At 41.1% G+C, this 72,089-nt stretch overlaps 1 protein-coding gene across 6 annotated transcripts; it reads right to left on the bottom strand.

The window, feature by feature from the left end:
• Positions 1 to 31,682: 31,682 nt before the first annotated feature.
• On the bottom strand, positions 31,683 to 68,594 carry LOC148035622 (ARM-repeat/Tetratricopeptide repeat (TPR)-like protein). 6 transcript variants are annotated; one of them, XM_087677594.1, is made up of 5 exons: positions 68,374 to 68,594; positions 68,065 to 68,118; positions 67,821 to 67,963; positions 34,970 to 35,987; positions 31,683 to 34,056 (listed from the first exon to the last, which is right to left on the bottom strand). In XM_087677594.1, the coding sequence occupies exons 4-5, from the start codon at positions 35,936 to 35,938 to the stop codon at positions 33,133 to 33,135; spliced, it is 1,893 nt and encodes a 630-aa protein (XP_087533720.1). In that variant the 5' UTR covers positions 35,939 to 35,987; positions 67,821 to 67,963; positions 68,065 to 68,118; positions 68,374 to 68,594; the 3' UTR covers positions 31,683 to 33,132. The 6 variants fall into 6 exon arrangements, with proteins under 6 accessions (XP_087533720.1, XP_087533721.1, XP_087533723.1 ...); XM_087677595.1 differs by lacking the exon at positions 67,821 to 67,963; XM_087677597.1 differs by lacking the exons at positions 67,821 to 67,963; positions 68,065 to 68,118 and having other exon boundaries at positions 34,970 to 36,009.
• Between the last annotated feature and the right edge of the window lie 3,495 nt (positions 68,595 to 72,089).

Below are 72,089 nucleotides of genomic sequence, written 5' to 3'. Positions count from 1 at the left end.
TCTCTGGAGAACTGCCAAGTCTTGCTGAGATATAGAAGGAATCATAGGAACATTGAGGCTTGGAGGAATGGACCAGGAATGCGCCAGTTGGTCCTGCAACTGCATAATCTAGGAAGCTTGTGATTCCAATGTATTATGAGCAGTCTGCAAAGCTGATAGTTTTGCATCTAAAAGACTTTGAAACTCTTGAGCTTCTTTGGACATTCTCTCTTTCTCTTCTGAAACTCGAGTGACCTCTGACTGAGCTTCCGCTAAAACTGAATCTTCAAAGAAGATATTTCTTCTCTCTGGGTCTCAATCATTTGGGTCTACGGCTCCATTTGCTTAAACAGATCGGCAAGAGTGTCTTTAGCAAAACTAGTCTTTTGATTGCATCAATTCTTCATAGAAAGAAGCATATAACTGTTGAACACAAGCTATCACTGAGAGTTCAATGGATGCCATTACAAAGGAATGGAATGGCATCTCCTGACACTAAACTATTCAGTAAAGGGACTGATATTTCCAAAGAACCCTCTCGGTGTGCCCTGAATAAATTGTTACATGTGAGGTAGGCAGGGAGGTCACTTCCAGAGGTAGCAGGAACTGTTATTGAAGAAATAACTGAGGGAGTTTTCTCTGCTACATGCTTCAGGCACTTCCGTTGAATGACCAACGGAGGAGGGGAATCAAGATCCTCTATGTCAATAGGTTCTGAATCCTCGGAAGGTGGAGCGGGAGGAACTAGATCAGATGGAGGAGGTGGTAGCACACCCTTCTTAAGGCCAGAATATCTCAAGAAAGCATATAAATAGGAACCATAGGTGACATTTGTAACATTTCCTCTTATCACTTTGATAAAATGTTGGTCCATCTTTGTAAGTAGGTAAGCACTCCAATCAATAGCAACCCCTTTTAACACCATCCTGGAAGCTGTCAAGAGCTCTTTGGACAAATAGTGAGATGGTGTTTTGGTAGGCATAAACCTATCTTGGAGGAATTGGCACACTAACTTCCAAAGAGGATCAGTGATCATGGAAAAAGACACTCCTGAAGTGTTAATCACTTTCTTGACATCCAGAACCTCTTTGGTCTGCTTCTGTAACAGCTTGAGAATCTTATCATTTAAGAATAATTGTCTGGCTGTAACAAAGGGTTCTCCTTTGTAGGGAAGAGACAAAGCCTTTCCTAACCTTCGAGGTGTCAATACCATGGAAGCACCACAAACCAGCCCCGATTTCTTATTGAATGACGCAACAAACTCATCACACAAAGATGGATCGTCTGGAATCAAAGGTTGTGAATAACCACAAAAGTTATGAGGCCTGCTTTCGCTATAGGCTCAAAAGCCAGTAGGGAACAATAATACCTACTGATAAATGGGGCATATACTGAATAGAAGGAGGAGCGTGAGGCGCCATTCAGATGGAAAACACACACACCACAAACAGAGACAATCACAAAAAATGCCTACAAAACAACCAAATAGCTATAAAAAAGAATTCGATCAAAAGAAGTACACACACAGACGTAACTAACCAATTGACCAACCCCAAATAACCCACATCCTAGAAAAAATTCGGCATGACCTCTACACATATGCGACTGAAATCTTCATGCGATGCAACAAGTAGGCACCCAAGACCCTGTATCAGGCAAAAAAAAAAAACTACAAACCGCACGCGTAATCGAATCATACAAGCAAACCATAATACCTTAAAAACCTAATCAGGACATAACCATAACTTTGACCAATAATTTTAGCTAAGAGGATTATACGTGCCCATCCCACGAAGCATGTTTATTAAAAGGGAAAAAAGTGCAGTAAGGGGGAATGGTTTTAATTAAGGGTTCATTTTAAGAAATTATTAACAATGGGTGAAATTTTATTAGGTTATAAACCTTAATAAGAAAACAACGGTTCCTTCTTAAAATTTTAATTACAATTTATTAGGGTGAAACGGTGCTTAAACGAAACCCGGGCTGCGATACCCAGACTGGGGTCTCTAAATGCAAATTCATTAATTAGAAATTAATGGTGATGTGGAGCCCTTTTTTACCAATGTGTGTTTTTTTGTGACAACTGGTTCATTTTTATTAAAAATTAAAGTGCCTCTGAAGCTCATGTAGCGCATGCAAAGTGAACGGCGGGTTGATTTTAAGTTATTAGAAAAATGTGTGTTTAGCACGAGTGCGCATGGAAAAGTGGATGAATATAGTTCATTTTAACAATTAACTATGGTTAAGGGATGACCAAAAATAAATAAAGCACAAAAAATAGATACCTGGTAGGGGTGTGTATGCAAGAGGCTGAAAGCGCACTGAGTAGTCCCAAATGGAAGAAATCCAGTCAAAAAAGCAAAAACCACTTATTGGAAAAAATAAAGCACCTTAGTGTTTTTGTTTTATTATTATTATTATTATTATTATTATTAAATTATATTTTAGGTGTGTTTGTATTTTGTATATTTGGTATTTTTTTCTTCGTTCTATTTCTTTCTTTTTTTTAAATGATTAAAACGGGATATAGGACACATGAATATGTTGTGAAGTATAAGTGTAGAATTTCAACAATCCAACAAGTATTCACAATGTGTTTGAATTTATGCATGATTTTTCAACTGATTTTTGGAAGTTGAAATGAATTTTCATGAGGTGAGGTATTTTAAAATTAGGGTTTTGGCTTCAAATAACAATTTAACCATTTATGAAAGCATTTTCAATTGAGAAATTATTGGCAAAAGGGGCAAGGGGATTTGTGAAAATTTTTGAAGTTTTTTTGGAAGTATTTCTAAATTGTTACTAATTTTTAATGAATTTTGCTCATTTTGCATGTATTTTGAAAAGAATTTTAAAGTTTTGATTTTTTTGCAATTTATTTTCTTGAATTCTCACTTTAGAAAGTATTGCAATTGATTTCAACAATGTTGAAAATTTTTTAGAAATTTTTCGATGATTTATTTGGATTTTAAATGAATTTTAATGATTTTTAAAAGTTTTTTTTGTGTTTTATGTTTGTTTTTATGTGTTTTTAGGGTTTTTCGGGTTTTGAAATGGAAATGTTTTTAGAGTTTTTCGAGTTTTGAAATGAAAAGTCAGTACCCGAGCTGCGTGTGAACAGTTGAGGATGACTGCATGTGAACGACTGACTGCAATACACCACTGCATGGACAAATTAGAGGCGCGTCCGTGCACGTGAATGCCTGCTAGCAGCGCACGAACACGTCACAAGCACATGTTGAGATGCGCACGAAAAGGAACACGGGCCTGCAGGGAGGTGTGGTGGGTATGTTCCTGCGGGTGGTGAGTGGGAACAGGGACTATGGGAGAGGGGGGTTTTGCTGCAGGGGGAGGGTGTGGGTGGGAAGGGAGGCTGGGGGAGGGGAAAAGGACGGGCGGGCGGGGATAGGACCCAAGGAGGTGGGCGGGCGTGGGTGGCGGAGATAGAAGACGAAGGGGAGCGACAGGAGGGAGAGGGAGGCGGCGGTAGAAGGCGGAGGGGAGGCGGCCACGAGAGGGAGAAGGGCTAGGCGGCGATAGAAGGCGGAGAGGAGGCGGTCGGAGGGAGAGGGGCCAGGCGACTGTAGAAGGCTGAGGGGAGGCGGCCTCGAGAGGAAGTCGTGGTGGAGAAGGGTTGAGGCGGTGGGAGGGAGTCGAGGGGGAGAAGGGAGCGAGGAGGAGGGAGGAATGGTGGAGAAGGAGCGTGGAGGAGGGAGGAATGGTGGAGAAGGAGGGCCGCGGGAGGGGGAGGAGGGAGGATGAGGAGGAGGAGGGAGTGATGGAGGCGCCATGGGTGGAGGACGAGGAAGGGAGTACGAGGCGCGGAGGACGAAGATGAGGACAAGGACGCGTAGAAGGGCGAGGATGAAGACGAGGACGAGGACGCACAGAAGAGCGCGCAGGTAAGACAATTTTTTTTTTGTTATGTTCTTTTTTTTTTGTGTTCTGTGGTGTTTTTTTTTGTAAATGTTGTTTTTTTAAAATGTTTTTTTTTTAATTTCTTTTTTTTTCATGGTTTTCTTTTTCTTTTGTTTGTGGTGTGCTTTTGTTTGGTTTTTTGTTTGTTTGTGTGTGTGTTTTTTTTTTGAAATTTTAATGTTTTAATAATTTTTGGTTTTAATTATTAGGATGGTGTTTGTTTTTGTTTTTGTTTTTGGTTTTTTTTTTGTGGTGTGGGTTTTTTTTTTGTTTTTTTAAAATTTGTTATGGTTGGTAAAAATAAGCGCACCCCCGTCTCGTGTACATACGCGGGGCGGGGGTAAAAAATTTTGCATCGGCGGGATCAAACGGGGCGGGGATGGCGACACGCGAGGCACAAAGGCCACGGGGGCATCCCGAGGCACATAAAACCAAAAACAGGCGTGTTTACACGCGACATGAGAAACGCAACCACATGGCAAAAAGGAATAAAATTTAATAAAACTCAAACCGCACGTTGGATCGAAAAACTGTAAAAAGGAAACATGTGCCAGGAGGCGAGGGGAAAATGAGAGAAAAATGCAACACGGGTTTTGGGGCAAAATCAGGGTGTTCACATGGAAAAAACACGAAAAATAGCTAAAAAAATACATACAAGGATTAATACGGAAAAATCCGCTCATCGGAACACAGAGCGAAAAGAAGAAAAAATGTGTAGAATAACGTGCCCAACAACCACATCAGGACAAAACACGGTTCCCATCAAGATAGGATGCGTTCACATAGAAAGAACCCAAAAATCGTACCTGAAAATGGACTATGAAATTAATATGGAATGATCCGTGCACCAAAATAGAGAATAGTAAAAAGAAAAAATGTCCAAAAAAAGGGATTCACAGGGCTGGTGCATCAAAACGTAGTTTGGGGAAAACTGGGAGGGGTTCATATGGAAAAAACACAAAAAATGCACTTGAAAACACTCAGAAAAACCAATAACTAAAAATCCAGTAGTCGGAAGAGGGGGAAGGAAAAATGAAAAAGTGGGAGAAAGGCTGGTGGGACATGGCTATCAAATTAAACTGGAATTCTGGTGAAAATAGGGCATGTTCACATGAAAAAATGTGAAAAATAGGCACGAAAAGGGCCTGAAAACCCGCAAAAATTAATAGCGGACCAACCGTGTATCAGAATGACAATGAGAAAAAAGAAAAAATATTAGGGGGAATGGGTAGGATAGGGCTAGCACATGAGATTAGGATTTGGAAGTAATAAAGATGCGTTCACATGGAAAACCGTACAATTTACAAAAATAGCTTCAAAAATTAATAACTTTAGAACCGTCTGTCGGAACAGGGGTTGGTAATAAGGAAAAATGGGCAATTCGAAGGGATGAATACGGCTGTAAGGTTGGATTTGATTCTTAGTGAACGTAGGGTACGATCGTATGGAAAAATCACAAAACAAAGAATAAAGGCAAATGGTCAAGGAACAACTCCGAGGACAAAGTGAAATAGAACGAAAGAGTGGGGAAGGGACCCATCAGGGTAAAATGAAGTCATGGCATAGATGCATGATCATAGCAGGGTATATGCATGGGGGTATGAACCATAGACGCGCAGGGATGCGTCCCCACACTTAAAACCTTAGCAGGAAGGGTAAACCGAACATCAAGGACCTAATACCACACATTAGACCAACCACAAATGCCCCCACACTTAAGACATGGCCATCACTGAGAAACAGAAGGTGTAGGGTTAGAAAACTTGGCCTATATTGTCGAGGAGTAATGTCGACTATCGAGGTTGTGTCTTGGATCGTTGTCGGCCGCAGAAGGTACCAAGGTGTCTTAAATAGCTCACGTCCTTCGTGGTAGGGACTATGTGGCAGCACCCAGGGAGGTAGTTGGTGGAAGAAATCGTAGAAAATCCGTCGATGACGAGGGATATTGCACTCAACTCACGATCACTCAAATGGAATGAAAGAGCAGTCACTCGCCCCATTGCTAACATCACTCGAGTGAATAATGATGAAATCCAGAGCTCATACCCGGTTTAGGAATCAACAAGAGGATGGTGCAGAGGGAGTATGCCAGGGTGCACAATTAATGGTGCATCAGCGTATCCAACCCCGTCTGGCATAGGTGCAAGCAGGAAGGCCAGGGAGCCTTGCAGTGTAGTGTACAGAACAGAGTGATGTGTCCTATGCTGATAGCAGAGACCCATCCTGTGGGTGCATAGGGAAACAGAAACGTACCTGACTCCAATGGTCATAACATCCCTCAATCCTCACCTCTCAATACTTGATTAAAGAAACATCCATCACACTCAACCCACCCTCTGTCTCACGCTCTGTTGAAAGATAAAGAGGGTAGCCCATTCCTGAAACCCATTAATGTAATCCCCACTGTCACTTGTGCAGAGCTTGTATGCCTTGTGCGCTTTTGATGGTATTGTGCATCCCGCCCTATACTGGCATAGAATCCAAGAAGAAAGGCCAATGAGCCTTATGGTGCAGTGCACAGGAACAGATCGTGCGTTAGGCATTGAGAGGCCCATCCCTGCATGCAACACTCTGTTCACACATCTCACCTCTTATTTGATTTGAAGGGAAAGACTGGTCACTCAGCCCACCCTCTGTCTCACGCTCTGATAGATACAAAGGGCAGCCCACACTCACATCCCCATCCTGTTAGGATGAAAGCTTACATCACTCAAGGGGTTGGTGATGAAGATCATGTTGGCTGTTTTTGTCATGAGGAGCTTGAAGACGAGGCGTACCCAGGGAGGTAGCCAACAAGTCCCATACTTCAATGATTTGTAAGAAAGGTCATCTGTTAAGGACAGATGGACTGATATTGCAGAGACAGCACACCAAGGGAGGTGGCTTCAAATTACTTGCTGGAAAGGTTCTATTGATGCTATCCTGAACTGCGGGGTGTTACCACCTTTTCCATAGTCAGCTTCCCGCCCAAGGGTGTTGCCACCTTTTCTTGAAACGAGGTCTGTTATGACAGGGAATTTCTTCCTTTTCTCCCATAACAGTTTTGTTTGGTTTTTTTTCTTTTTTTTCTTCTTTTATTATTTTATTTTTATTTTTCTTTTTTTTCGTTAAGAAAGAGAATGGTAGAAATACCATGTGTCAGGACCAACCTTGCCACCATTATTGGATCAGACAAGAAGAAAACAAAGTCGGGTTGAGAGGTATCTATGAGGGGCTAGCAGAATGAGATCGCCTCATGAGGAGAATCATAGGGGCTATCAGGCACGAAGAGAATGATAGTGCGACGCCCAAAAGGGGAAGGGTAGGTCGACTGTGATTGTCAAGATTCCCAGGGAGGGAAGTACTTCTTCAAATGATAGCCATTGATCAGGAAGGGATCATTAGAGGCATCAACGGTTTGCACACACCTGAATAGAGCTGTTAGGATTGACATCAAGTACCTTGTATGGGCCCATCCACCCTTGTTGAAGCTTGCTAGGAAACTTGCCAAATCTCAAATCATAGGCCAGGACAAGATCACCTTCTTTAAACTCCTTGTGCTTGATGAAACTGTCATGATAGGCCTTGCGTCGCGCTTGAGTGGTTTCCATACACTGTAGGGCCATCTACCGTATCTCATCCAAGCATTCCAAGTGCAGGAGTCGGCGTTGCAGTGACTCATCATCTCCCAAGCGTTCTTTAACTACCACTCGCAAAGAGGGCAATTCCAGTTCAACAGGAAAGACGGTTTCTATACCATACACTAGCTGGAAAGGGGTTTGTCCTGTAGCTGCCTTATGGGAGGTTTTGTATGCCCAGAGGGCCTCTGTAAATTGATCATCCCAGTCGCGATGATATAAGGCAATCGTTCTTGTCAGGATTGAGTAAAGGATGTGATTGGTGACTTCAACTTGGCTATTGGCTCTGGGGTAATAGGGAGTGGACTTATGATGGCGAATCTTATACAGCTCCGTCAGCTCCTCCATGATTTTGTTAAGGAAATGAGTACCTTTATCACTTACCAGCTCGAGGGGACTGCCAAAACGGGTGATAATATTTTCGTACATGAACAGAGCTACGCTGTTACCATCGTCCCACTTAAAGGCTTTAGCTTCACACCACTTTGTAACATAATCCGTACATACTAAAATGTATATGTTCTGCTTCCATCTGGTGGGTGGATCAATGGGACTCACAAAATCAATCCCCCACTTCTTGAACGGCTCTAGGGAAAGAATGGGTTGCAATGGCATGGCACTTGTTTTGGTGGGCTTCCCCATTCGCTGACAAGCATCACATCTCTTGCAATAGTCATATGCATCCTTGTGGAGGGTCGGCCACCAGTATCCTACTAACAGAGCCTTCCTAGCTGTCGCTTCTCCTGCGAAGTGTCCACTACATAGTTCGTCATGGCATGCTTTCAATACTATGCCGATTTCATCCCCTGCAACACATCTTCGTAGCGCTTCATCCTTGCCTCTTTTGTATAGTGCACTGCCTAGCAAGGTGTAGGGGGCTGATTCTGACATAAGCTTCTTCTTCTCACGGCTTGAGATGCCAGGAGGATACTGTTGAGTTGCCAGGAGGTTGGCTATGTCTGCATACCAGGGAGTAATTGTTTCAACTAGAAACAAGGAAGCATTTGGAAGGTCTAGATCATCCTATTCCTCTTCTTCTATTTGAGAGATCCGTGGCAGATGATCGGCTCTAGGACATGGGAACAGCCAGGCTTAGTGACCACTTCGAAGTTGAACTCCTGGAATAGGAGTAACCATCTCATCAATCATCCTTTAACATCTGCTTTTTTCATCAGGAAGGATAAGGCTTCATGATCCACGTAGAACTTGAAATGTGTTGACAGTAGATAGTGTCGAAACTTCTCCAGTGCAAACACCATTGCTAAGCATTCAAGCTCTGTCATCACTGTGTAGTTCTGTTCCCTATCAGTAACCTTCCGACTTGCATAATATATTGGCTAATCTAATTTAGAGGGGCCCTTTTGACATAAGACAACACCTAGCCCTTCAACTAATGCATTTGTGTGCACATGGAACTCCTTCGTCCAGTCAGGAGGCTGCAAGATAGGTGTTTGGATAAGGCACTGTTTTAGGGTATTAAAGGCTTCTTCACAGTCATCAGTCCAAAGGAAATCTGTATCTTTCCTTAGGAGCTTGTGCAGAGGAGCTGCCTTGGTTGCAAAATGTGCAATAAATCTTCTGTAGTATCCCACATGGCCAAGAAATCCTCTCAATTGCTTGAGGTTTGTTGGTGCTGTTAAGGCAAAAATCTTCTCAATCTTTGCCGGGTCTGTTGCAATCCCTTGTGCAGAGACAATATGACCCAAAAGAACTCTTGATGAGATGCCAAAGACACATTTGTCAGGGTTGAGAGAAATCCCATACTCTCAGCATTTGTCAAAACACAGCTCTAGGTGTCCCCAATGCTCACGCATCAAACTATAGACATAAAAGTCATCAAGATACACCTCAATGAAATCATGCAAATGATTCTGGAAGGCAGCCATCATTACTCGTTGGAAGGTGGCAGGAGCATTACAGATCCCAAATGGCATCACTCTATAGGCATAGGTCCCCCATTCTGTGGTGAAGGTTGTTTTGGATTGTTCCTCTTTTGCAATTTGGACTTGATTATATATGCAAATTCATCCAAGAGGGAATACAGCTCATGGGCTGCCACTGTGTCCAACAATTGATCTGTAAAAGGGATAGGGAAATGATCCTTCTTCGTCTTCGAATTGAGCTTTCAAAAGTCCACACATATTCGAAGTTTCCCGTTCTTCGTGGGTACTACCACAATGGGCGAAACCCATTCACTGTTAGCCACGGGATAATTGAACTCAGCTTCAAGAAGTTTCAATAATTCAACCTTCACCAGAGCAGAATAATTAGGATTCATACGCCTTTGTCTTTGCCTTACAGGTTTGGCATCAGGCTTTAGGTCAATGTGATGTTGGCATACTGTGGGATCAATCCCCCTTAGATCTTTATATGACCAAGCAAACACATCTAAGTTCTCCTTTAATAAGCCTTGCAAGACCACTAGTTCTTCTTCTGGAAGATTGAGACCCACTTTCAGGTGATGTTCGGTACCATCAGTATCCAGGAACATCACTTGTCTTTCACCTTCCACTTCACGGATAAACGTCCCACGGATTACTTCTGTATAGAGATTTGACTCTTTCAAGGGAGTAGTGTCATCATCTAATGTTCCACTAGAACCAGTGTCCTCCTTCTGAACAGATGACTCATTTGTCTGTTGAGATTGCTGAAAGGGTATCAGAGCTTTGTTTGCTTCTGTGTGAGTGATGATTTCTTCCAGACTTAGAGATTCATCTTCAAAGGATGTGTCCAGGAATGTCACATAGCACGGACCTTCTAGAAGCCGTGGCTCTGATAGTTCTGGCTTTTGTTGGGCAGGGGGCATCATCATCATCTTTTCTCTAGACTGAACAGTCAGGGTGACAAGAGCCATTGGTAAACTTAATTTTTATGTCTTTAATCCATTGGTTATGTAGATTCTGCATACTTTGTGGTCCATTGGTCAACCCAAATGAAACCATGGTCATTCCATCCAACACCCTGAGATCTTCGGCCTCTGAGGTCTCTGTAGGAACATCAACAAGATCATCCGTTATCAGAGGAAATTCTTCATCTGTACTTTTATAACTTGCTTCGTTTTCTTCCTCATCATTTTCATCCTCTTCCTTTGGAGGCTCTGTTTCTGCTTCTGTAGAGGCTCTGTAGGAGAAGAACAAATCTTCTGCCTCTGCATCAGCTTCTACTTCTGCTTCTATCTCTATTATGGTCTCTGACTCTACTTTTGCCTCCCTCTCTCGCTCTGCTTCTGACTTTGGCTCTATGACGGTCTCTATTACTACTTCTGTGATTGTCTCTGGCTCTGTCTCTGTTCTATATCTGTTCTGTCTCTGTTACTGTCTCTACGACTGCCATGTAACAGGGAGAACAGTACATCCATGCTTCTATTTCACTGTCAGAGGTGATTTCAGAAGTCAATTCAAGTTGAGATAGGAGGTATTCTCCCATGGACAAGGACTCTGCTTCCCTTGGTAGTTGGCTTATAGTGCCCACTGTTAGGGACTGTGCCTCTGTTTTCTTGGGAAAGATCTGTTTAACATCCTCTTCATCTCCTAATGTACCATCTATTACCTCGTTGTAGGAGTTAGTTATGACTTCAATGGATGTGGATCCATTGCCTTTTTGCGATCCATACAATTTCAACACCACTTTGTTGGGTCCTCTACCTAGGGTTAGGGTTCCTTTGAACTAGTCTGTCCTGGCTCTTGCTTCAAAAAGCCAAGGTCTTCCCAACAACAGAGGGTATGAGGTCCCATAAGAATTTGGTTTGATCACCAAATATGTCAGCCAATAATCTCTTCCTGCAAGGGTTGTTTTTACGTATGGGAGGATGCCCAATGGTTTAATTCTGCTTTGGTCTGTCAATCTCATAAGCCACTGTGTAGGTTGAATTTCTTGCAACCCTAAGTCCTTCATTGTCACATCCATCATTATGTTTATTGATGAGCCTCCATCAATCAATGCATCTGAAATAAAGCATCCCTCTATCCATACACTAATCTCTGGGGTTCCAAGATCTAGAAAGGCATTAGCCACATCTACTTCCTTTACAGGCTTTTGGGGCCTTATTGGTCTTAGTCACTATTGAAGGAACAATCCTTAGTCCACACCTTCTTGTCAAGATACTTTTGAGTTTCTTTTCGGCAGCTGGGAGACAGCATTAGCAACTGTCGGAATGTTAGGTTTGGTTTAAAGGTGCCTACGTCTTTGACTAAGTCATAATCTTTGATAGGATCCGCAGGCTTCTCCAGCCTGCTGGGAAACGAGGCTACACCCATTTTCATATTTCCTTTTTCTTCTAATAATGGTAGTATTGGCACTTCCTCTGTTTCTGGAAGTGCTTCCATCGCACCTATCTCTTGGACCTCTGGTCCTGTTTCTGGGACTGTCTCTGTAACTCTCTGTGGCACTACAGTGCTCTGTATTGCACTGTTCTGTTCTATACTGCTCTGTCCCTCTGTTGGTAGGTTGGACTTCACAGTCTTGGCAGGAGAGTTGTTCTCTTCTTGCACAACTGGTCCCTTCTTCTTAGTGTGCGTGACAGCGGCAACTTCCAACTCTACCAAATTGGAGGCAGGCTCTTGTACCTTCTGTTGGCTATCAGTGCCATTGGCCTTTACAGGGGCCGGACTTGGACAGTCCTTTGCAGTGTGGCCTTCACCTTTGCATCGGCTACATAAGGGCTTGTAATCCACAGATCGTCTAGGGTTTGGACAATTCGGGGAGATATGACCATTTTCTCCACACGTATAGCATTCCACCTCTGATCTCTGACCACCGCCAGACTGCAGTCCTCTGTAACTTTGAGAGGGAAATCTCCTTGGACCAAATTTAGGACCAAACTCCCTAGGCTTTGGTCCAATATCCTGGGTCTTCATTTTGGACTCTAGCAAGTTGAATCATGCATTTTCATCCTTCTGTCTTCGTTCGTGCATCTCTTTCAGAGAGCAAATGTCCTCTGTATGGTTCTTCCTCAAACAGTAGGAACAGAATGTTGAGATGGCAAGCTCAACACATGTGGACATGGATCATGGACCGCCTGGTTAGATGGGTCCACACGTCTACACTTAGCACGTCGGTGGTCATTATGACTCTCACATGGCCACTGACTCATTACTTATTATATTCAGGTTGTTACACCTATTTACAGCTGGCATAGTTATAGCGCCAGTCGACTAGTGTAGTCGGTTATGCATTGTTTGACTTAGTAGGCCACTTTCCTTTTATGTTATATCTTATCTATACTTTGTGTATATTGTAAAAGAGTGTGAAAGAAGAAGAAGAAATCAGCAAGAAAACGTTTTGGCCTCCATCTCTCTTCTTGTCTCTTGAGTGAGCTTCTCCTTGTGCATTTTGTGTGTGTTCGGCGCAGTATCTTGAGCAACCCCCTCCACCACGCGATTCTTGACACAGAAGGCTCCAAGAATGGTTGGTTTTCGGGTACATTCAGTGGCTAAATGTCCCGCTTGATGACACTTTCCGCACCATGTATTAGAGCGCATCACATCTCTTCCAGCTCCCGCAGGAGTGGATATATTGGCGGTATTCACCTTTAGCGTTTGTAGCTGCTCTGTAATCACATCCATAAGCTCTTTCTTGATACTTGCAACTGAGTTGGATAAGTAGTCCTTTAGATTTTCACCTCCTGAAGTGCTTGTAGTAGGATTTTGGGAAGCTTCTGTAATGAGGCAATGTCGTTTGTGGTGACCATAGTGGATTAGGTGCATTATACTGCGGCACTATTTGCATCTGGGGATAGGGGTAGGGAATTGTCCCTGGGACTGCATTTGGTGGGTATACCATTCCTGGCATGTGAGGAGATAAGACTCCTCTTCCTGGAGTCATTGACAGCCTTGCTTCAATTTCATCATACAATCTTGCACCTTCCACTGCAGCTTGCAGATTGACTGGTCTTCTCAATTCCACAAACTTGCAAACTTTTGGTTGTAGGCCTCTAAGAAACACTCCTTTCTGAATGCCTTCGTCCAAATGATGGTTAGTCCATCTCTTCAGGATGGATTCCATTCGCGAGACATAAGCTTCTAGTCTTTCTCCAGAGGACTGACTTAGGTTCATGAACTCCTCTTGCATTCGCTCTTCAAAACCTTCACGCCTAAAGTTAGTGAGGAAGGCCAACTTCAGGTCGTCCCAAGTGCCAAAAGTTCTTGCTGCTTGTCTCTCATACCACTGAAACGCCGCACCCTTGAAAGTGGCGGGGAATATTGCTAACCAATGCTCAGGGGTTCTGGCATTGTTAGCCACACATGCTACCATGAATTCTGCTACATAAAGATCAAGGTCTTCATTGTACTCTCCCTTAAAAACTGGCAATGGGACTACATTTGCTGGCATGTCATGAATATTTCAGGATGAATCTGACTAGGAAGGGGACCTTGAGTCACCATGGGGACTTCTGTAAAGAGTGCTTTTAGGGCGTCAAAGGAGGCTTCTGCTTGCGAGCTCGTTCTCAGCCTTGATTTTTGCATTCTCTCTTCTTACGTACCTCTGGACTCGTTCTAATGCTTGCCTCTTGATTGCAACATTCATCAGGGGATTGGCTCCAACCAGTTGGTCTGTACTCAACAGGATAGTATGAGAGAGAGCTTCAGTCTTTGGGGGATTCTCTAGCCAACATCTCTTCTACTTCCTTCTTTTCAACATCTCTGAATTCGGCTTTCAAACCACTACAGAGGGGGAGATATTCCATTCTGAAAGTATCAAAACTCATTCTTCTTAGGATCGTTGTTGTGCCATTATAATAATACCAACTTCCGAGGGTTTCAACAGTGTATGTTGTGAAAAACACTCTGCCTACCAACTTCCAATGGGTTGCTAATTGGACAAACAGGAGATTTTCAGTGCACCAAGCATCCCACGTATCTTGCTCTTGAGCATCCACGAATAAATTCCAACTCTTTTCCTTCTTGTTTTCTTGAACCTCCCATAGACCACGACTCCTAAAGCTTCTTCACAATCTCCCACTTGATGATGTCTGGAAACTTCTTAATGAATACCAAATCTTCAATGGATGGTCATTCTCTCTTATTCTGCTCTTCAAGTTTGTTCCCAAACAATTTTCCACCAAGATGCAAGTTTTTGCTGCTTCAACAGGAAGAGGAAACAGTCCACCACATAGAGCATGCATCATGATGGTGATATGTTTCTGCCATTGTGGGATGAACTTCTTGTGAAAAGTGGCTTTGATAATGAGAATCTCCAACTCTTCAGTGGAAGAAAGAACTTTGCAAACATCCATTGAATTCTCCTCTTCTTGGCTATGCCATTTCCTTCATTTTCAACCTCTTCTGATGCTTGTTGATGGCAAGTTTCCCACTGCGCACCAAAAACATGGATCCCTAAGAGGAACACCAAGGAAAAGGGGATTCTACTGCAAGAAAATCTATCTTGTAACATCAAAAGCTTTTATTTTATTCTTTTGATGACCAAAATAAAGAAAACAACAATTCTTCACATAGCATCATAGTAGATATCTCCCACGGATTTGATAGAATCAACCATAATCTTCAACATCTTCACAGAATTCATCAATAGAACAATGAATATAAAAGAATACACCATTTTTGAATGGAAATCAATCACATAGTATTCATCTTCAATGTCTTCATAGTTTTCTCTCTCAATCTCTCATATACAGATATATTGTTTTGATAGAATTAGCTATCTCTGGCTCTCTCTCTCTCTCTCTCTCTCTCTCTCTCTCTCTCTCAATAGTACCTCATCTTCTCACTACAATACTCAATAATGACTCTCAATAATCCTTCTTAGGTCGTGGATACACCTCCCAAGAGGTATGTCTAATGTGAAGAGGCACCAGAGCCACTACAGTGTCTCTTTATAGCTCACTACTGTCACTGTCACTCCAGTCTTCTCTTTAGACTTCAACAGCTGCTTCTTCCATTTTTTTTAGCTCTTTTGAACTTAGATTCATCCTTTTCAAAAGTTAGAAAACTTTTCTAGAGTCACATATACATGCTACAGAACACTTACAGAAGATCTATAGAACAGCACAGAATAGGAACGGAGTAGATACAGAACAGAGACAGAGGCTCTACAGAAGGTTTACAGAGGGTTACAGAAGATCATCAGAGAACATCAAATCCTCATAACTCATACTAAAACCATTCCAAACTATCAAAAACTATTCAATAAACCTTCAAAAGATTTTAATCTTCATCAATCATAATTCATGCTTCATACAGAAGAAAATCAGAACAAAACAGAAGCTATACATAACCAATTAGAACCTCAACAGAACCTATCAGAACATCACAAAGCTTCATATTTCCACTAAAAATAATCATAGACTTCCAAAACATAATCAATATCATCCAAAATACTCTCAAACACTTCCATTAACAACCATTCATCACTCTAAATCCATCAAAAATCAATCATTCAGACCTCAAAAACAACAAAAATCAATCAAAAATTCAGTCTTTTTCCACTCTCAACAGAAAAGCAATAATCATGGAGCCTTAATGGATCAAAAACATCATCTGTTACTACATCTATAGTTAGCCTTTGTTGGTCTAGGAGACTAAGGTGTAATCCCACATATTTGGGCACATCTATTAGTGTTGAGGGAAGGAGAAAGTGTGAGATGGTAATGATCCATCTGTTAGTCATTTGGGATTTGATGAAAATTACAAAGGCTCAAAGATTTTGGATGAGAAGCTTGGTATTTATTCAATCAGAATACCAAGTGTACAGAGACCACATGGTAGTACAAACGCCCCACTAAGTGATACAGTGGTATGTAGGTCTAGCATGGTCAAATATCATGTTAAAAGATTTAGTTTTGAAGATTATGCAACTCATCACTATGCTTATATGGCAAAGGTGGTTGAGGATGTTGAGTCCACTTATTTTTAGGATGTTGTTGGTCATGCTCATTGGGATATAGTAATGGATGAGGAGATGAGTCATTAGAGGCCAACAAGACTTGGAATCTAGTACCATTGCCTAAGGGAAAGAAAGATATTGGTTGTAACTGAGTCTACAAAAGTAAGCATAATGCACATGGTTTTGTTAACAAGTATAATGCTAGCCTAGTTGTTGCAAAAGGCTATACTTAAACATATAGCATAGATTATGAAGAGACATTTGGTCTAGTTGATAGGATGGCAACTGCTAGATATATGATTGCTTTGGCAACATCCAAAGTTTGGAGTTTGTAAATGGATGTGAAGAATGCCTTCTTGAATAGTGAATTGCAAGAAGAGGTGTATATGGAGTAGCTAGCAGGTTATAAGGATTTAGAGCAATCCAAATGTGTATGCAAGTTAAAGAAGATGCTCTATGGACTAAAGAAAGCACCTAGAGCATGGTCTAATGAGATGAGAGAGTATCTTGTCAACATTGGTTTTTATGTTTCTAATACTAATCACTCACTTTATGTAAGAAAGGAAGATGTTGATTTGGTCCATCATAGTCATCTATGTGGATGACTTGATTATTACAAGTGGCAGTGATTATGGGATTATGAAGTCAAGGATCTTTTGAAGAAGACGTTTGAGATAAAGGATTTGGATGAGCTAAGGTACTTTCTTGGTAGTATTGAGGTGATTAGATGTGATGATGGTATATAGCTAACCCAAAGGCAATATGGCTTGGATATGTTGTCCAAGTATGGTATGACAGCATGTAAGCCTCTTTTAGTGCCATTGGAGCAAAATTTGAAGTTGAGTGCTGATGTTGGGAATGAGATAAAAAACACTAATATATTTAGAAGTATAGTAGAGGATTTGATTTACATGACTATCACAAGGCTAGACTTGATGAGATAAAAGACCCTACTATATTTAGAAGGATAGTAGAGAGTTTGATTTATATGATTATCACAAGGCTAGACTTGACGTTGACCTTGTCAGTTAGTTTATGCAGATGCCTAGAAAGCCTCGTTTGGATATAGTTAAATGCATTAAGATATGTAAAGTCCACTTTTCATTGTGGACTTTTTTATGAGACGGGTAAGAATATATACGTGCTTGGATACATAGATGCACATTGAGCTAGTAGCATGTTTGATAGAAGATCGATCAGTGGATTCATGTTTTCCATTGGTAGAGTAATAGTTATGTGGAGCAACAAGAAGCAACCTACAATTGCTTTATCGATTACAAAAGCTGAGTGTAGAAGTGTAGCTATGGAAGTATGTGAGGTGATATGATTGCAAAAGTTATTGGGTGATTTGGATGTGGAGGGAGATGGTCTAGTTGTCATTCATTGTGACAACATTAGTATACAATTAGCTAGAAACCTAGTGTTCCACACTAGAAAAAAAATATGTTGAGGTGCATTACTATTTTGTGAGAGAGAAGTTGCTTTACAAGAGAGATTTACTTGGTATATGTCAGCACATAGAATCAAGTAGCTAATATTTTCACAAAGGCATTGAGTATAGAGAAGCTTCAAAATTTTCGAAGCTCACTTGAAGTTGCAGAGATATAGTTGAGCTTGAGAGGGAGTGTTGAGATGGCAAGCTCAACATGTGCAGACATTTGTGATAGACTGCCCAGTTAGATGGGTCTACACATCTACACTTAGCACGTCAGTGGTCATTATGGTCTGCAGTGGAAGTTTCAGCCACTCCCACAAGGATCAACTTGAGTTTTTCCGGTTAAATCTATTACTAGCAGCTAATTAGTATTAGCGGATTCTAAAGTGATGCAAACTGGGCTTTCTAGTTTTTAATGGTCCATCAAGTGCGATTTTTATTTCTTCTTAGGAAATCTCTCGGCTTACCAAGACCACCCAGTCATAGGTTTGGATCCATCAAGGGTCCATCCTCCCACTTCCCTCGAGAGAGTAGTTTTAGTTATCTAATTACCTACCACTTTAGGTTCAATATATAAAAACAGTTTCTTTGAATTATCTCCTAATACAAATTCGTTGCATGCCCTTAATTCATGACACAAAAATAGAGTAAAGCAATTCCTTCTTAATAGTTTCTTTCAGAAAAATGGCCTTTTACAAATATTTTCTTCTTCCAAGGTATTATTCTCTACAAGTTCCGTTCCCCAACTAGTATTGGAACTTTCAGGCATAGTTTGGAAATTGAAGGGTGGTTGACCGTTCATAAGAGCCTAAAGAGTCTATGACCAGAGCCCCCTGGTATCCTCACCTCCTCTTGGCGACTAGAGCTCCCTACATGACAAGACCTTTCACATCATCACGATTGGTCTAAACTCACTAACATGAAATAAAAAAAGAAAAACCCCTTGGAGTAGGTTTTATTCACGCGGGTCTTGGGGAGGTCTAGCGCCATCAAGAACACTACCTCACTCGGCGTTCTATGTTCACTAGAATACTGCCTCAGTCGGCAATCTGTACTTAGTCATCCATCTTTTAGCCTGATGATTTTAAGAAATATTAGTACCTAGCTTACAATCACAAACATCTTATTTCGAATGCATTATATATAAACATTTTAACAAGTTTTTTTCCAAGACAAATCTTTTTTTTTCAAAAATAATATCATCGAGGAAAATTTGCATAAGTGGCAAAATAACTTCGAGACAAATCAATATAAGTGGCAAGATAACTTCGAGACAATTGAGCATAAGTGGCAAAATAACTTCGAGACAAATCAATATAAGTGGCAAGATAACTTCGAGACAATTGAGCATAAGTGGCAAAATAACTTCGAGACAAATCAGCATAAGTGGCAATACCTTCCAATAGTCAAGCTAGACTTCCTCTTCCTTGGGGATTAGTTTGGACTGAATTTAAGAAAGAATTTCATACTTGAGGATAACTCCCTTAGATTTTCATGGATCTTTGCCCACAATAAAAGAAAATCTTGGTTAGTTTGATTACAAATAGTATCATTTGGCAATTAAATCTTTTAGGAAAATAGTACCTTCCTTGTACTCACTTAGGTTTATCTTGTACAGACACAAGTTACCCCTTGGAATTCATGGTTAAGAATTTATCAAAGAAATTATATGTAGGAATCGAATAAAATCTTAGTTTACGCATGTAGCTTCTATTGCCTATTCATGGGATAAAGGCATGCTAGTTGTTTTTATTTAAGAAAAATAGTACCTGAGAATCCATGATGGGTGCTTGGTTGATAGTATTTGCGGCTTCATTTGTAATCCATGTACTCATCATTCCATTTGTAGTATTTGTGTTTGCAACATTATTGGCAGCTCCTGCCTTTGCGACCTTTGTAGCTTTCTTCTTTGGGGCCATGGTTTTTAATCGCGAGATCGCAAAAAGGGGAATTTGGTAAAGGAGCTTGGGGGTAACTAGATTGAAAAAAAAATTGATTAATAAGGGGGGGAGAAAGCAATCACCAAGAATTTTGAGAAATCGAGAAGAGTCTTGATTCCATAGGGGAATAGGATAGAAGGGATGGAGGAATTGAATTCGAGAGATCGCAGAGTATCCTCCTTGTCTTCTTGATGATGAGAAATTTCCATGCTCGTGCTTCTCTTGCCCCACTCCCTTTTGCTCTATACTCCTGAGGAGGGCCTCTCCTCTCTTGCTCCAACTACCCTCAACGGCTCCCCATGCCTTGTATTTATACCTAAATTGGAGAAGAAGGGTTGTGGCTAAGAAGAAGAGCTCTTCATGGAAGGGATCTTGGAAAAATCAGCAATCTGAAGCTTCCAAGATGTAATCTGATGGTTCCATTGGCTCTGAAAGGGGAGTAAAGATCACCTCTTCTTCTTCTTCCCATATTCGAAGTGTTGTTTGCTTCTTATAAACTATGATCGTAGACGCACACGATCTCGCCAATCCTTCTTTTTGCATGAAATCCCCAAAACTGACTGAAAATGCCACTTGCTTTTTTCATAACACCCTATTCTAGAAGTTTTCGTAGATTTTTAGAATATTTACAATAAATAATATCCAAAATATTAAAAATATGTTAGTTTTGTCCAAAAATCCAGTATTTTTGGACCATCCATACTATAGGCACTAACACTAATGACTAATATGGCTCTTAACTCTCGTTCATGTAGTAACTTCCATGACGGGTGGCTACAATCCTTATCAATCCGGGAAAATGTCAAGTTACAATCCTCGAGTCTTTTTGCTCGAGATCTTCTCCATTTAATGATTTTAGAGTTCTTCAAGTCCATTCTGCGAAAGTCAAGAAGATTTTAAATCAAAGTCGGGATATCACAACAACAACAACATGATGATCTACTCCTTTCCAAAAAGTGTTGACCCCAAGTCTCCTAAAGTTCATGTTCTTGAGAGGTTGAGTTTTGGATTACGTGTTGAAAATGTAAGATTGGCTCTATCCATCTAGTTCTTTAACCTCCTATACTAGTTTAACACATTTCTTGACTTTATTTATCGTGCTCAATTGTTACTTAGGGTCAGGATATTCACATGATTTTGTTGTGGTGGCCTCTTCAATTTGGGACACTATCATTGCACTCTCTGCAATCAAAATAGAAGTAATGCCATCTAGGGTGGTTAAACATTCACTTTTTAACTTAAGATCAATATGCTTTTGTATTTTCTTGCTATTGTTCTTGCCTACTATTGATCCATTCAATGTCTTGGTCTCTCAATGGTAATTCTAGCTTTTTTTCTTTGCACTCAAGTGATGGCATTAATTAGAATATGGATGGTATCTTTATCCTTGATCATCTCAATGGCAAAGAGACTCAAGGGCATTGAAGGTATGACTGCTTTGCTACTATTGGCTTTCCATCTTGGGCAATCTTGATACATGTGGATGGCATCATTATCCTTGATCATCTCAATGGCAAAGAGACTCAGGGGCATTGAAGGTATTACTGCTTTGCTACTATTGGATTTCCATCTTGGGCAATCTTGATACATGTGGATGATTCCACACTTTGAGAACCATTGGTCTACTTCATTTTCCTTAAGTTGTTATTGTCTCTAAGTGTAAAAACATGGATCTAGAACATGGCTTGAGGCGAAAGCTATGGAGATTGGAAGAGAAAGAGTGAGTTCATGAAGACACTGACATGACTGACTGTTACACAAGTGAATTAGGTTCCAAGATGGAAGCTTGGACTCATGAACACAATCTTGTGTATAGACTGACAATGACACATAGACTTTATTGAAGGGGACAAAAGTACTATGACATTACATTAGAAAAGAGAGCAAAAACAATGCTTTATTTGAACTAGATGGTAGCACTTCTCCTACTATGCTTATGGGATTCTAGTCCTAAGCCCACACTGCTCCATACAAAGAGGCTAAGTAGGTGTGATTACAGAAATCTCAACATCCCTCCTCAATCACAACCAGAAGTACAATGTGTGTATAGACTTTAGTGAGAGCAACACCTGCAAAGTGTGGGCACACCATAAACATGGCAAAACACTAGAGGCTATCACAGAAAAGGCTAATTGTGGATACCACAAACATGGTGGACATCGAGAGGCTGTAACAGGGGCCTCACAAAGTGTACAAAGGCTATAGTACAAGGCTGAGGAGCTTACAAGCGTATAATAGAAGCATTTTGGGCTAGGCAGTGCAAATCTAAAAAAGTCTACCAGAATAGTGAGAATAGAAGGACTGGTGAGGCTTGTCCTTCTGATCCTGCTGGTCTTCTTCTTCCTCCTCCTCCTTTGCTCCATGGTCTTCTTCTTCTTTCACTATAGCAAGATATGCCTTCTTTTGGGACCTCTTTCTGGCGTGGCAAAACTTTTCACTGTGTCTGGTCCTTTTGCAAAAATCACAGAATAGCTGGTCCTTCTTGCCTTTGTACATGTTTCCAACCATATAGCATTCGTTCATCTCTAGAGGTGCTTGGTTCTTCTTTAGATTTCAACTTCTTTTCCTCCTCTAGCAGTGATGCTTGCATATCAACAAGCTTAGGATTTTGCATATTGATTAAGGTTGTTGATACATTATTATATTTAGGAGGCAAGCTTTTACGCAAAACACCAATACTAATATTGTCATCCATTTTCAAATTTATTCCTGCAAGTTGAGTTAGAAGTCCTTCCATGTAATTTAAATATGTAGCAAGAGGTGTGCTTGACTTCATGTCAAGCCTAAAGAATTCAATCAAGAGACCATACTTTGATGACTTAGATTGTACACCAAATAAAGTGTTTTCTCTTCCATGTATCATGTGAAGTATCACAGTTATCCACATGGTGGATATAGCTGTCATCTAGCTCCAGTTTGATAATGGCATGAGCCTTATCATCATTATTTTTCCAAGTGACTGCAAGGTCCGCATCACGAGGCTTCTTCTCTTTGCCACTGGTGATGGTCCAAAGATCCTTCTTCATTAGGATGAGCTTGATGCACGTCTACCAAGTGTGAAACCCAACCCTTTGAAGCAAACTGTCGAAGCATCCTTGCCCATGTTGGAGTCAGATTTCAATAGCAGAAGACTTGATTTTAAGTGTATTTGATAAGCACAAGGGCCAAAAGACACTAGATGAATAGTATCAAGAGATACTCATGCTTGTGGCTCGAAGCTTGAGACCTTCAGAATCTCCCCTCCTTGATTTGATGCTGAACAAAGTACCTGAAAAATTTAGATTCAATGGATTAGAGTGGCAAAGGCTTGGTTTGAGTGTCAGGAGAGAGAGAAAATAATGGAAAGATGAAGCTTTGAGTTCTTGGCTATGGCAGTCATAGTTAGGGTTTGCAGGGGCAGCCTGGTTCACAAATTGCAAGAGCTGTAGTGCATCATTTCCAAAAAAAAAAAATTTATAGAAATGAAGCTTACTTCATGGGCTATCAATGCTTTATGATAGCACCTTGAATCACAGCATGTACAGAGAACGAGATGAGTATGAATAGGGCGGGCACAGTTCTGAGAAGCAGGCCAAAAAATTCACAATGTTGGGCCATATAGAGCCTAATGTTGAGGTCGCATGTGACAGGAAGAAGCGCTCTGACGTGGGGAACAAGTCCTCAGAAGGAAATGTAAGTAGATACTGCCTGGATGTGGAGATATAAGAGCATTGGTCCTGCCTGGCTATGGCTGCCATGGAAGGTTGGTGAAGATAGAGTAAGAAAATGAACTCATTGGTTGGACTTGAGCTGTGAGCAGAGTTGGAGAGAGGCTAGAAGGGGGGTTTACTGATCCAAACTGATGTATGCCATGCTCACCATGGCTCTGATACCATGTAAAAACATGGATCTAGAACATGACTTGGGGAAAAATCTATGGAGGTTGGAAGAGAAAGAGTGAGTTCATGAAGACATTGACATGACTGACTGTTACACAAGTGAATTAGGTTCCAAGATGGAAGCTTGGACTCACAAACACAATCTTGTGTATAGACTGACAATGACATAGAGACTTTACTGAAGGACAAAAGTACTATGATATTACATTAGAAAAGAGAGCAAGCACAATGCTTTATAGGAACTGGATGGTAGCACTTCTCCTACTATGCTTATGGGATTCTAGTCCTGAGCCCACACTACTCCATACAAAGAGGCTAAGTAGGTGTGATTGCAGAAATCTCAACACTAATGAACAACACAAGAACATGTGTCCTCATTGTTTGCAATTCTAGCAACCTATTGTTTCTTGAGGTACTCTCCTCATCCTAAGGTCATGATTGGCATAGGCCTATAAGCCATTGAGATAGGATGACCCTCCTTTGTGTACAAAGGTAATCAACTAGTGCAATATGGTTGTTATGCAAGGATATAGTTAATGTGCTAGTGTATTCTAGTAGTGCCAGGTGCATTGTGAGTGCACTAGGGTGAAGACAAGCCAATACACTAATGGGGGATAATGGGTGGGTGCATTAGTGTAGGGTGCATGGTGAGTGCACTAAGGTGAAGATTTCTCGGTGCACCAATGGGGGATAGTGGGTGGGTGGACTAGTGTGCATGTGCAATAGCACATGTTCACCAATGCATATGCACTATGCACATGCACTTGTACGTGTGCACTGTCCATGAGTGTAGTGAGCTAGTGCACTAGGATTGAATGGATAGGCGTTATGAAAAATATTAATTTATGCCCTAGGTTATGTGGAAGGTAGTACAATGCACTAGATATAGTGCATTAAGGCGGAAGTAGTGCATAGTGTGTACACTAAGGTGCACTAGTGCACTAGTTCAATACATGATACATGTGGGTGTACAAGGGTGTATTGCATAGTGTCTGTGCACTAGGATGGTGTACTTGTGCAATGTGTTCTAAGTGCAAGGGTTTTTTTAAATGGATGTAGAATGGATTGTGGGGTAGTGCATAATGCATTGCATGATATCACCTTCCTCCTTGCTTCCCTTTGATCCCCCCTTATGAACATGGTGAGTATTAGAGTGAGAAAGAGAGAAAAAAGAGAGAGACAACAATGAGTGTGCAATTATACATCTCTACATGCAAGAAGGTGTGTACATATGCAGGTGTACAAAGGTCCATTAGTGCAAGTAGGTGGAGCTAACTTGATATTGAGATGTATAATGCACAATGCATTAAGGTGGAGCTAACTTGATACTAGTGCACAATGCATTATGGTGGAGCTAACTTGATATTGAGATGTATAAACTTAGGTGTAAAGCTACATGCATGATGATATGCAAGGAGTATATGGATGTCTATATAGTGTGAGATGTGTACAAGTTATAATGTACTAGGACAATTCACTAAGATGGGTCCACTGCATGCTAGTCTATACCAATGTAGTCCACTAGCATATTAGCCTAGTGCATAGTGCATGTGGATGCAATACACTGAGGTTAGTGCACTAGGACAATTCACTAGGATGGGTCCACTACATGCTAGTCTATACCAATGTAGTGCACTAGCACATTAGCCTAGTGCATAGTGCATGTGGATGCAGTACACTGAGGTTAGTGCACTAGGAGATTAAACTAGGGTGCAAGGCTAAAGGTAGTGCACTAGCATACAAGGTGCAATGCAAGGGATAATGCACTAGGATGGTGAGTGCACTATGGTATGCATGTGCACTAAGCTGTGTACTTGCCATGTGCATTGGTGTAGTGCATTATGTATGAGAATAAGTGTGCAAGGGCATGCATCAAGATAAAGTGCATGGTGGCTCCTTCTCTTGCTTGGTGGCTCTACCCTCCCTTGTAGTTTTGTGGAAGTCTCCTTTCCTTGCTCTAGCTATGTGGTGATCAATGGTGATTGGGGATGTTCAAGGATTGGTGGTGATGGGAGGAAAAGGAGAGATTTATGGTGGAGGAAGAAGTGGTGGGGTGGATGTAGATGGTAGTTGTTAGGGGGGAGAGGTGGCGAGGAAAGAGGAGATGGTTGGGGGATATGGGGGAGAAAGGCTATGGTGCAACAAAAGGTGTAGGGAAGGAATGTGGGGATATAGAGCAAGGGGTGGAGTATAGTGCATGGTGGTGTGGAAAGGAGGGGAAGTGGTGGAGATCAAGAGCAAATTGGATACACTTGTTGTCATGTGCAAGTGTGGTTCTATAAGGGAAGGAGATGATATAGTGCCCAATGATGATGATGATGTAGGAAAATGAGATTTTGCAAGTGCTAAAGATAATGATGATGGTACTACTATCCTTGACTAATTGCACCTGCTAATGATTAGATTAGTGATTCCCAATAGCACGATAAGAGTTTTGCAACAATCAAGATCTCATAGGGCTGTGGGCATGGCAAATTCAGTCCTAAAGGTGACTATAATTTCCATCCATAAGGCAGCTATGTGAAGTAAACGATGTTGATGATGCATGGTGAAGGCGATGACATTGATAAATATGTTGATGAAGACGTGATTGATATCCCCACTATGAAAACAAGGTGGTGGTTTCAATTTATTGACAGTAGTTTGGCAAATAAGTAGACATTGTTCTGTTAAATTGGTAAAAGGTAAAAAGATTCCAATCATCCTAGAATGTAAGAACTCGTCACTCAAGGGGCTCTAAGGATTTATGTGGCTCATGAAGCTATTGTGAGAGCCCAAAAGGTCATCATAAAAGACCCTAATGATAAGACCACGAGCGATGAGGCAAAAAGGATCCATGATTACTTGTGCTAGTACTCTAACCAAGATCATTCATGAAACCTTGGTCAAACCAAATGCTCAATCACCCATCCAATCAATTCAAGAGAATCAATGATTCTATAGAAGCCCCATCTCATCAAGGGAGAATGCATCTATAGAAGGTTCAAGCTTCGATACCCCCACCTCTTATGGAGAATTATACAATCAATTCAAGAGAACCAATTAGCCCATAGGAGCCCTAGGCCATCAAGGTAGCATGCATCTATAGATGGTTCTAGCTTCAATAGCCCCACCTCTTTTGGAGAAGGAGAGAAAAGAAAATCTAAAGGAAGGAGCCCGAACTCCAAAACAAAAGAGGTAAAAAAGAAGAGAAAAGTGATAGGAGGAAAGAAGAAAGGAGGAAAAAATGATTGGCCAAGAAGAGAAAAATTGCGGAAGAGAACATGTAAGGTGAATTAGAACAACAAATGAAGCACAACTATGATTCATTTATAGGATTTGAACTCGATTCAAAGCCATTCCTGTGACATCGCTACCAAATTCTACCGCACTTGCAATAGGATGAAAGAGTAGGTGAAGAAGAAGAGGTATGACAAAAGTTCAAACTCTATCACTACAAGAAATCCTTGAGAGGAAGCCAAGTATGGGTCTACATTGGAATAGCCACAATAGGAATTTGAAGCCAAAGAAGCACCCAATCCCAAGGAGCATGAAGACACCTTAGCAACACTAAGGATGTATCTTGAAGAGGACATGAAGAGACAGAATTACTTTTTGAACCAATGACTGCATGATGCATTTTCCAAGGCTATTTTAATAAAAATTTCCAACAAAGGCAAAGAATTGATGGTGGAAGACACCCAAAATCTCTAACAATTGCACCTGCCAACTTCTTATAATTGCTTGTAAATCATAGCTCAAAGAGGAGTTGAGACTGATGAGGAGAAAGAGGTTAAGGAGACCATTTCCAGATCACTAATCAAGCATCACATTGAGTTGATTACTAGCTTTCGGGACCAACATATTATCATGAGTCATACCATTGCAAGCATCTCCACCTTGGAAAAGAATTTGTGATGAGCTCAAGCACAATAAGGGCATGGCAACCAAGGAGCTATAAGAGCTCTAGATACAACTCAATGAGGAGAAGACTATATACCAAAATATGTCCAAGGTTCTGTCCAAGGTTCAACCCAGGATCTCATAATGGCAAGGGGAAGATAGAAACAATGAAGGCCACCATGCAAGAAATAATGAAGCTACAAGCCAGCCTTAAAGAAGCAAAGAGCAAAAAAGGACATTCCCGAACAAAGTGATTGCAATTAACAACACTATCTGTTCACCAAATTTCATTTTTAAAGCTATTACTCAATTGTGTTTTATGGGGAAAAAAGTAAATCAATTTGACCATGTTTCACACATGGGTGAGAGTCACTGAACCCACCATTCTTTTGGAACAAGAGAAGGCAAAGCCCACCATTTTGTGCAAATAACTAGAGGATATCACCAATTGCAAGAGCAACTAAAATAGCCTTTATTGAGCTACAAAGCACCCTTGATGTAGCATTAGCAAGAGCAATTAAGAGTGTAGAAGAGGAAACACTAACTTTGGCCAAGGGATCATAGTATCCACCTTTGAGTAGGACAAGAGAAACTTGGTAGAACACTTGAAGTTTAGAGAGTATGGCAACCATGAAATTAAGTAGATGGGGTATTGTGGGCCACTTTCTCTCAACATTTCACATCAAGTATCCAACTCAATCCACATGAAGAGGTTCTCAATGAAACATTAGAACCAACAAGAGTGTCACTGCCATGTGAGTATGAAGACCCATGGAGAGAAAAGTCACCTCTGGAAGATAATCATGAGTCCCATATACGCTGCAAAAAATGCCCACTAGAGGAGTTGAAGGCATCCATGTGTACTCGAGAAATACAATAGGATGATTAAAATCACGAGGACTCTGACATAAAAGTTGTACACAAATCAAACACTGCTATCGTGTTTCACTTCAGTGTCACCCAAGAACCGAGGCTTAGGAGGTTTTGGCCCATCCATACCATTGACGACCTCATTAAGACAACAAATGTTGGAACAAAATGGTTGGAATAATAGAATGCAATAGCCTTGCCTTCATTGAATCATACAAGAGTAGGAGGGACCTCAAATAAATGAGCAAGCTTGCTTTGCCTTCTCTTATACCACTCTACAATTGGGATTTGAAGTAACCTTTGTTCATATCCCAAATGGCATAGTCTAGATTGCAATCATTCAAAGGAGCATGGGAGGTAAAACTTTCCTGAGATCTCAAATGTGAAGTCCATTGAGCCAGAGAAGATACATCTATATCAACTAGGAGAACTTAAGGATTCCTTTGCTATCTTTTTCAAGAGATTTAGCAATTGCCTAGATCCAGCCTTCATCATCACTTGCAATTACTTGAGGCTTCTCATCGAATTGCTCAAGGAAGAGCCCACATTATATGAAGATGGACTACCATTATTTTTCTTCAACATCAATATCGAGATTGACTCAATCACAATGGCATAACTCTATCTACGAGTATTGCTTCTCCTATCATATTGCCTAGAATTACTAGAGGATATGGTGGATAGCAAGTTCACTTATTGTTTATATCCATTCTTCCTAGGTTATCTATTTCATTATGAGAGCCGCTCAGGGATTACCTCAAGTACAAGGTGCAAATTATTAACCTTGTGTCTAGTTCCTGAATCATAAGCTTACTCTAAAAATAATAATAAAAAGAAGAAAAATCTTCATTATAGAATAAGTTCACCCATAATCATTGCACCTAAGAGTCTTCAAGGTAGAGACACCTGGTAGTTTGACTGGCCAAATCCATCTCTAACCTCCTAGCCCATCCCCTCCTGCCCTACCCCCCCCCCTAGCACAATTCAAGGAACATTAAGGCTTGGCTATCTCTCATGTTCAATAGGCCTATCGCCTTGAGTTACATCTTGCCATCCACCCATTCCATCAACTAGGTTCTCAAGTGTGGGACGCATCCAAGAAGCTTTCGCCTCTTAGCATTAGACTGGTCTATAGTTGTAAGTGCCATTGCATGGTTAGGTAGGCATATCCCGAAATCCCTTGGATTCCTCCTTAGCAAATGCTATTCTACACATTACCCTTCCATCCATCAAGTTCCTCACACCCCCAAGATCAAAAACTTTAAACCACCACGCTACACCAATGGAGCGTACCATGGGACAAGCACTTGGTTGGTAAGGGGGATAAATGTTTAACCCTTAGACAAAGCAAGTTGTGGAAGACTAGTTTGAAGCTAAAGGTGCAAAGTAGGAAAAGGCAAGCAAGGGTGCAAGAGTTAATTTTGCAAAGCCATGAAGATTTTGGAGGATTCATTGTATCATTAAAGGCACCACTCATCCATGAGGTACTTTTGTAAATTTTTCCACTTGCAAGTGAAAGATCTTTATATCTTTTGTAAAACAAAGTAAGAGCCAACCATGCAAGTTGTAATATCACTCAAAATAAAACTAGAAGACCCACAATGGACACAAAGGTTGTGGAAAAGTCTACTTGCTTTTAAACGGTGTCCACATAGCCCAAAGTAAAAGGGACCAATCATGAGAGAAATAGGTAAGGGTACCCTAACCCTTTTAAGAACCCTGATATACATAATGTGTAAAATTGAATAGAGAGCTTACTTTTGTGTGTGTGCACTTTGAGTCTACACCTTCTCTATCTCTTATCTACAAGCTTTTTGCTTCCATATATTTAGTGAGCAAGAGTGAGAATGTGAAGTAGAGTGAGGGACTAGTGAGGGTGAAGCTCTATTTTCACCCTTTCTTCCCTCCCTTCTTCTCCTCTTGCTTTTGTAGCTTGAGTATGTAAGAGGCTAAATGTGAGGGTGTGCGAGGGGGAGAGAATAAGAGTGAGGGATCAATTGGAAAAAAGTTCTCCTCCTCCGCCCTTATCTTCTTCTCTTGGCATTCAAGTTATAGTGGCTTGCAAATTGGAACAAGGCAAGGTGGCTTCAAGGGCATCACTTGGATCACAAAGCCACCAATAACCACTCTTGCTTTTTGGACTACAATGCTAGAGGTAAGTAGGTGAGCCTACTATATACTCATGTACTTTAAAGTCTTGCTTTCATGGGGAGTGAGAGAGGAGAGCATAGATGGTTCAAAGCTAAAGTACAAGTCAATTGTGTGAGAGGTAGTTTAAGGCTTGGTTATTTGAACTCTTGAAAGAATAAGAGTCTGTGTGTATCCCATTTTTTAGCTCCACATTGAGCCTAACAATGGTAGTCACTAGATTTTCCTTTAGCTACTATTTTTATCATTATTCCTATATGCTACATGTGATCAAAGACGTGAAACCCACTTGTTTTGAGAATGTTTTTGGTTATAAAACTACGGATACTATGCACCAAGAAATGGGTGCACTACTACGCCAACAAAACTTAGAAATCATATCATTTATAGATGAGTTTATAAAGTCCACTTTAGATGTAAAGTGACTATAGATCCAAAAGGCTATGTACAAACTTATCATATGAGACTATGAGAGAAGGTATTGAATCTTGATACCACAATGCAGCTATGTACAAACTTATTGTATGAGACTATGAGAGAAGGCATTCAATCTTGTTACTACAATGACGACCGTTACATGTGTGCTTTATATAGTTGCAATGAAAGGATGGCCTTTACAACCTATGAATGTGAACAATGGTTTCTTATAGAGTGAATTCGCAAAATGAAATTTGCATGCCGCAACCTAGTTATGAGAGCCATACCAATCGTACTAATATTTTCAAGTTGAGAAACAACTTGCATGACTTTACATAAATACCACAATGAAATGAAGCATTATATTTGGAATAATGGGATACGGCTTATACAAAACAGCAACATTTGAATGTGCATGGAAAATATGGGATGACCACTTGTAATCCAATTTTAGTTGCACTGGAGTAGAATGGGAAGGCAACTGCACACGCAAGGGAGCCTCTAGAATAAACCTTAGGAATAAATAGATAGTAGAGAACTTGATTTACATCACTAGACTAGGTTTGAGTTATGTAGTTGGGCAAAAGGGTCATTTTATGCAAGCCCCAAGAAAGCCACACATAAATGTGTAAAACCAAAGGTAGGATTTTCCTCTTTAACTTGATATAAGATGTAACGGTATATTTACTTGGAGTGTTGGTGTCACATAGAGCAATCAAAAGGAACCCAAGGTTGCTTTATTACAAGAACAAAGAGTTACACCACAAGTGTAGTTTTGACCACATTAGCACGGTCTGGCTACAAAAGCTATTAATAGATTTAGGTGACTTGAGTAGATCTAGTAGTTACTGCATATATCATGACAACATGGGCAACATAGACTTATTTAGTAAAACATCCAACCTTCTATCCTAAAACAGAACACGAAGGTCAAATCATTTTGTGATGGAGAAGGTTTTATTGGGTGACATTGATTCATATATGTCAACATATAAGTAGGCAACACCTTCACAAAAGCATAGTTGCAAACAAGCCTAGAGATTTAGGAGCTAGCTTAGAGTACATGACATGACATTATGCTCAAGAGAAGTATTGAGAAGTCAAGTATGGATAACCTATCAAGTTGAATATCAGAGAGCCATCATGTGCATCTCTCCCTGCATCAATAACAGTCTCTCTCCTCACCATGATCAGCTATATCAGAATGCCATCATGGTGCATCTCTCTCCCCTCACAATGTAATGCTATCGCTCTCCTCAACATGTGACCATGGGGCTCTTTTCTAGCGACCATCTGACCTCGTTGTTAAAAGTCTCCAAGCTACCCTCAAAGCAGTCTTCTGACACCTTGAGAAATATGTGTATCAAAGAAAGGAATTCATAAGTGGGTACTCTGTGTCCTTAATCATCCTGCATTCCATGTTGATTATGGCACATCTGTCCAACCACCCATTTTTCAAAACTATGATTTGTATCTAATCCTTTTCAGTGGTCTCGGTAAGAGTATATAACCAATCTCATGGTGCTTAATATCCTTTCTAGGTCGAGGAGAGAAACCATGTGATAATTACAATACTACTGCACATGAATATAATGTTGCTACTCCGCCAATATTAATGGCCACCTCAATCTTTTGCCAATCAGCATAGCATTCTTTAAAGGATACTTCCTGTAAAAAATGCGCCATACATTCTCCTATCTTCTCTCCTTTGATCTACACCTAAACAAGGGTCCTTTTAGGCCTTCTCTTCCCACCATATAAGGAGCCATGCCCCATCAAAGCTTTATAGCTTCCAAAAGCCACCTTAATGTTTCACTGCTCTTTTCTACATTCATGGCTTTCTGTAGCTGCAGTTTTACTTGGACAATCTTTGCTTAATTGCTTGATGTGGGGTTTGCCTGTGTCTGACTGAACAGTTCAGATCTTGAAACCTGGCTTCATGAGCTTCAAGAGATATTGAAATTGTTCTTGGGCTAACCAAGGAAAGAGAAGTAAAATGCACTTCCAAACAGTTGAAGTGTAGTTAAAGAATAAGGCACTAATAAATTACAAGAATTTATCTAAATCGGTATTCAGGAAATCCCAGTTGAATTTTCATCCATGAGAACTAGAAGTGCTATAGAAACTCCAAATAGCTGACCTCACAGCCTGCCTGAATGTGTAAAGATCCTCAGACGGAGATAGACTAAGACTCACAAAGTACCAAACTAAGTATTCCCATACTGTGGTCCAAGAAGATCCTCTAAAGTTATTCCCTTGAAAACAGCTGTTAGCTTGGAAGCATTTTCTTTGGTCTCATCTTCTGTTTCCCATCCACCATCTGCTTCTTGTTGACCCTCTTCATTCGCAACATCACTACCACTTGCAGTCTCCCACTCAGAATCATCATCACCTTCTTTCTCACGTTCATCATCCATGTCCCCGTCATACTGCACTCCTCCATACTTTTGAGCAGCTTCCTTGAAAAGCCAAGTGGCCTGCATTTGCTTTTTCACAAGGCGCTCAGCATAGTCAGGGACTCTGTTTTGTTTTAGACTCAAGTCACCTTCAGGAGCTTGAGAACTTTCGTTGATAAACAAAATGGCATCAAGTAAACTCTCTTTTGGGAACCCTAAGATCTCATAGGCTTGTGCTCGCCTCCACAGACTCTTGCTGTGCCGATTGACTGGGTTATGCAGGCACAGTGCGCGGGTTGTATCGCTGACAGCTGCCCATGAATCTTGCAGAAGTAGATGGCATTGAGCCCTGTTACTGTACAGTACCACTCTTTCTTTCTTTGCTCGCACTGGACATAATGCTAGTGCTTCAGTATATTTTGATGCCGCTCCAGTAATATCTCCAGCAGAGAACTTGGAGTTGCCTTCTAGCTTTACCACTAGTGCAGCTGCTTGTTTGATGTGAAGATCCTCTTTTGGTACAGTCTTCTCCCATTTTATTTTCTGGCGCAAAGCTGCAAGGTCCTGAAGAAGTTGTTTGGTCTTTGGAGGAATGGTGGATCGGAGACCAGCAGGAGAAGCAGGTGTATTTTCTTGGAGAAGGACATTCATTATTAGCTCACCAAGCTTCTTATGCTCCCCTAGTCTTGGAAGTTCCACTAGATCTACAAGAGCAGCTGCAGCTTTGTCAATGACCTGCAGCAAGACATAAATAGCACTTAGCCATCAAAATAGGCAAAGTTCACTAATATTAATCTTAGACGATCAAGGTTTCTTACAGATTAGCCATGACAGATCAGAAGCAAACAACTGTTTGTAAAGTAAAATGTGCAACACCCCTTGTCCAAAAATCTACAGAAGCTCCCCTTCCAAGTTTGCCAAACTGCAGTACATATGCATTGTGCCAAATAAACAGTCCGAATAACTGCTGCTATGCTGTAGCTTATTCAATCAATGTGTGAACTGTGTAAAACAAGCCCAGCTTGACATATCGGCACAGATTTACATATATGTATGAAGTATCACTTCTATGCAATGCTCTAGTTTCTCGGGGGTGTTAGACATTCAAACGCAGGAAAAAACTGATCAAACATCCGCATGGAAATTCAATTATGCAGGAGTGCTTTCAAATTCAGACAATCCATGTACTCCAGGAAAAGCCTTCTTATAATCTTCAATGGCACACAGCAACTCTTGATTAAAATAGAAATTTGATAACCACTTGGACCAGGCACCAAAAAGTGCAGTTAGACTACTGTACAAAAACTGTCATTCCACACACTGCACCACTTTAAAAATTTTAGAGCATCATCCCTTCCACTTAAAGAAACACAAACATGACATTCTCACCAACAACCGCCACCCAAAGCAGCAGAACTAATCTTTACCCCAAAAAACCCACATGACCATACAGATGCATTAGATCCTAGAACCTATTCCTCCTTGGTAGCTGGTGACAATAATATACAACCTGTTCTTCCTTGGTAGATGGTGACAATAATATACAACCTATGCGCCCTTAGTAGATGTGACACTAATATAATCATTACAAAAACATAAAACTTAAGCTTGATGTTGATGAATGTTTTTGTTGAGAGGACTGTTTTACCTTAGACCGGGTGCTCAAATCTTGCAATAGCCACAAGAGACAATGTACAGCCATGTACTGCCAATCATCTGATGAACGAGCTATGTTGCAGAGAGCTTCAATAACACCAGGACAGCCAGCAACAGCCATTCTTCCAAGCTTTTGATGACAAATGGTACGAAGCAATCCGACACCAGCAGGAGAATTTTCATTGACCAAACCACCCCACATGCCTGGAAGCTTGGATAAAAACTCTGGCTTACAGATAGTTGGGAGAAACTCAGGCTTAAAAGCAAAGCAGTTGATCAGCTGTAACGACCAGCATTGGAGTTGGCTTGCCCATTCTTCTGCCTTGCGTGACTCCATCTCTATGCCTCCCATTCCACGTGTAAGTAGATCACAGTGGTAGCTCAATCGCTTATCCACAAATTGGAAAAAATGTGTGTACACAATTTCAAGAGCACTGACTGCAAGTTGGATGGCTAGCTCAAGAACTTGACCTTGGGCAGCAACAGATGAGAATGTAGAATCGTATGTGGCAAGGTGTCCAAGAGCTCTGACGGCCACTCTCTGTTCTACCCACGTTAACCGGCCTCTTAGAAGATCCACAAGAGGTGGAACAACCCCTGCCTGCACAGCTCTTTCTGCAAACTCTTCAACATTCATGGTATAAGAGCCAATAATATGAGCTGCATAGTATGGAATATAGATGTTTTGGTCCTTAGCAAGCCATTGTCTATTCTTTATGCCTTTCCATATCAAGGCTTCCATGCATTCAAAAATACCCAAGTCCATGAACTCTGGATCATTTGGATGAGCCATTGCAGTGTTCCAAAGGCCACTGACAGCAAGGACCTGGCCCTCTTCATCTTGATTAGGGAAGTCCTTAAAAAATTTAGCTACACTTGCACGCCGTTTAGCTGGATTTGCCTCTTTCATAACACAGAAAAAACATCCTGGGTAAGGACAATCACTTGCACTCTTGTCCATCTCTCACCATTCCAATGTGCCCTCATGCCCAGTGTCAGAAGCAAGCATGCTGTAAAATAGACCAACTTCCACTGCAATAAATACAAATGCCATGCATAATCTCTCGTCTAAACAAAATCAGAATGCATAAACATTTGATATCAAGAAACTTAAACACATCACACATTGCACACTAGGCTCACACAGAAACACGGAAAATTTTAAGTGGATTCAGAGTTCGCTACTCTCTGTGTCAGTATACAAGGAGTGCACAACTAATAGTATTGGCTACAAGCACAAGTGACAGTTGCAAGTTACCTTGGACCCCTTAAACCAGTAAAATCTATTTCAATCTGTGAGAGTGCGCAACGGAAGAGAATCACGAACAGAGAGAGAAAGAAACAAAAAGACAGCAAGAGATGAAGGAAAGAAATCTGCACTGACTTAAGAAGAATGCTGAATACAATGAAGAGGACTGATCAGTCCCTGCATGCAGCCCAAGGTATCAGGGAGGGCACCGGATCAGGCTGAAATGATGACAGCAACACCAACAATGACACAGATAGTGATGGAGGAGACTGCAGCCACCTGATGGAGCACCTATGAGAGTGTGCAACGGAAGAGAATCACGAACAGGGAGAGAAAGAAACAAAAAGACAACAAGAGACGAAGGAAAGAAATCTGCACTGACTGAAGAAGAATGCTGAATACAATGGAGAGGACTGATCGGTCCCTGCATGCAGCCCAAGGCATCAGTGAGGGCACCAGATCAGGCTGAAATGATGACAGCAACACCAACGATGACACAGACGGTGATGGAGGAGACTGCAGCCACCTGATGGAGCACCTGTGAGGCCCAAAAAAAGGAAGAACTGATCTGCCTCAGCCAATGACCAACTATAAATATTTGAAAACCAACAAACCTGGCCGACCTGCTGTTTGGGGCCACCAAAAATCTGGCCAACCTGCATTAAATGCAGTCCACAGCAGCTGAAAAAATGTGCAAATGCTGACGTAGCAGCAATCAGGCTGATGTGGCACTCTTGGGGCAGTTGGAAGGTGGCAGGGGCTGGAAACTGACAAGCAGTGGCTGCACAAACTCAAAACTGCCTGACAAACCTAGGAAAAACACAATCAGAGGTCCTATGTCTTCATCAGACTCTAATGCTGACATGGCAGCAATCAGGCTGACGTGGCACTCTTGGGGCAGTTGGAAGGTGGCAGGGGCTGGAAACAGACAAGCAGTGGCTGCACAAACTCAAAACTGCCTGACAAACCTAGATAAAACACAATCAGAGGTCATATGTCTTCATCAAACTCTAATGAGCTCACAACCAAGAGATGACGAACTAACAAACTAAAACAGGTAGGCTAACACCCCCTCTTAGATCCTAGGAGAGTCTGAAGACCTAACAATCTCATGTGATGAAGCAAAGAAGCCTTGGGCAAACGCTTTTTGAAGAGGTCCACTACATTGTCCACTGTAGGGCAGTAGATCAGCGCCAACTCAAAATCCACGATCAGCTCCTGATGATCCGCTCCCCTACATAATGATGGTGACCCTCCATGTGCTTCATGCGAGCATGAAACACCGGGTTCTTGGCGAAAGCTAAGGCACTCTGGTTATCCATGCACAATTGAGTGGGACCTGTCTACGGAAAGCCAACCTCCACCAACATACGATAGAGCCAAACTGCCTCCGTAGTTGTGGAACAAAGGGCACGGTACTCAACCTCTGTAGAAGAAAGTGCCAATATCTCCGGAGTCCAATCAACCTCCTGTGAGTCACTCCTTGTGATAATAAAGTCATCAATATACAAAATGACCAAGACACATATGTCACCCTCAACCTTGTAATAAAGGTTGGGGCCATGATTTGAGCAACGGAAGCCACTCTGTAAGAAGAATCAATCAAACCTCTAGTACCAAGCTCGAGGAGCCTACTTCAAGACATAGAAGGCCTTCCGCAACCTGTAAACATGGTCTTCCTTCCCCTCCACAAGAAAACCAAGAGGCTAGGTGTTGGGAATAAAGGGTCACTGTGCCTTTTACAGTGTTCGCATGTGCACACACCCTTACACATGTACTACATACATACATATATATATACCCACATCGAGTCTTGTGCTCTCTCACTCTCTACTCTGCACTCACTCACTTGCTCTCACTGTGCGAACCACATCATCACATGTCTCAATCCTCGCACATCGGAACTGGTATCAAAGCTTAGGCCGCTTGAGTTGCATCAAGATAGTCGTCAGAGCTACGTCAAGATTGTGTCAAGACAGTCATCAGGATTGCGTCAGGACAGTCTGTCAAGCTGCATCACACAATTCGTCAAACTGCATCATTCCATCGGGCTGCGTCAGACAGTCCGTCACACTGCATCAGACAGTCCGTCAGAAAACTCACACTGCAGGTGGCACTCTAATCAAGGTAATGGGACAGATTTTTCATTATTTTTTAGAATTTCAAAGGTTTTCTGAATTAAACCTTTGGCCCACTAACGGGCATTCGCATGCTAAGTACAATGTGAATTTTGAGCCGAAAAATTGGGGCTTTTCGCGGATTTGGGGATTTTGATGCAAAACAAGACAACTTGATTCAAAAATTGCAAATTTGGTGCACATTTCCCCGGGAAATTTGGGGCTTTTAACATTTTAGTGAAATTTTGTCAATTTCATTGAAATTTGCGCACACAGGACTCAAGAAAATTGGTGCTTTTGCAGAATTTCATCAAATTGTGCAAGAATTGCCTGGTATATGCACTTGGGTACATGTATTGACGCAATTTGGGCGGATTTGCCTTTGAAAATTTGGGCCTTGTGACCGCAATCGTCAAATTTGTACCCGAGAATGCATTTGGAACAGAAATTGCAGCAGAATTTTGGGGATTTCACATGCAATTGGTGCATTGGCCTAGAAATCTGGCTGTAATTGATTGTGGAGTGCAGGAGCAGACATTCTCTAATTCTGGAAATCAATTTGCAGATCTGAAATTTCTGCAATTTCTTGATTTTCACTGATGGTTGGTACTTGCAGTGTACCGTGGTCATTTGTACATTTGGACTTGCATTCACTGATGTTCGAGTCAATTTAGTGCTGCTAATCATGGCCGGAAACAGTGACAACAGCAACCTTTTGCACATAAGAAGCTTGAGGATGCACACAATTTTGCAATATGACAAAAACTGTGCTACAATGCCTTGAAGCAGAAGAAACAAGTGAAGTCCATCAAACCAAAGGGAATAAGACCAACAGGTATGGAACAAGAAGAGAGGGATGATTTGGATGAGCTTGCACGCTCTACCATAGAGATCTCTGTGTCGGACAACTTGCTCTTAAACATTGAGAAGCCGAATTCTGCATATGAAATGTGGCGAAGACTTGAGGAATTGTACGCTCAGAAAAGTGCAGCCAGCAAGGTTTATTGGCTGAAAAAGTTGATAGACCTTCGCATGAAGGAAGGTACAACCATGTCTATACATTTGAATGAGTTTAACTCAATTTTTAGTCATCTGATTGCTTTGGATTTCCACATTGTTGATGAGTTCAAGGCTACTTTCTTGCTATGCAATTTGCTTGAAAGTTAGGATACTTTCGGGATAGCTTTGAGTAACTCAAATGCTCAACTGTATATTATGATGTGGAGAGTTCTTTGCTGATGGAAGAAAACATGCAAAATAATTCAACAAACAAGTCTTCTAATGCATTGCACACTAGGGGCAAATTTCAGCAAAAGGGCAGTTCTAAAAATAGAGCACGCAGCAAGCCTTGAGGCAAAAATGTGGTGTATCATCATTGTGGCAAGAAAGGGCACTACAAACGGGACTATTTTCAATTGAAGAAAGAGAAAGGCAAAAGCAAAAACATTGAAGACAACAAGGCCGATACATAGTTGCACTCGTACGTACTACGAACTGGTTCGTACTATTCGGTTCGTACCGTACGAATTCGTACCAAAAAACAAGCACTTTTTTTTTCTTTTTTTTTGGGCGTGGTTGTTGTTGGTGGTGGTGGTTTGGGTTGTTGACTGTAGTTGTTGTGGTGGTTGTGGTGATTTTGTAGCCTTGATCGATCAACCAAGAAAGGGGGTGAAAGCTTGATTAGACTCCTCATACATGTTTTGTTATGATTTATCCTAGAGCCAAAGGCCATACATAAGGTATTCAAGCAGTTCCAAACGTTTCTAATTGATGTCCCATCATTTATCACAATATGTTAGTGTCATCAATAAATAAATTCAGCACCATTTGAGAATCATCAAGTAGCTTAATCCTATTGATTTTACATTTGTTCACAGCTTATTTTGCACCACCCAACCCAAAGCATTAGTACACATTGCTAATAAAACTAGGCCAGAGGATAGCTTGGCCTAATGTACCTTCTGAGAGTACACGAATTAGTGAATGTACAATCGGTAGCTACTTGAGCCTTAGCAATGCTAAACAAAACCATAACAAAATTCATAAATCTTTTATCAAAACCTTTGGTGGTTTGTTTGGTAACTGTTAGTCTCACACGTCATTTTGACCTCTTGTAGACATTAATAGAGCATCTCATTTCATTTCATCTCTCTCTCTCTCTCTCTCTCTCTCTCTCTCTCTCTCTCTCGCCTCTTCCTCTCTCTCAAGCATACATGCCTCTTATTTGTATGATCATTCATGTATAATGTATCCACTCCTATGTATGTACTTGTAAGTCGTAGCGCATGTTGCGCATGCGGCATATGCCATAGAGGTTTTGGCGTGTTACCCTCAAGTATTCATCTTATATACTCCGATAGCATTGCTATTTAGACTTTAAACATCTGTTCTATCATCTATAGTTCAAAATAATGAAGATAATTTTTTTTCGTACTAATATCGTACCGTACCTTATAAAATCTTAAGGTACCATTTAGTACCATATTTTATCGTACCATACCGTACCGTACTTTTCGTACCTGACAACTATGGGCCGATAAAAAGAACAATCAATCTGCAAAGAAAAGTAGTGTGAAGATAAAGAAGGTAAAGGTAGTCACTCATGAGAAATGACAATGACAATGATGTACTCCTTGCTTCTTCTTTAAGTGTACATGCATTGATTGCAGATTTTGATGATGACATGTACACTTGGATACTTGACTCAGGTGTGTCTTTTCATGCCACACCACATCATGAGTGGTTTTTTGACTACAATGGTGGTGCATATGGTGTTGTCCACTTGAGGGATAACTATGCATGTCAAATTGCAGGTATTGGCAATGTGAAATTGGAATTTCAACATGGCTTCATGTTTGTTTTGCATAATGTGAGGCATGTAACTCAACTCAAGAAGAGCTTGATAAGCACAAGGCAGCTAGATAACGAAGGCTATCATACAACCTTTAGGGATAGCAAATGGAAAATTTGTAAGGACTCTCGCATTGTTACCAAGGGCTCTGAAAGTGATACTTTGTATCCTTTGTATGTATCTAGCATACATGCCCATGTAGTCGCCATAACCGAGCAACCAAGTGTTTCTTTGTGGCATAGCCAATTGAGACAATGAGTCAAACTGGAATGAAAATGCTTTCTCGTTTAGGTTATTTGCCGTATTTAAGGTATGCTGATTTTAAACAATGTAATCATTGTATTTATGGTAAGCATGCTCAAACGTCACATAAAAAATTTCTCTCTCTAAAGTCTTCACTCTTAGAATTGGTATATTCATATATATATGAGATGCTAGGGTTATCTCTAGGGAAAAGAAGTATTTCATTACTTTTGTTGATGATACCACACGCAAAGTATGGATTTATCCAATCCGTCATAAAGACAAGGCCTTAAATAAATTTAAAAATTTCCTAGCACTGGCTGAAAATTAAACCAGCAAGACATTAAAGTGTCTTCGCTCTGACAATGGTGGGGAGTATGTAACCAAAGCCTTTCAAGACTTTTGTGACAGCAAAGGGATTAAAAGGGAGCTCGCCGCCCCTCACAATCCACCCCAAAATGATGTTGCAAGTCATATAAACATGACTGTTCAAGACAAGGCCCGTACGATGCTATCACATGCTGATTTATCTCATGGATTTTGGACACAGGTTGTTATGACTGTTGGACGAAGAGGGACACAGTTGTTTGAGAGAGATGGAGGTCGAGCAAAAGTGAACAAGTGAGTGTGACAGCTTGAGAGAGTGTGAGCATAGTGAAAGTATGAGACGATAAGAGTGTACCAACAATGTGTTGGTACACAGAATATAAATTGTATTTATACTTAGGGCACGTAAAGGGTACGTTCACATGTACAATGTGCGTGTACTATACACGGAGGTTACCGGGCCTTTATATCCCAACAACCTCCCACTTAAAGATCTGATATGAACCTCTAGCTAAACAACTTCCACTAGTCGAATGCATTGCTCATGTTGAGCTTTGCTTAGACTTTTAGTGAGAACATCTACAGGGTTATCTTGTGTTTAATTTTGGTCAATGTGATTTGACCATCTTCCAAAAACTGTCTGATGAAGTGATATCGCACATCTGTATGCTTTGTGCGTAAATGATACATGGCATTCTTAGCCAGATACACAGCACTTTGGCTATCACATCCCAAAACTGCAATGCCCATAGACATGTCGAGATCATCTGCAAGTCTACTCAACCATATAGCTTCCTTAGAAGCTTCAGTAACTGATATGTATTCAACTTCAGTGATACTCAGTGCAACAATATTCTACAACCTGGAACACCAAGAAATAGCCCCACCAGCAACTATAAAGACATACTCGTTGGTGGACCTACGAGTGTCCAAGTCACCTACCATGTCTGCATCACAACAACCCTGTAAACTAAGTGCACCTTGCCCATAGCAAATACTTTTTCTTTGTGTACCCTTAAGGTATCGAAGAATAAACTTGACAACCTTCCAATGTGCTTTGCTAGGATTTGACATAAACATGCTAACAACTCCCACTGCATGAGCAATGTTTGGACGAGTAGCAACCATAGCATACATAAGAGAGCCACAAGCTGATGCATAAGGAACTCCCTTCATAGCATTTGCTTCCACGTCATCTTTCGGACTGTTAGCTTTGCTAAGCTTGAGATAAGGAGGTAAGGGTACCCCAAAAGGCTTAGCTTCAGCCATGTTAAATATGTCTAGTACCTTTTCAATATACTTTTCTTGAGATAAAAACAACAATTTTTGCATTCTATCTCTACGAATCCTCATGCCCAAAATATGCTCTACATTCCCCAAATCTTTCATGGAGAGCTGATTTCAGCTGATTTTTGAGAGCATCCAAGCTAGTCTTTCTTTTTCCAGCTAGTAATATATCATCCACATACAAAACAAGTATGTTGGGGTTGCCATCTGTATCCATTTTCATGTGCAAGCAATGATCTGCATGGCTGTGTGTAAACTCATGAGATAGCATAAAAGTGTCAAACTTTTTGTACCACTGCCGTGGTGCTTGTTTCAGCCCATGCAGGCTGCGTTTTAGCTTACACACCATTTGCTCTTTTCCAAGAACTACAAAGCCCTCGAGCTGTTTCATATAGATTTTCTCATCAATGTCACCATGCAAGAAAGCTGTTTTTACATCCATTTGATATAGCTCTAAATCCAAAACAGCAGTAAGAGCAAAAAGCATACGTAAAGTGGTCATCTTCACAACAGGTGAGAAGACCTCTTGGAAGTCAATCCCTTCCTTTTGTGCATAACCTTTGGCAACTAGCCTTGCCTTGTACTTGGGTTTCCCATCAACTATTTTGACTTTGTACACCCATTTATTTGAAAGTGGCTTCCTTCCCTTTGGCAATGACACAAGATCCCAAGTATCATTTGCATATAGAGATTTAATCTCTTCCTGCGTAGCTAGCTTCCACTTACTGCTGAACTCACATGACTTGGCCTCTTTGTATGTAAGAGGCTCACCCTCATCTGTAAGTATCACATAATGCAAGGAGGGGTCAAACCTATGTGGTTGCCTTCTTACGCGTGTAGACCTGCGTACCCAATGATCAACATTTTCAAGAATTGGGTCTACATCTAAAGGTATGTTATTTTCAGCATTTATTGGCTGCTGTAAACCATTTTCAGCATGTTGTTCATGCTGTACAGCACCTTCATTTTCATTTCCAGCACCTACATTTTCATAATCAGCAAGCCTATCTTATTGTCCATGACTTCCTTGTGCTTCTATTTGCTGTCCATCATCATCTGGCTCAAAAATAACCGGCTGATCATCAGTTTCAGCCTGTGGTACAGCACCTTGAGGCTCATTTTCTGAAGTAATGGATGGCTGCAAACTCTGAAATTTCATCTTTTTCAGATCTTCATTAGAGGCTAAAGAGCCTTTCAGCAATTTTGCCTCATTAAACACAACACTACGGCTGCAAATAATTTTCTTGGACTGAGGTAACCACACTCTGTAGCTAAATTCACCCTCATCACCATAGCCTGAAAATGCCATTGGTGGATTTTGGGTCAAGTTTGTTCCTCAGCTCATCCCTAACATGCACAAAAGCATCACAACCAAATATGCGTAAATGGTCATATGAGGCCGATTTCCCAGACCAAACCTCCTCAGGGATGCCATTATTTAAGGACATGTTTGGAGAGCAGTTGCAAATATGATTCGCGGTTTTGAGTGCCTCTCCCCAAAATGCATGAGGGAGATTAGCAGTGGACAGTATGCACCGCACTTTTTCACATAAAGTCCTGTTATATCTTTCAGCCACCCCATTTGAAGAAGGGTTGTAAGGGGCTGTAAGCTCCCTCTTAATACCATGTAAGTCACAAAATGACTTGAATTCAGTTGATGTGAACTCACCCCCATTATCAGTTCTCAAGCATTTCAGCTTTCTACCTAACTGAGTGGTCACAAATGCATGAAAAGTTTTAAAAACAGCAAACACTTCACTTTTCTTTTTCAGCAAGTACACCCAAATCTTCTTGGAATAATCATCAATAAAGGAGACAAAATATGCAACACCACCCAATGATTTCACAGGCATACTACATACATCACAAATACACTAAGTCCAAGACATTGGACTTACGAGAGACACCAGAGTAAAAGGAATTTTTTACTTGCTTTCCAAACTGACACTTATTACAAAAATCAAGTTTAGAGCCTTTTCCATCAACCCTCTTCAGAGAGGTAAGGACATTTGGCTCATATGGCCTAATCTCTTATGCCATAACTCCGAGTGGCTGCAAATTTCAGCAACTACAAGAAACTTGCCATTCAAGGCTTTACAGTGCAAACAATACAATGTGCCCTTCTTGGTTCCTTTTGCAACCAGCATGGAACCCTTTTTTACTTTCCACAAACTACCACCAAACAATGTGGTGTAGCCATGCAAGTCAAGCTAACCAACAGATAGTAAACTCTTTCTAATGCCAGGCACATATCTGACATCTTTCAACACAAGCTCTTGACCATTGTCTAAAGATAAGTGTACGGTGCCAATCCCATCAATGCTGCAAGCATGGTTATTTCCAAGGTACACCTTTCCATAACTGCCTGCATTGAACATAGCAAAACACTCCAAGCAAGGAGTTACATGGAGAGAGGCACCAGAGTCTACAATCCAAGTCTGAGTAACACCATCATCAACTGACAAGAGTACATCAATCACATCAACCTTGGTAATCTGCATATCCTACATGTGACATACAAGGGCATCATAATCAACTGCACATAATACATCAACCTCTGTATCTGAAAGCTCTTCTATGACCATGCTAGAGGCCACATTGGCCCTCTCTTTGCCTTTGGTTGTCTCCGATGCATCTGTCTTTTCTTCCTTCTTCTTTTAATCTCCTGCGTTCTTCTTTCTCTCTTGTTCCTTCTTATAATACCTGCAATCAGGTTTCCTTTCCTTTGCTCTTGCTCCTGTTTCTCTGCCCTGCATTTGCATTTTTCTTTTCAACCCTGCCTCTTACATTATAAGCTGAGTTGTTGCCTTCTCCACTAGACATACGTCTAATTTCTTCATTCAAGATAGAACCCCTCACCCCATCATATGAGAGATTGGGCTTATTGCTAAGTGAAACCACCAAGGTTTCCCAAGAGTCAGGCAGTGTCATGATCAAAAAGATCGCCCTCAACTTATCATCAAAGTCCAAGTTTGCATCTTTGAGCTGATTTAGAATCCTTGTAAATGCACTCAAGTGCTCAGCTGCAAGCTTTGACTCATCCAATTGCATATTCACCAACTTGCGCATTAAATGCGACCGATTAACAAGTGTGGTGATCTCATAAGTAGTTTTCAACTTCTCCCATATTGCATAACCTGTGTCTAAACCCTTAATGTCTGTCAAAATGTCATCACTGACACCCATCTTTATGTAAGCCACAGTCTTTTTATTCACTCTGGCCCAATCTGCATCAAACATTAGTGCGGGTTTATCTTCCTGCAAAGCATCCTCACAATCCTTCAGGAACAAAATGCCCTGCATACGGTCTTTCCAAAGGTTAAAGCCATGACCATCAAACCATTTGATCTCCATCAAACTCTTGATGTCTGAACTGGAAGAAGTTGCAACCATTTTATCACGAACACAAGAGTAAATGCACTAATCTGCGGAAGCACAAGCTGAACCAGCACAATACCTTGTTGTTTTTCCTCAATCAAGAATAAATCTCTGTTGTTTGTACATTGACCGGCCACTACACAGGCAAAAGATGCAGAAATTTACCAAATTCTGCGCAAATTCCAAAAATTTCAAGTCTAAAATTGCATAAATGTCAGACAATCTGACCCAACTGAGCAAAACTTTGCCAATACATGAAAAGCCCCAAGTTTCTGGGATCCAATGTCAAGAAATTTTGCTCAAAGAGGCAAAATTTTGACTAATTTGGTAAAATCCCCAAATTAATTTGGGTAACCACTCGCAATGTCTGCAATTTCTGACTCGAAAGTTATTGGCAGGCATGAATGATCAAATCTGGGAAAAGCCCCAAATTTTAGGCTCAATTTTGCACAGAATTGAGACCTGTGCAGCCGTTGTGTGAACTCCCACCAAGGAGAAGGAATTGAAAAATTAAAAGAAATTTTGGTTTTAGAAGACTTGACGGGAGGTCATTGACCGTCACGTTACTGACAGCCCGATGGCGTCCGTTCCACTCACGCATCTCACACCTTACGGCAATTCTCCACGATGGCCCCCTCCGTCACGATACGGCGTCTCCTTGCCAAACAACGTCAGTCGCCTCACGTATTGACCACGCGTAGTAACAGGCGCCTGGTCCACGCCCACCTGCAGGAACCTCACGCTGGTCGCCAGCTGCAGCAAGTCGCCTGCCTATCACTTGCCTGTCTGTCGCTCGCCTGTCTGGCGCTCGCCTATCTGAAGCTCGCCTGTCTGAAGCTCGCTTGTCTGTCGTGAGCACATTAGTGGGCTTACTCACTGGATATTAACCCTGTCCCGCAGTCACTCGACTGCCCCTTGATCTCAGAAGTGCATAGAGTCTTAAGCCCTAATACCAATTGTTGGACGAAGAGGGGCACAGCTGAGAGAGATGGAGGTCGAGCAAGAGTGAACGAGTGAGTGTGACGGCTTGAGAGAGTGTGAGCAGAATAAAAGTACGAGACGATAAAAGTGTACCAATAATGTGTTGGTACACAAAGAATAAAATGTATTTATACTTAGGGCACGTAAAGGGTGCGTTCACATGTACAATGTGCGTGTACTATACACAGAGGTTACCGGGCCTTTATATCCCAACAATGACAACCGTACACTTGATTAATCAACCACCAAACAGGTCTTTTGGGGAGGGGAGGGGATCCAGCAAGAAGCATGGTCGGGCAAGCTACCTTCGTATACTCACTTGAGAGTATTCGACTACGAGGCATTTGTACACATTCGTAAGGAAGAATGCAGCAAACTCGCACCAAAGTCCTGCAAATGTATTTTTCTAAGATATAGTGATGAGGGTGAAATGGGATATAGATTACAGGATCATGAAAAAAAGAAAATTGTACACAGCAATGATGTTATCTTCCAAGAATATCGCATGCACCAACAGCCTGAAAAGACCGAGGAAGCCAAAAGGGTTGTATTCCGAGAAGATATACCGATAGGACAGCAAAGAATGCCTGCTGGATAGCAACAAATACTTGCTGTAAATGTCCCTGAAATGATGCTGAAAATGATCAGCAAGCTATTGCCCATGATGTATCACAATTTCAATAAGAACAGATGCCTTTGGAATAACCAAAATCGGCTATACAACATGCTAAACCTATAGAACAGCAAGTTGTTAATGCAGATTTGCATCAAATCTTGATCATTGGGTCCGTAGGTCGATCAAAATGCAAAGACAACCAGATAGGTTTATTCTTGGTGTCAATTATGTGCCTGATTATGTCATGTTGACAGATTGTGGTGAGCCATCATGCTTCAAGGAAGCAATGGACAAAAAAGACAACAAGAAATGTCATAAGGCTATGCTGACAGAGATGGAATCTCTTATGAAAAATGGCACTTCGGATTTGGTGCATTTTCCTAAATGGCAAAAATTGCTACCATGCAAATGGGTTTACAAAATGACAATCACTTTTAGTTCTTTGCCAAGGTACAAAGCATGACTGGTTGCTAAAGGGTGTAAGCAAGAACATGGAATTGATTTTGATGAAATTTTTTCTCATGTAGTCAAAATGACTACTTTGCGAACCATTTGGACTTGGTTGCATCTAAAAATATGGAACTCGTACAAATGGATGTAAAAACAGCATTCTTACATGGTGATCTCCATGAGGAGATCTATATGCGACAACCTGAGGGTTTTGTTGCAAAGGGAAAAGAGCATATGGCATATAAACTCAACAAGAGTTTGTATGGGCTAAAACAGGCACCACGAGAATGGTATCATAAAATTGTTACATTTATATAATCTCAAGGATTCCATAGATCTCAAGTTGATCACTGCTTATACACCAAGAAGGCAACAAATGGCAAACTTATTCTCTTGGTTTTGTGTCACAAGGACGTGAAAATTTGATGCTTTGCTTATGTTTAATTGACATTTCATTAAAGGATTAATCAAATGTGCAATTAAAAGATGCACATGTGTGGCACATGTGAGGTGCAAGCTACTTTTTTTACAGTTGAAGGCTGAAGAATCCTGTGAAAAAGATGGGTGTCAAAGGCAAAAGTTGTAACAAGTTACACTTGTTAGATTATAGGTGAATTTTGGTGTCAGTTTGCCCCCAGGACCATTAATTGGCCATTAAGTGTCAGCGGTGACACTAGGGACTAGGCATTAATTAATGGATATATGCTTGTCCAAGGGTCAATTAATGTATGGGACCACTTTGGGTTGCAAATGGCCTAGCCAATTAATATTTGGATGGGCAAGGTCAATTTTTTGGGTATGGATTAAGGGCTGAATTAATTTTCAGAATTAATTAATTTTGAAAATTAATTAAATGATTGGAAATTACTGAAAATGGATTAAGAAAGCTGCCACTTGGCAAAACTTTCCCATGCAAGTGGGGGAAAGGCTAAATAGGGCTGAAGGGAGAGGAAAATCTCGTTTTTTCATTTTGGAGTTGTTGGAAAGAGGTATTGGACTATTGCTGCCAGCTTTTGGGGCCATTTCCCAACCATTGGAGACCATTTTGGTGATGGAGATTGCAAATTCTTGATCTCGGGAAGCTGGCAATTGCTGCTGATGCACTTTCTCCTGAAGATCACAGTCTTGGATGCTCCTATTGTTGTTGGTGCATCCGTTTGGGGCTGGTACAACAGGGCAGCAACTGATTTTGATCAGTTCTTCACGACAAATCTCAGAATTTTCTCTCTCTACAGCATTCTCTCATCTCCTTCAGCCTATGCTTAGCCATTCTCAGTAATTCTTAGCCATTCGGAAGAGATCTCAGTCATTTTTGGTGGTCTGATCTATAATTTCTGTAGTAAACCCTAATTTACAGCAAAAATTAGGGTTTAGCAACCACCTTGGGATCCGTGCCAAAGATTGAAGGCTCAAGGGACTGAAATCAGCAGCTGATAATTGAAGATTATCAAGGGATTTCAGGAGCCAGCCCATCCCGAATTGCTTTGGGGCAGCATTTGGCCAGCCAAGGGTCAAATTGGAGAAGAAGTCCTGGGTGAATCAAGGGGCAAATGACCCAAAATGCTTGCTGGTCATTTACGACAGCAAGAGCAATTGGTTAGCAGAAGGAGATTGAAGAATCTCAAGTTATACTCCTTCCAATTGAATGAAAGCTAAAGAAATACCGCAAGGGGCGCCAATTTTGGGGCCAACAAGGTGTCTACTGCCCAAGAATGTTATGGTAAAGTGTGTATTTCATTTTATATGCATTTATTTATTGCTGTAATTAACTCTTAAATCAGGTTACCACCACCCATTCCAAGAAGGAAGGCTGGTTTCAGTTTTGTATGTGGATGACATGCTGATTGCAAGCAAGAACGTTCATACTTTAGACTCCTTGAAACAAAGCCTACATAGTAGCTTTCATATGAAGGATCTTGGTGAGGCCAATCATATTCTTGGCATGCGTATACTCGGGGATAGATCGCAAAGTCTTCTCTATCTGTCATAGCAAGAGTATGTTACTAAGGTTTTGCAACATTTCAATATGGAGGGAGGGAAAGCCATTGCCTCCATATGTGAAACTTAGTGCAAATGACAACCCTACATCTAATGATAGAAAGGCTGAGATGACCAAGGTTCCTTATGTTGTTGGTAGCTTAATGTATGCTACGGTTGCTACACGCCCTAACATTGTATTTACGATGGGAGTGGTTAGCAGGTACATGGCATATTCTAGCAAAAAGCATTGGAAAGCAATGAAGGGTATTATGAGATACCTTAAGGGCACAAAGGGCTTGTGCATCTACTTTGGGAAGAAGAAGTCATCTATTGTTGGCTTCACGAATTCAAACTATGGTGGTCATCCTAATTGCAGGAAGTCTACTTCAGGATATGTGTTCACGTTCATAGAGGGACCAACCTCTTGGATATCTAGGTTGCAGAAGTGTGTTGCATTGTCTACCACAGAGGCAAAGTACATAGCTGTCACTGAGGCATGCAAGGAGGCTTTATGGCTTTCACGTCTACTGAGAGAGCTTGACATTATAGAGGTTCCTATCCTTCAATGTGATAGTCAGAGTGCTGTCATGCTAGCACGGAATCCTATCTTTCATGCAAAGACAAAGCACATACGTATAAAGTATCATTTTATCAAGGATGTACTTGACAATAAGAGCATTGAGCTTGTCGAGGTACATGTAAATGATAACCCTACAGACCTTCTCACGAAGAGTCTTCTAGCAAAGCGGTTTGCTCATTACCGCCAAATGATGGGGGTTGGATAGTATATGTGTATTTGAGCTTTGTACATACATAGACTTAGCTGATTCTTCCCTCTACCTTCAAGCACGTTGCCTTTAGGTGGGAGGTTGTTGGGAATAAAGGGTCACCATGCCTTTTACTGTGTTCCGGTGTGCATGCACCCTTACACATGTACTATATATATATTATCAAAAACCTAAAGTGATACTTGAGATTGTATCCATATCAAGTCTTGTGCTCTCTTTGTCAATCTCTACTTTGCACTCACTCTCTCTCACTGTGTGAACCATAGCGTCGCCTGTCTCGATCCTCGCACACTCTATTGACAGCTGGGAGAGAGAAATCTCCTCCTCCAAGATACCATTCTGATAGGCCAACTTCACGTCCATCTCATAAACAAGCCAATAGTGATGAGCTGCAAGAGCCAAGATAGCTACATTCGAGCTATAGGCACAAAGGTCTCAAAGTAATCCAATCCTACCCTCTGAGAAAATCCCTTGGCAACAAGCCTAACCTTATGCTTGCAATTTGCAAGATACTTGGTTTTATAGACCCGCTCAATAGAATCGAACTCAACTTGCACAGCACTACGCCAAACCTCCTGTGCAAGAGTCTCATCAACTATAGTAGGCTCATGGTATTGAATATGTGACATAAGGGTATAGTTCCACAAAGTGAACTATCCCATTAGGCCTAAATCCTAGCTGATTTGCATGAACCAAGAGGTGACTCAAAAAAATGAGTAATCTCTAACTCCTGCATGAGCCTCTAATACCACCTAGGAATGGTGATAGGCTCATCTTGCTACAAATGAGACCGAGTAGCCTCCGATAACAGCAATCTGTACCTATCTATGAAAGGGACTCCTCCTCACTAAGGGAAGGTTAAATTCCTCTCGTCCAATGAAGAAGGGTCCCCCTTTGACGGCTCAATCCCCAAAGAAGAAACTTGAGGAGATGGAAAAGGGATAGAAATACTCAATGACAAGGTAGAAGAAGAAGCCATCAAAGGTCAAAGGGGAGAAGAAGAGGGAGACTATGTAGGAGAGGAAGGAGAGGGAGGAGGCGCAAACGAAAAAGGGTGCTAAACGGGTAAATTGGAAGGGGAGAGGAGGTCGATGGTTGGGGGCGGGTGGATGGGGTTTTTTTGGGGGGGGGGGGGGGGGGGGGGGCGGGGGGCGGGAGGCGGGGGGGGATAGGTTGATGATGAAGAACCACCTACAATAGAAGAACCATTAATTGGATCTTCAAAGGCCGCAACATCAAGCATCACATCCCTACTCGCCTCAATCTTTTGTTTCTTTGGGTCGTAGAGTTAATAGCCCTTCGTGGTCGCATTGTAGCCCATGAAGATAAGCTTCTTCAACCGGGGTTGAGTTTGCTCCTCCTTTTCTTCTTGTCCACATGAACATATGCATCGCACACAAAGATGCGCAAATGGGATACAAAAGGCTTTGTGCCAAAGAAAGCCTCACAAGGAGTCATATCCTTCAATGCTAAAGTAGAGGACCAGTTGAGAATATGAACCGCAGTAGCCACTACCTCACCCCAAAGGGAATGGGGTAAACTCTAATGCTCCAACATTGATCGAGCCATTTCTAGGATGGTCCAATTGGAGCACTCCACCACACCATTCTCAAATGGTGTGTTCGAATGGAAGTACTTCACCCAAATACCGTGATCCTTGCAAAACTGAGTAAACACATTAGAACAAAACTCGCCACCATGATCTGCTCCTACACCTTGAACCTTGAAATACGTTTACATTTCTGCAAACACCTTCCACTCTCGCATGAAGTTGGAGTACACCTCGCTCTTGTACTTCAAGAAACAAGGCCACACATAACATCTCAAATCATCAATAATCAGTATATGATACTTGGCCTTCCCAAGGGAGGCCATGCCCATAGGTCCACAAAGATTGGTGCAAACCAACTCGAGTAGTATAGAAGCCCTCCTAGAAGCAATATGTGGATGGGGGCTACCTAACACTAAGTATCCGAAGTTTATTTGCAAGAGAAAGCCGATGAGCAAACATCTTTTCATGATACAAAGACGCAAGATTAGACCATACTTCTGTCATTGTCTTCAACGTGCAAACATGCACTAGGATAAGATCGTGTAAGCTTATAAAAAGGAAGGATTGGGCTCTAGAGTTGAGCCAATCCCAAAGGGCTGCACAATCCATTGTTGTTTCCAAACAGGGAACGTCCACAAGACTCAGAATAGGTAAGGTAACAATACAAAGATGTAAGCTTAGACCATACTTCTATTGTTGTCTTCAACGTGCGAACATGCACTAGGATAAGATCGTGTAAGCTTATAAAAAGGAAGGATTGGGCTCTAGAGTTGAGCCAATCCCAAAAGGCTGCACAATCCATTGTTGTTTCCACACAGGAAACCTCCACAAGACTCAAAATAGGTAAGGTAATAAGCTCCCAAAGATTGAAAGTGTCAAGTATGCATTGCACCTTACACAACCAAAGTAAATAGTTGGAACCATCTAACCGGTCCTCTTTGGATGAAGAAAGAAAAACAAGCACCTGAGCTGGTGGTGCCATATGAGGCAATTTAAAGCTAGTAGAACGGGCTCTATGGGAAACATGCAGAGAGGGAGAAGGAGAAGGAGAATGGTGATCTGAACAATGAGACATGCACAAGAGGCCTTGGAGACCTCCATTTTTCACGATGATCATGATGATCTCCTTGTCAAAGTCATCAAAGCCATTGAACCGATGATAAGACATCTTCAACACCTACAAACACCCCCAAAAATCTGTGTTTTGTTGTAGATGGTCCTGAACAATGGAAATCAACTACACCTCCGCGAAGGAATGATTATAGATGCCCCGTCTAAGTCGTATACAGCAATTGTATGCAGAAAATCTGTGTTTCCAGCAAGGAGTAAATGGCTGAAAATTTTTGTTTTCAGCCTCGGGGTCTTCTCTTGATGTGGTAACCTCCATATTCTCGCTTTGACAATGATACCATAGGAGAGTGCACAAGGAAGAGAATCACACACACACACACACACACACACAGAGGTTGCAAGAGAGAAAGGAAAGAAATTTCCACTAATTGAAGAAGAATGCTGAATACAAAGGAGACGACTGATCAATACCTACACACAGCCCAAGGCATCAGTGAGGGCACCAAATCAAGCTGAAATGATGACAACAACATCGATGAAGACAGAGACAATGATGGAGAAGACTACAACCACTTGACGAGCACCTGTGAGGCAAAAAAAGAAAGAACTGATCTGCCCCAGCCAATGACCAGCTATAAATAGCTGAAAACCAGCAATCTGGCAGACCAGCTATCTAGGGCCACCAAAAATCTGGCCAACTTGCATTAAATGCAATCGACAACAACTGAAAAAATGTGCAAATGCTGATGTGGTAGCGCACTCCTAGGGCAGTCGAAAGGTGGCAAGGGCTGGAAACACACGAGCAGTGGCTGCACAAACTAAATATTGCCTGACAAACATAGAAAAAACACAATCATAGCTCCTATGTCTCCATCAATCTCTAACAGAGGCTAGAGCTCACAACCAAGAGATGACCTGCTGACACACTAAAACAAGCAAGCTAACACAATCACGGTTGGGAGCTGCCTTGATCGTCATTGTGATCATAAACAACATTGTCTTCTCCTCTAGCAAGATTGTGATCTAGATTGATCACGGTCACCTCTAGCAAGCCCACAACAAGATCATGAGTATGGAACAACATGAACATGAGCATGATTTGAGAAGCACATACTGAAGCATTTGTCATTGAGTGAGACCAAATCAAGGCTGATCATGACAGATCGAGAGAGTGTCATGGATTGAGCAAGATCTTGATTGCAAATATGAATTGCAAAAGTGTGTTTGATAGCACATGAGGTTGGAATACCATGCGGATGCACTTCAGCAGCCATACCTTGTACACAATCATTTTAGCCTTTGGGTTCTCTTTCCTTTTGCTCGATCTACGCAATTAGGACATAGTATCTTACACCTCTCTTTTGCAACAATGCTTCCAAAGTTGTCATATTCGTATCTAGAGTGAGAACTTTTGTTTTTGTGTTTCAAGTAATTTCTCGTGTTGTCAATTCCTCTTGTAAAGCAAAGGTCTTTCTGTTAAGTCTTGTGCGCACTTGTTGAGGCCTCCATCTCTCATTGCCTAGACGTTGTGTCACAAGGACATAAAAGATTGATGCTTCGCTTAGCATTTGATTTAGAGTTTAAAAAAATCTGCAAATGTGACTTGTACATGTATATTAATTGATTAATTAATGCCAATTCTAGGGCTAATGAGTGCTCATAGATACTCGAGTTGTAAATTGGCCTATCCAATTTATTTGTTGGCTGATCAGAGCATTTTTATGAGCAAGAAATAATTGTTAAACTTAATAATGCTGAAAAATGGATTACAAAGGCTACCACTTGGTAAAACTTGCCGATGGAAGTGGGTAGAAGGCTGTTGGAAGCTAGAGAGAGTTCATTCCACCTTAGTACAGGCTGAGAGAGAGAAAGGAGCAACTGCCATAGCTGCAATAGGGCATTCTAGGCTAATTACAGCCAAGACAAGAGCCAATAGGAGTTGGGGACCTGCCCAAGAGGGCCTATAGCAGCTAGCAACAGCATGCTGGGCGAGTAACAATCCATTTTTGATTCCCAAACAGCAGACAACAACAGCCAATGCACTTGGGAACAAGGTAGCAACTACTTTGATCAGTTTCTCGCCATGAAACTCTAAAATTTCTCTCTCTACAACATTCTCTCTCATCCTCTAGCTATTTCTCATCTTTGCTTAGAAACTTCCAACAATTCTAGCCATTGGAGGCGCAGATTTTGTAGAATCTCTACTCTAAAGCCTAATTTACAACAAGAATTAGGATTTGACAGACATCTCAGGAAGTGTACTCAAACTTGCAAGCCTAGAACTGAAATTAAGGAATTTTAAGAGAGTCAAGAGCCCAACCAACCAACAGTAGTTTGCAAGCCTAGCCTAGGACTTGAATTTCAGCACCTAAAATTGAGGAATTTCAAGAGATTCAAGAGCCCAGCCAACGAACAATGATTTGGGGCTGAGTTTGGTATCCCAAGAAGCATGATGAAGGCTAATTCCCTAAGCAAACCAAGGGGCAAATTGGTTTGCGACAACAAGAGGCATTTGGAGAGCAAAATAGATTCAAGGAATCTCAATGTACTCCATCCATTTGCAATACAAGTTAAAGAGATACCGCAAGGGGTGACAGTATTGGGGCCAACAAGGTGTCCAATGTCCAAGATTAAGTGGTAACATTTGCGTTTCAATTTATGTAAATTTATTTACTTATAGTAATTAGAGTTAAATCGAGTCATTATCAACCTTTCCCCAAAAGGAAAGGCTGGTTTCAAGCTATCTCAATCTGAAAAAAAAAGAGCGGGGGGGGGGGGGGGGGGGGGGGGGTGGGTGCAGTCGGAGAGAAGTTACGGCTTGCTTTGTGTGTGTGTGTGTGTTTTTTGCAGGACAGGTGTTGTCAGACACTAGTCTCAGAAATTCACAACCTAGAGAAAGAAGAAGACTCACTATACAACCTAGAGAAAGATAAGAGAACTCAAAGGCAGCAACAATTCTCCAATCTTAATTTACAACAATAACATGAATCTGTACGGGGTAAAAGGCTGCTGCACTCCAGCCTCAAGCACAATCCTACACTCTCACATGCTCGGAATCCTTAAAGATGCTATGCTAATCTGTCCTAGACAGACCACAATCAGCCCACAATCAGTCTCAAAACCAGTCTGGCACAATCTGTGACTGTTGACGGCTTCACTATGCATAAACACTCCTACTTCCCTCAATTCATGGACACTCCTGTTTGCTCTGTTAAAGACTGCTGCTGTTAATGATTGCTTGTTAATGACTCTCCAAGCTATGATCCACCCTCCTAAATAGACCTCAAAACTGCAAGTGTCCAACCAAATCAACAATGAGAAAAGACCCCTTATGTCATGGACCTCACTTCACGGAAAACTCCCCAAACTACTTTAATCACTGCTTCTGGATCTTGAAATAGCATCATTGAGCTTCATGAAAGATCGACTCACGCTAGCGCACAGCCTCCTCCTCTTGCTGCTGCTTTGCTTTATGGATATTCTTCAAACTTGCTTCAATTACTGAGTGCATATCCATGGTCAGCTAACTGCCACACAATTCTTTGCAGAAGTCTCGACTACACACTTGGAGATATTGCTGGCAAGCTGCCATGGACTGTCTCAAATGGCATCCACTTGGTAGATGCATGAATTTGATTCATTAATTGCACGCCAACCAATGGCAAGTACTCCTCCCATGTTGATTGATGATCTTAACAATAGAAACAAAGCATAGTAACAATATTACGATTGAAATTATATCAATTTGCACATATCAAGTGATGGAAAGAACTAGCTGTCACAAAACAAGAGAGGAAGAGAACTTGTATTCTTTTTAAATAATTTGTATAGTCAATTATTTATGAAATCATTCCTTTGTCATTAAAAGAAAACTAGAACATTGCATTAGAGCTGACCACTGATAAGTGTTTACAGGTCATAGTGGACCCACACAATGGATAAGAAGAAAGATAGTACACACTTCTGCCTACATGACCCAATTGTTACAATGCAAGTCCCTTTGCAAACTTGTGTGAGGATTTCAATATTGTTTTTGTATTGTACTTGAAAAGAGCTTCACATAGCACCTACATTCTAATTCTAAAAAATAGAGAAAACATTCTAAAAATAGCACATTTGTATTCTATCTCTGATTACTATATTTGCTTGGTTCTATTCTTGATCGTTCTCAACCCAAAAAAGGAAGGCTGTATAGAAGAGACGAGTGCCAGAACACTTCTCACACAAGCTTCCAATTGTCCCACCACTTGCCACACCTCATGACATGTGATTGGACACTTGCCTTGAGCCATTCCACTGTCCCTCTTTGTACTAAGTCTCCCTTTCTCCTATAAAAAGAGCTAATTTCCTCTCATTCTACATCAAATTTCCTTGCTCTAAACTCATGTTTAAAGCTGAAGATAGCCCCAAGTTTGACCCTGGCAATTTCCTTCATCAACCTCCACTCCATCACCAAATCTCCCAATTTTTCTCTTCTCACTATTGTTTTACAAAACAATAGACTTCTAAATTCATTACAACCTCCTATTTGAGCTCTTCTTCCATTACAAGATCAAGAGGGAAGCCATATGACATACTTCTAATCAACAATAAAGAAAAACTCATTCTTCCTCTTCCTCCTCTCGTCTTGTAAAGAAATCAACTATTATTGCACTAGCTATAAAGAAATACTCGAACACAAAATACAAACATAATCACAAGATAAAATATAGACTAATAATAAAATCCAATAGGGTTAGGGTACCTCACAGACAATGAACACAAAAGATAAATGGATGAATAAATAGATATGATGCTCAATGCAATAAACGCACTATGTAGAGTGAGTACAAAACCTCAAACTCCCATGTCTCTGAATTACCAAGTGCTAAAGATAGTTGGTCACCACTACAAACTGAGGTATCCACCAAGGACGAGTGTAGACACTGGTGGAGAAGTAGGTGCCAACAAGAGAATGACCTAGACACGAGATTTGGGCTGAGTGGACAAGCTGTCTTCTACTTATAGATGAGTTGATTCTCCCAAATTAAGGTTTGGCTTATGGAACACAAATACTCTCAACGAAAGTTTAGTAACAATTAAGTTTTGGGGCTATAACAAAGAGCTAATCAATATACAATGCATTTTTAGCTCAACACCCCCTCTCAGGCCCAAAATTGAAACCAAGGACTGTAAAGCATAGCTCAACTCATAAGTAGCCCAAGGCATCCCACCTCTAAGCAACGGGAGTATCCAACAAAAGGATGCATATTGACTACCCAATGGCCTACCAACACTACTAAGGCGGATCATTATCTTACCTTGGGAGTCTACATTTGTGACCTGCGGCTGTTGTCCAAACTACCACATCATCATACATGAGTTTTTACTACCATCAACCTACCACATCATCATATCTACATTTTTGCTGCCCTCAAGCTGCCACATCATCATCAGCTTGCTGTGTTTGCAGTTTTCTCTCTCCTCTACCTGTCTGACGCACCACACACTTCTGCGTTTGCTACTGTCCAATATCTGGAGGCTGCCTTGCTACATTTTGAGATCCATTAGGAGTATGATACACTCTCTCGCTCAACATCTCTGCCTCAATCCCCCCAACACGAGTTCGGGGTACAATTTTCATTTATGCATAGTTGATTTGTTGCATAAGCATTGTATATTCAGTATTCAATCATTCATTCAGATTCCACAGTTTTCATTTTTTTTTTACTTACCCTAACCCTAACTATGTCCTTTTGAGTTTATGCTTTGTTGTACGATTTCATTTATGTTTTTGCATTAGGGTATTTCTTCACATGGTATCAAAGCCAAAGATTCTCTTCCATGAGACCTCGGCCTTTGATCAAGAAGCCCTTTACAAAGGCAAGAACAACAGGAGGGCAAGATGACTTCAAACACATCTTCAACATATCATCATGATACTCTTGAGCCTAGCACATCGAGACATGAGACGAAGTGGGCTTCACAGAAATTGCAGATTTCTCTACCGTAAACCCTAATTTACAGTAGAAATTAGGATTTAGCAACAGCCTCGGGAAACGTGCCAAAAATTGGAAGCTCCAAGACTTGGATTTTTCAAGGCTGAAGGTGAATTTCAGCTAAATTCAAGTGGAGGACTAGCCAGCCATTGAATTTGGGGCATTTCCATCGTCTATGAAATGGGTGAAGGCCAATTAAGTGCTCGACTCAAGGGGTAAACAGATTCAAGACTTGTTGGTCACTTAGGACAGCAAGGGGAGTTTGGATTGCGAAGGGGATCGGGAGAATCCCATTGTAAATCACCTTTTTCTTCAATAAAGCTAAAGAAATACCAAAAGAGGCGCCAATTTTGGGGCCAATCGAGTGTGCATTGTCCAAGATCAGTAGGTAAATTTGTATTTTCAGATTTGCATTAATTGTTTGCTGTTGTAATTGAGTTGTAATCAAGGATTTACCACCCATCCACGAAAGAAAGGTTGGTTGCAACAGGTGTCTCGAGGGCTAATCAGCCGATATGGATCTTTCCCACATAGCACATTGATGAAGAAGCGGAAGCTTCATTAAGGCAAAGACAGTGACAATTGACGCAAATTAAGCCGCAAACTCGAGCAAGGCTGAATCCACATGAGCATCCGTTTGCGCAAAGAAGGGAAAATGGAGGCATATGATGCTGAAAGGTGGTGGACCAAATCATCACCTTGTGGAGCTCGAAACCGCATGCAGTCGAGTACTCCTCTCTTGCAGTTGAGTGTTTCTCTTCATCCATCTCGCGGAGAAAAATAATTCAACAAGCTGTACCAAGAGTTGGAGATACACAAGGCCTCTAAAAAATATCTGGATTTGGATCTTGCAAAACATTGCATTGAGCTTGCTGGACTTATTCAGGAGCTGGCTGATCACGTCACCAATGAGCAAAGCTGGAAGCATAGCTGAGATACAAGGAGTGAAGAAGCAACTGGCCAATAGCAGCTAAGCATAAAGACCTCAGGGACTTCCTTTATAATATGCCATTCAATCAACTTGTTTTATGGTTGGAGTAATTGAGCTTTGTGTCTCAACAAGGCCATGTTGCAATCAATGTTTCTATCAACTTCCGTAGGCTACTTATAATCCTAACTTGACATAAGAGCAAAAACACTAACAAGGAGTCTTTTGAGTGTGTCTCTTACCCAAAACCCTTAGTCCATGTGTTTGCCTTGAGTTGAGTACTTTTCATCATCCTTTGCTCCCATCTTGCAAAGCATCTCTATGACGAGCGACTTTCACGAACTTCCGTGCATATTCCGAGCGACAACACGTCCCAAGGCAACTGCTAAACCCTAATTTTTGCTGTAAATTAGGGTTTACAATAGAGATTCACCCAAAATCTCCACCTCCAATGGCTAGATTGCTGTAAAACTTGGAGCAAAGTTAGAAAATAGCTAAAGAAAGAGAGAGAATGATGTAGAGAGAGAAATTCAAAGATTTGTCGCAAGAAATTAGTGAATAAGCTACTAACCCAATTTTCTAGTCCCAAAATGGACCCACCAAGAGCAAAGGGAGCATCAGAAGCTATAATCTTAAGGAGAAAGTGCATCAACCACGATCACTAGCTTCCCTTGGTCAAGAATATGCAATTGTCTTTACCAAAATGGTCTCCAATGGCTGAGCAATGGCTCCAAAAGCAAGTAGCAACAGCCCAACCTCTCTTCCCAACAGCTCCAAAATGCAAAAACGAGATTTCCTTCAACCCCAATTCAACTTTTTCAAACTTGCATGGGCAGGTTTTGCCAAGTGGCAGCCTTGTAAACTGAATTTCCAGCATTATCCACATTATAGAATAATTATTTTGGTGCCCAGAAAAATAGTCTAACCAACCATTAATTAAATTGGCTAGGCCACTTCATCTCCCAATTGTTCCAGTGTCATTTTTTACCATCAGATCGGCATTAAGTTCCATTAAACACCACATCTCTAGTGTCACCAACAAACACTTATGGCCAAATATATGAATTAAGCCAATAACTAGCACCAAATACCACCTGGCATATTTTAAGCCATTTTAGGCAAGTCAACCAATTTTGGTGGTGATTGGCTATTTTGGCAACACAAGACATTCGTCTTCTATCTTCTGCTAGTGCTGCTGGCTCCACACTCCGTCTTTGACTCCAGTGTTGTCATCATTTCCAGCCTGATCTAGTGCCCTCACTTATGCTTGGGCTGTGTGCACAGACTGATCAGTCCATCATTGTATTCATTTTAAAGAAAGATGGCAAGGGGCACTAGTTTTGGGACCAACAAGGGTGTCTAATGCACAACATTGAGTGCTAGAATTTGCATTTCAATGTATGTGAATTTTATACTTGCTATGATTAGTACTTAATCAGCCACCCTTTCCACAAAGGAAGGCCGGTTTCATATAACCTATAACTTTTTCAGCAATTCTTACCTATTATGGCTTACTCCAATGGTGACACCACTAGATCTAGCTCTCAAGATAACAAGAGACCTAGATGGACCACCCCATGAGGAGCATGACTAGAGACAATCAGTCAGGAAATTGATATGGCTTTCCATTTACAAACCCAACCTTGCCTATCCTACTGTTATCATTGCACAGTATTTTAATGCACTTGAAACTTCTCTTTAGAGTTGTGGTATGAAGATCTTAAGATATCTTTCTCGGACTTATCAATTTGGTTTGCAGAACAATCATTGGCTGGCATTTTAACTAGTAAGGTTTCATTAATTTTGACTAGGTTGGTGTCCCATGGTAGGTATTTCTTCTCTCTTGATTATGCTTTATTTAATTGGATTAGCAAGAAGCAAGAGACCATGGCTTCCTAGAAAAGTTGAGGCTACATACGAGGCTCCTCATGCCACCACTAAAGCTATGGAAAGTCTATTGGGTGCTTTTGCTGCGGCACAAACGATCATACCACAGAAGACTATGGACTTGGATCTTTGCTCCCCACACCACCAGAGCACACGCGTTTACTACCAAGCGCTCTTTCTGTCACCTCTCCCTTCTAGGCCACATAGACGGTTCTACATCAACTATTAGAATATTACGCTCAAGGCAACAAGACGCATCAGATGTGCACTAAGTGCCACAACCTCTTAGAGCAATCACCTACATCTTTGCTGTCAAATCACCTCTCTCTACCTAAAGACAGTGCTCTCCACCTAGCATCAACCTCTCGCACTGTGTTTCGCAGCCTAACACCTCCCTAGCATTGGTGATGGCTCTGACAGGCACTTGCTACCTTAGACACCTACGTTTTTGGCATTTGCAATTCCTATTCCATTAGGGGCTGAATCTCCTCATTTACCAAGCCATCCTATTGATCCTCACCTTCCGGAGTATGCATTCGTGCTGGTGATCTTCTTCCTCCACTCCAACAAAATCTAAGGACTATGTTTCCCTCCCTCAATAGTTGTCCTTCCATCTTTAAATTACCTTTGATATACCATTGCCCAAAGGACTACGTTTTGCTCCCTTCACTGTGCAGATTCTCTACAGGTGTTGACGCAACATCAAACAAGACCGAGCAGTTATCTTTAGAGCTTCCGCTCTACTATATTAGCTGCGTTCACTTGGCATGATTCAATGCTTCTTCTTCTTCTTCTTCTTCTTTTGTGTTTTGCATATACACTCTGTGTTTCCCCCCACAAACCTTACTGCCTTTCTAGTTTGCTTTCACAAAAGTCATTTCTTGACACCATGGACTATCCCGCTATCATCCATATCAACATCAAAAATGCCATAGCACTAGGTAGTATTGTGCCTTCTAGAACCAAGAATGTGGGGATCCAGTTCCACTTATAAATAAATAGAGTAGGTAATAGACCACTAACAGTGGGTTGATACTTGTATCTTCAATGGGCAACTATGTTAATCTCCTTTTAAAGACGGTTAACCAACCGATACTCAAGTACTTACACAACGGCATTGGTCTTGGTTCTCCTCTCTCTCAAGCATCAACATGAGAGGCGTGGGGCCTCCTTAGCTCTTCTATCACCATTGGTGTCAATATGCTAGGAGGGGGAATGCTTCCTCTCTTTGTATCTACAAGGTTGAATTGTCATCTCTCTTCAACAACTCCCTTACCCATGTGTACATTGATGATCATTATAAAAGGACACTTGGACAAGTGAACAATTCCCCTACGAGGATATTACCCAAGTGGCAGTGCCCATTGCACTAGCCTTTGTGTATTTCCTCTTGCATTAACCTTTGCATCATCATTGCATACATATGTATATGGTGGGCATTTGGAATGGATGAAAACCCAAGTTAGACATCTCTCTCATTGAAAACTCATCAAGGATATGAAAACCACATTTCACCTCATTGACCAGACAATTACAAGCATATTGCTCACTTATAGATCCCAAATTGGCCAAAGGTCACTTTTGCAACTTTCATACTTTTCCTCATCAATTCCTCTTCAACCGCACCTTAACGAGCTAGTCTTGCACAATGATACTCTCTAAAGAGTCTAAATTCTGTCTCTTTCTTGAACCATACAGAGGACCAAAAAGAAGATCTCTTGTCGCCTTTGCGATCTTGATAGGCCCTAGTAGCCCAAAGTGGCACCCTTTGCCCAATGTGTCGGTTTTTTTGGGGTAGAAATACTTTTAGTCTAGCCACGAGACCCTCTCTCAAGATCCCATTTTGCGCTTGAGGGAAGGTATTAAGCCACATAATTAGCCCTTAATTTGATATATATTTATTAGCTAAATAATCGACTCTCAAACAACTGCAAAATATTATTTTAATCAATTATTCAATTAAACACAAGACACATTAGGGAAAAATGGCCCTATGAAGGGGGTCAATTTGTGAACCGCCCCTTTTATCCTTAACCCCAATCCTAACTTATCCCTGACCCTAACCATAACTTGTTCAACAAAAGGTGTTATCCACTTTTAAACATGAATCATAGCCAATCTCCGTGCCCTTAGGCTAATCACTCAAGACCCACAAACAGTCTCTACACTACAACATTCAATTATTGCTCTTCACCATCTACAGCAGCTTGTCCTCTCTCATACTACCTCTACACACTCCATACCTATTCTACAATGCCATCATAATCATTCACAACTCAATTTGTTGGTTGTTTGCAACAAGTCGACACTTTAATTGCTATTGTGATAGTCCTACTTTGGTGTATCAGCTAAAACCAATCTTCCTTCTTGGAAAGTATGGTAGATGACCTAATTCAACACAAATTACAGCAAGCAACAAATTCACAAAACTGAAAATGCACACTTTGCCACTTAATCTTGAACAACCAACACCCAATTGGCCCAAACAATTGAAGCCCCTTGCGGTATTTCTTTAATTTGTATTGTGCAAAAGGTTGAACTACCCTAAGATATGAACTGATCTCCTTCAATCTTCAATAAAATGGTTGTTATTATAAATGACCAGCAATAGCAATAATTAATTCGCCCCTTGATTTGACTAGAGATTGGACACAAATTGTTCCTTGGGCTCTTACATGTGGGCCAAATCAAATGGGAATGGGCACATTCTTTAGATCAATTGTAAATTCTCAATTCACAACTGCTAATCTAAGTACAGGATCTTCAATTATAGGGCATAAATCCCAAGGTGGCTAAGAAACCCTAATTACTATTGTAAATTAGGGTTTCAACAACAAAAATCATATCTGCTCTTCACCGAGGGCTGGAATATGCTAAGAGTTGTTGAGGAATACCAAAGAATGAGAGAAAATCAACTAGAAAGAGAATCTTTTGAACGGTAGTTATGATGGCGATTCTAATGGCACCAACAACTTCAGAAGGGGGATAAAACCCCAGTACGACTGAATCCTCCTCTTCTATCGCCACCTTTCATTGAGGCAGAGAAGAAAACCTGCTGCCCATATCCTGATGCATTGCCCAATCTATTCTCGCTTGATCAGCCAGGTTATCATCAGCCTCAAGGCAGCATTTGGATGCCGTTGCTTGCTGCTCCTGGGTCTTCTACTGGCTCGTACAGCCCCCAATCTGCTCCTGGTTGGCTAGAAACCTCTCTCACAACAGCTCTCCACCTCAAGAATGGCTGTCCCACACTTAACTAGCCCCAAACAACCCTCTCTCAGCTTGCATGGGCAAATTTGCTAAGTGGCAGCCTTCCAAAAGCAAATTTTCAGCATTTAATTTCTGAGTCCCCTTTAAGTAACTAAGTAAGGTTCCAAGACAATGTAAGGTTCTAACCCCTTTGGAACTTTACATTGTCTTGGACATGAAAAATACACATCCCAAGTTGCAGCACCTGTTGTTCCAAGCCTCTCTTCTCTAAAGGACTGCTGTGATTGTAGTCACTGCTGCAATCTCTCTTAGAGACGTCATCCTTCATCTTCACTATTGAGAGACAATGGCCTGTTGTATCCAGGATCTGCTCTAAGGGAGACACTCCTTGGCATTCCTCAGCCAACTTCCAAAGACAATAGATGTTGGACAGCCTCCCACTCCATTGAGCTCACTTGGTTGTGCTTGATTCATTATGCTATCAATTTGTCCTTTGAATTATTGTGCACTTCTTCTTCTCTCCCAAGCCTACTGTTTGAGTTTTTTCTATCTTAGTCATGAATTGTCGTACACACTACATTTTCTCCATAAACTTCACACAATGCATCTTCAATGCCCAATGGCTTTTTCCTTATACACAATGGCCAACAGTGCAGAGTTTGCAAAGTTCCTTGATGCATGATGAGTTGCTGCTCTTGTTCATCCAAGAAGTGAGGCAAGTTGCTTTTTGTCGCACAACAATAGCCATCTAAGCAATGTTTTTGCTTTCCAGATAGGAGCCCTCTCTTCAGTCTCTGCATCATAATGATCAATCCGAACACTGAATCAGGCTGTAAATCAGCAATGACAGGCTGCTATATTGAGTGATTTATAGCATAAGATTGAGTAGGAACGTGCTCAACAATCTTAGGGGCTAATCAGAACAAAGGCATCAATGTGCCAAATACATCTTCAGGCCCAACAGTAGGCTGTTTTGCATTCTAGAAACGGAATTTCAGCATTTTCAGCAAAGACGTCTCTACCAACAACAACCTTCACTGTCTGCTGTGTATTGTGAGTCTTATGGGCAGGCTGTTGAGACCTGGAGAGGAGTGAGAACATCCATATTCAAAATTCAGACCTTAAAGACCCTATTTCCCCCTCCACAACCTCTTTCTGGGGATGGTATAATCTTGTGATAACATTTGGAAAACCAAAAAGTTGACTGGAGAACTCCATAACCTAGCAAAGCTCATTTGCCAGCTCTCATAATCTTCCCTTCGCTGGCATTTATGTGTCGTGCACAATGTAACAACATAATTGAAATCACTTACATGCATTAACTTTTTCCCTAGATGTGTCTCTTTGACTAACTTCCCAACTGTTCAACCCTTCCAAGTCACCCTAGAACCACTTTCCTCTAGCAAGTGAAAGTGCTGTAAACCAAGACTAAACTGCACCTAGGTATTGATCTATAATCAAGAATGGCATAAAGATGATGACCAGAATCCATGCTGCGATTTGTTCCTGCTCTGGAATGGTGTGCAGCCACCTCCTCATTCACCACGATCAAATAGAGGCAAAAACAAACATGAATTCAAAATAATGTTTCATTTGAGTCTATATAAAGGCACTGGTGAAGTTTCCTCTTATAAGCCAGTTTTATAAGATGCCGTATTGCTGTCAGTTGCAAAGAAGAGCTGCAACTTATGCAAATTTGACAACAAGAAGGTAACAGAAGCATTGATCCACTTTCACTAATGTGCAAATATGACTTTGGAGCACCAATTCCTTGAACCTGCACATTGCAACAAGATCCGCATGTCCAAGTGAGGGGAGGTAATCGTAAGACCGGCATGAGGCGAGAGAAAAATTGGACAAAACCAAATCCAAAAGGCAGAATATGCACAATCAAAGCCAAAAGGGCCCAGCATTAATTCTGATCCAGCAACTGGTAAGGAGAAACACTACCTCGATTGAATCACACATACTCTGCCACTACCGTGCTTGCCCCATGACAAGGAGATACAATTCTTCGTCCAAAGCAGCTACTTGAGGGTAAATATCAAATGGGATGCATTTTCCACGCACTCTTTAGTATGTCTAACATGTCCCTATCATACTCACAAAAATCTGAATGTTTAGCAAACACCTCAGGAACGCAGCATGTAGGCCCTAATTAATTCAACTCCTCGTTGCAGAGTCCACAAATTACCTTTCAAAAATATCAGAGAAACCCTTTGTACGAGACAGCACCAAAATCTAGCACCTGTCACTCCATTCCTCAGTTACGATTAAAAGTTGATGAAGCAAAATCAAGCAATGCAATGCTTCAAACAGGGAATGGATGAAAAGAATGCTAAGAAACAGACTAAAGTTCGCACTGCTGAAATGTTAGTGTACGAGATGTGTGAAATGCGAGGGGAAGGATAAGTAATTGTTATGGCAAGGTGAAGAAATGTCAATTTCTTGTGGCAATCTAATCAAACAAGAAAATGTGAGATACTGAAGACGTTCGAACTACCTTAAAAATGCGAAAAAGAGGTGGATTGGAAGGGTTGGACACCCCGATGCTCGAGCTCTGCAACAGGGCAGGAAATTTAGGGTGAGTATGAGACGACAACCACCTGTAAAAAGGCAGTACTGCACTGCCAAGAGAGGATGGTGTGATGGTGGAAACCTGCTATCCCCTCCCCCCCCCCCCTCTCGGTGCGCGTACCTTACCCTGTGGTAAATAAGAGTGAAAGGTAAGCCCGGGAACAATGAAAATTAATTATCCATCTTCCATTTAAAGAGAATTGTTTCTCGTAATTACTATTATGATTATGAACAAATATTACGTGCTTACAAAACTTTAACTGCAGGTACAATAACTCTTGCTTACAACTATTACGGCTTTAATGAGCAGCTGGATGCTAAACTGGTTCTAAGTTATTCCTGGTGATCGTGGAAAAAAGGATGACCAAACTCTCAAGCTATGGAATGTAAGGAGAGTCATGATGCTCAAGCAGGTCTAGAAGCGCAAAAATGAGCTTGCTTTTGGTAGGTGTAAGAGGACTTGTGGGAGAGGGTTAGGAGGGAAATCCTAGTAGCTCTCCATGCATCGTGTTTTGTTGGATACGACCTTCAAGGTATTTTACAAAGCTATGTCTAAGGCATAAGAACTCTTCTTGAGAATGGCCCGCTAGTGGCTATGTACATACTTTACTCTTTTCAATAATATATTATTCAAACCCCTTCCCCGAGCTCCCCCAATTCTCTCTCTCTCTCTCTCTCTCTCTCTCTCTCTCTCTCTCTCTCTCTCTCTCTCTCTCTCTCTCTCTCTGTATGTATGTATGTATGTATATATGTATATCTCATGATTGTTCATTGTGTGTTTACCCCTCATCACTATCACACAAGAGTGACAATTCCCCAAAGTAAGAGATCAATGGCTCAAGAATCACTCGAACCTTTCAAAGGTGTACATCTACCATTCATGAGTCGAAAATAGTAACCCGTGCAAAAAGTGGACTCGTGATGGGGCACGTGAGCAAGAAAAGGTTGTGAGATTGCTTAGCTTTAAACAAGGCTCTAAATTTGTGCAAGAAAAATAAGCTCAATGGATAGGTAATTTGTGTGTAAATGAAGTGTTCATGGACTCAAATCTTAAGTGCACGGTGCACGACTTACCAATATCACACAACATAGGTTGCTGCTTTTGCGTGGATTATTGGATTGCCTCAATATGCATGCACCACACTTTGGCCATTGATCCCATCTCTCTTGCTTGTGTGAGATAGTGAGATGAGGCTTACTGACCTTAAACCATAAGGTCAAGGCATGCCGTGAAAATGGAGGACACTAAATATTGAGATCAAATGCCTCGATAGAGGTTTCAAATGTTTGTAGTGAGGCATAACAATAGTGATATGTAGCCAAAAAAACTTGTATTCTGCATGATGCAACTCAACATTCAACACGACTAAGCATAAAAGTGCAAAGAAGGTTAAAGAAACACTCATAGATTTATTAAATATGTATATTGGATCCATGAGGTAGTGACATCATCCGAGCTTTGAATCCATGCCAATATATTCCCATCACCACACACAACCAACTGACCAACTACACACACTCTTGTTAGTCTGTTGACCCATTATTAGGCTAGTTACACACTGCCATAGGCACTGAAATGGGTGCCCATTTTGTGAGGACACATAGACTGATGGCAAGCATTCATCTTGTTCACTACCCTTTTCACATAAGGCAATAGACACATTTTAATGTTAAAATGGCAAGCATGCATGTGTTTAATGGTATTCGAATGTCTCCCCCTCGCCAAAGCATATTCTTGCCCTTCTTTTTTATTGATTTGTGGTCTTTATTGCATAGACAACTTATGGTTAAGGGAGCTCAATAGTGAAAATGGGTAGGTAATGTAATGAATTCAACCAAGGAAGCCAATATGGGCTTAGCCTTGTGTAAAGAGAGCAATGCCATGCAATTCTTGAAGGTGTGAGTGTTGATTAGAGAAGGCCTTGGTCTCTTCTCCATAAGCTTAGACATCCAATGTCAAGGCAAGACTATCTCAATCCAATCCGAACTACGGAGACTCAACGCTTAGGTAAGTGCAATAGCATATGACATTATTATAGTTGCCTCAACTTGTCTATCTCTTTCTTTTTGCCGACATCATGACCTACATCACTACACTATCCCTTTCCTATGTTGAGGCAAAAGCTGAATCAAAAGCAAGGCCTAAACCTCATTTAATCCTATAGCTAAATGTAGCATCAAAGTTTTCATTAGTTATTCAACATAGATGAGGCAACATTGAGTATTGAGGGTCATCACTCTACTAGCCCTTGTATACACACACACACACTTCCATGGGATTGTTTTTGCAAGTCAAACCTATCTAGGTAAATAATGGTCATGAAATCTACCTCATATAAAAAGAAATCATCATATGTTTCGAATTATCTCACTCTTTTCCTCCATCAAAAAACATACGCACACATCCCTTGTTATTACAATTCATTATACTGTGTTCACTGACCTAAGAACTACATTTTTGCACAAATTACTTATCTTCTCTATCTCTCCATCTCTCTTAACTTGCATTGTGGAAAGTGAGAGTGAAAAGAGCGAGACATAGTCATCCATCCTTATTATAACCTCAACCTTAACCTTTATAAATATATAAATATATAAATAGAAATATAAACATGTGTGTGTGTGTGTGTGTGTGTGTGTGTGTGTGTGTGTGTGTGTGTGTGTGTGTGTGTGTGTGTGTGTGTGTGTGTGTGTGTGTGTGTGTGTGTGTGTGTGTGTGTGTGTGTGTGTGTGTGTGTGTGTGTGTGTGTGTGTGTGTGTGTGTGTGTGTGTGTGTGTGTGTGTGTGTGTGTGTGTGTGTGTGTGTGTGTGTGTGTGTGTGTGTGTGTGTGTGTGTGTGTGTGTGTGTGTGTGTGTTACTTGCCCCATCAACTTTTACACTAAGAGAGCACTTTCTTGGAAGACAATAAAGTATACTTGTTTGCATGCTTCCAAAGTATCACCTTCTCCTTTAAATTTTATGAGTTTGTATCTAGCCTACCTTGAGAACTCAAACTTCGATTTTGAATTGCTCAACCATAGAAATTATATCCTAGCTTTTTTGACCTTGAGGGCTTGCAAATTACCAAGTATAATCCTTGAAATACTACTCAATTGGTTAAAGTGTTGGTGGAGTTTCTTATGTACTTCAAAGGTTTTACATGATTTTCTATAGAGCTCTTTAATCATGTTATCACACTAAGCAAAGAGTAAGATTAAATTCTATTTTGAACTCTTCTAGGTGATTTTATCCCTCACACACAAGTGATTTTATTCCTAAATACACACTTTGAAAGATAAGGATGGATATATTATACTTTGCTTTTATTTATTTGAGAAATTCAATACCGCATCTATAAGTGGATTGTCAAACCAAAATTTGAGAATAACATTTATATATGAGGGTCAAACATCTATGTATGGACGGACACAAACCAAAATTTGAGAATAACACACAAGAAAAGGAAGAAAGCTAGAGACAAGAGTGCACACAAGTTGAATATAGTTATTTGCCCCATTCATGGCCAACACCTCTATCATGCATGTATTTAGATAATTGTACTTCTTTTTATGCTCAAAATAGTAGTACGTATCCATTTGAGTCTATTGCTTTTCTTAGCTTGAATGCCTTCCTTTCTCTAATTATCTCTAATGCTTAAACCA

The sequence above is a fragment of the Lygodium microphyllum genome, chromosome 5, assembly GCF_053477565.2.
Source record: "Lygodium microphyllum isolate KBCC chromosome 5, Lygodium_microphyllum_v1.1.10, whole genome shotgun sequence".
Lineage (NCBI taxonomy): Eukaryota > Viridiplantae > Streptophyta > Polypodiopsida > Schizaeales > Lygodiaceae > Lygodium > Lygodium microphyllum.
This window is presented reverse-complemented; position numbering and strand designations above follow the sequence as displayed.

Coding starts and splice junctions, on each gene's coding strand:
- LOC148035622 (XM_087677594.1), bottom strand. CDS start 35,938: ATGGACAAGAGTGCAAGTGATTGTCCTTACCCAGGATGTTTTTTCTGT. Junction 34,057..34,969: donor ATTTGAGCACCCGGTCTAAG/GTAAAACAGTCC, acceptor GTCTTGCTGCAG/GTCATTGACAAAGCTGCAGC.